Below are 72,089 nucleotides of genomic sequence, written 5' to 3' on the forward strand. Positions count from 1 at the left end.
CAAACTTATATAAAAAAGACTTCTCACGACAAAGATTTTAGTTGATACACAATTCCATAATTTAATTTCAATATATGTAATTTATAACTTCTGTTGGCAATGTAGCCCTTTACAGATGATCAGGTTGTCAGTGATCTCAAGTTGTGTTGTACAAGTAACAATGTTTTCTGCGAATATTACTCGGTAAATCGTAGAAAGGTATTTCTTTTGTGTTTTATTTTGTACCATACAAATTAGAAATCACCCTTTTAAGTTACATGGGCAAGATAACTCCAGGTTGAACAATGGCCTCAAGTTTTATTTTACTGGATAAACTTTTATGGTCTTAGTGAACATTTGAGAAGGCCGAAAGATATTTTCTTTGTGGCTCTGCACTATATCCAGTGGAAAACTTGATCTTCCATTCCATAACGCAATTATAATTCACTTCAAGTGTAGTTTGTATGGGCAGGATAACTGTGTGCTGATAACATTGTTCTCTAATCTCATACGTTCTTAAGGTACAGTGATTCCTGTATATCAGGTGATACCTGTTTTGTTAAGGATATATTAAGAATTAAACTTATATAAAAGATCTCTTACGACAAAGATTTTAATTGATACACAATTCTATTTAATTTAATTTCAATACATGTAATTTTGTAATTTCTGTTGGCAATGTAGCCTTTTACTGATGATCAGGTTGTCAGTGATCCTCAAGTTGTGTTGTATTAGTAACAATGTTTTCTGCGAATATTATTCGGCAAATCGTAGAAAGGTATCTCTTTGTTGTATCATACAAATTAGAAATCATCCTTTAAGCTACATGGGCAGGATAAGTCCAGGTTGAACAATGGTCCTAAGTTTTATTTACATGATAAACTTTAATGGTTTTAGTCAACATCTGCTATGAGAATGCTGAAAGATATTTCCTTTCTGTGGCTTCGCACCATGTCCAGTGGAAAACTTGATCTTCCATTCCATAACGCAATTATAATTCACTTCAAGTGTAGTTTTGTTTGGGCAGGATAACTTTGTGTTGATAAACATTGTTCCTTAATCTCTTATGTTCCTAAAGGTACAGTCATTCCTGTAATGTATGTTTTCAGAACTTTGAATGGTGTTTCTTTGCTTTTCACATTATACGAACTCAAAGGAAGGTTTGCTTTTAGAATGTAAATGTTATCTCTGCTATTTTGCACCATGCAAAGTAAAGTTTTGTTGTACAAGTAACTTCAACGAATATCATCCATTTTCACATACAACTGCATAATGCTTTCTTAACTTATGTGGGCAGGGGTGAATCCAGGTTGACCAACATCGCCTCCAGGCTTTTTCTTTGTTTTATACATTTTGTTTTCTGTCTTTTTACTTCTGTTTCTTATTAACTAGAAATTCCACATTTGTAGGTACTTCATGCTACGCGTTAATCACTTTCCAAAAATAACCATGTTGCCATAGACGTATTAATACTTATGAATACCTTTGACTTTGTCAAACATGACCATGGATAATAAAATTAAAAATAGTGTCAGTAAACTGTAGGGCCTCGGGGAGAAAAAACAAGCGTAGAGAAATAATGAACATATGGAGAGAAAAAAAAATGTTGCTCAATTATTTGTCTACAAGATATTCACGTTAAGTTGCTGAAAAAGATGAACTACTAATGAGAAACGAATGGGGATTAGAGTGCATTATTGCCCCTTATAGATCTAATGCAAGAGGGGTTGCCATTCTTTTTATAACAATATTGAAGTCAAAATACACAGGAACAATAAAAGATCCTAATGGCAACTTTATTATTGCAGATATCTCAATTGATGGTATAAAACTTACCCTTTCAAATATTTACGGCCCAAACAATGATGACCCAACTTTCTATGAGAATATTTTTAGCAATATCGACAGCCTAGAAAATGATTCTTTGGTCTTGTGTGGAGATTGGAACTTCATTACTTGAACCATCAATAGATTTAGAGAACTATCGGCATGTTAACAACCCTAAAGCCAGGCAAGTGGTGGTCCTAGAAATGATAGAAAATTACGATTTGTTGGATATTTGGAGACAATATAACCAAGGCTCTAAATGTTTTACATGGTGGAAAAAAAATCCTAGACAGCAGGCTAGGTTGGATTTCTTTTACTATCTCAAGACTTCTGCAAATCTTTTACAATAGAATGCAATATTGTCCCAGGATATAAATCAGACCATTCAGCAGTTATAATATCAATATCAAATACTTTGTCTAAGAAAAAGGTAAGGGTTATTGGAAATTTAATACCTTTGTTGTTACACAATAAAGATTATGTTGAAAAAAGTCAATACAATTTTGAAAGATATGAAACAAGAATATTTCAATAGAAACATATATCAAGAAATACAAGATATTAGCGACAAAACCTTAAATTAACCATTAGTGACACTTTGTTTCTGGAAACATTTCTTATGAAAGTTAGAGGCGAATCCATATCTATGTCTTCTATTGAAGAAAACCGGTGCTGTAAAATTGAACAGTTAGTTGGAAGATAGAATATGCGAAGTTGGACAACGAAATTAGGAGGAACTTCTCAAAATATAAGGGAAGAAAACTAAATGAACTTACCTCAAACTTCAAGAAGAAATTGAAAAGTTAAGGGAGAAGTAACTAGAGGGATTCAAATAAGGAACAGAATAAAATGGTATGAGGAAGGTGAAAAAGCCAACAAAATACTTCTGTCATTTGGAAACCGAAATTACACAAAGCAAGTTGATTAATCAATTAATAGATGATAAAGGAGAAATAATATTAGATGGTAAAAAATCCTAGAAGAACAAAAAACAGTTTTATAAAAATCTGTACTCCCAAAGTGATAGAGCTTCAGAAAAAGAAATTCAGGATTTCCTCCTCAAAAGTTCCAGTTCCTTCTTTAGATAAACAACAAAGAGACAATTTGGAAAAAAGAAAAGAAATTACATTGGATGAAATTTCCAAAAGCAGTAAAAGGAATGAAAAATAACAAAGCCCTGGGGTAGACGGCTTCCAAATAGAATTTTTAAAGTTTTTCTGGAAAGAATTAAAGGTTTGGGTGCACAGATATATCAGTGAATCACTTTGTAACGGCTGTTTGAGTCTGAACATTAACAGAGGAATTATAACATGTCTGCCTAAAGGAAACAAGGATAGGTCCTATCTTAAAACTGGCGACCAATCACCCTTTTAAATTGTTAGTACAAGATTATTAGCACATGTATCACTAAGAGAATGAAGACTGTTTTGGATCTTTTGATACATGAAAATCAAACAGGATTTATTCCTAGGAGATCTTTAGCGGATAATATACGATTATTGTACGATATCATCCTGGAAACAAAATCTAAAAAAATAAGAAAGGTATGCTACTTTCTATAGACTTTGAAAAGCCTTTGATTCCGTGTCAAAAATAGCTATACTTAAAAGTTCTGGAAAGGTTTGGCTTTGGTCCCTCAGATGATAAAGTGGGTACACATTTTGATAAGCAATGCAACCTCTTGTAGTCATACAAAATGGCCATCTCTTCATTTTTGACAATGGTAGAGGCTGTAGACAGGGGGACCCAGTCTCCCCATATTTATTTATTTTGTAGCCGAAATACTGGCCACTATGATTAGACATAATGATACGATTAAAGGCATTTCTATTTAATAAACATAGAGCATAAATTAGGGCAGTATGCTGACGATACACAGCTTTTTGGACGGCTCAGAAGAAAGCCTAAGAGCAGCACTTAATACTTTGGAAAGTTTTACTATTATTCAGGATTAAGAATGAATTCAGATAAAACTAAGACAATATGGCTTTGGGTCAATGATTGGAAAGAATATTAAAAGTGTGCGAAGATGTTAATCTAGATTGGATTCATGGTGACTTTGAAGTTCTTGGTATTCAACTAAACGCAAATTTAGAAAAACTATGGGTTATCAACACCAGAAAAAGACTAGAAAACATTACGAGATTACTAGCAAATTTGGCATGTAAACGTAAATTGACATTAATTGGAAAAAATAACTGTGATAAAAAACTTTAGCATTATCTACTCTTGTTCACATATTTTCTGCTCTGCCGCAACCACCCAAAAGAATTTGTTGATGAACTAAGTTCAATTTTTTAAAAGTTTATTTGGAACTCTAAACCTGATAAAATTAAACGGGGTGAACTTGACAAGAAGCTATGAAAATGGTGGATTGAGAATGGTAGATATAAATGTGTTCATATCATCTCTAAAGCTCAGTATCCTGAAAAAACATGTTTAAAACCCTCTATGATAGTTACTTTCCTTTAAAACTCCTTTTCAACTGGGTGCCCATGTATCGTCTTACAGACTTTGTAAAATTGATAACCCTACTGGCAGGATTTGATATATATTTGGAGTAAATACTATAGGTCTCATTTGGTAGATGCAAGAGATATTCCAGGCTATTCTAGCTGAACCTATATAGTTTAACCACCAGTGTACAGACTCAAATTTTATTATAGAAACAGACTCAAATTTTATTATAGAAAACTGGTTCGGTAAAGGAGTGCACTATATAAGAGACCTATGTGTTGATGAGAATGGGCTCCCTATCCTTTGTAGACTTGAAAAAAAATTCAACCTGAAGGGTACTTTATCTGGACCATCATCGAGTTGTTAGTAATCTCCCTAAAGAATGGATAAAGGTGATAGACAATTCTAAACCTATATGTGTCTACGATCTTGTGGATGAATAACTTCTCTAATGGAATGGATTAAACCAGCAAAGGGATCTCTCCAGGAAGATCTATGATATACTCATGCAAAATAATTATCTCCTATTATTTGTAGTAAATGGCAACAAATGTTCTTAACTGACTTAAACTGGAAGGAAATATTTAGTCTTCCTAAACAATGTTGTAGAGATATCAAGCTACAAGATTTCCAATATAGATTTTTTGCATCGCATTATATACACCAAGAAGGAATTATTTAAGATGAAGCTGATCGACAATAGTATTTTGTCAAAAGATGTAACAATGAAAAACGAATCGATTGTGCACGTATATTTTTGAATGTCCACAGGTTAGTCATTTCTGGTACACAATCTGGAACAATTTTTTTGAGACAACATTTGGGTTATGAGATTCAGCTTAATCTTAAATCCATCCCTCTTGGTATCCAAGGGGCCGCAAACTTCAAACTGGTGAACCACATTCTTTGGCTGGAAAAAGATATATATACATAAGTTGTATTAGAAATGAATCTCTATCTTTCAAATCTTTTACTGCTACCTTGAAAGATATTTTCAAGTTGAGAGATATGTTGCTAGAATAAAACCAACTAAATGAACGTATGAGTAAAATGGCTACCACTACTCACGCAACATGGACCGATGTGTCATGCCTCTTCAACAGCTTAAAGTAGAATTTTGAGATTGCGAATTACAATATGTGTGTCAATCCACGGATGGGAAAAGAGATATACATATTTAATGCATAAGCTGTACTAAAATTTAATATTGACCCAAAAATCCTCCATCGCTTCTTTGAAAGATAGGTTGCCAAAATGAAAAACCAGCCAGACGAATGTGGAGTAAACGGGCGCCCATTACACAACATGTATGATGTGTTATGACTCTTCAATGTGTAAAACTTATGATCTTTGTGCAGTAATACTTGAATGTATCTACTCATGTTTGAAGACTGATGTGTTGTGAACTGTCAACATGTATAAGCTTGTATTAGGCATGACATCTGTATAATAATGTATAAATATTTCTACCCCTTGGCTACCCAGAAGGATACGGTGCTGTTATGAAAAACGAACTAAATGAACCCAGGAGTAAAACAAGCAATATTACTCATAACACTGACTTACCTAATTGCTTAAGCTTAGACGATCCGCAATTATACAACTTTGTTTGGATGATATCTCGTATAAAACGATTGTAACAAGATATGTTTCCTGTCAACATATATGACTTTTGCAAAAGTGAATGTTGTTTCGTAAAATCGATAGCAGCAAAGGATGCTGTAAATCCAGCTGGGAAACTGCGCAGGAACCAAAAGCCCCATGGTCCCCAGTCAGGTGATCTAGCCCCTTTTTATGTTGTTTTCTATGTTGTGAGATTCATTTTTTAAATGTTTTTAGACAACATCTGTGATACTCTAGTTATTTTACTATACCTTAGTGACAGGATTTTATATTTACTTCATGTTTCTATTATTCATGCATAACATTTTAACCCTGTCAATCATTTTTGCGAAGTAAAATGACTACCACTGTTTTGGTGTGACTATGGACTCGCTTGTGTTTTATCGTTGGAAGAAAAGAATTGAAGATCAGTTGAAAACAAAACGTGACTTTTTTTCACATTGGATGTAATGCACTTGTGTTATATTCTAGACCGGGGTTTTTGGGGATACATAGAGAAGACCAGATAGAAACATGATCTTAAGTCAAGTATCCAATAAATTCTTGGTACAAAAATGAGATGTTAACACATTCAATCAACTCTAAATGCCAAGCAAAGATTAAACTAAGACAATAACACCATGGCATTTCAATTTCGGTAAACTGAACTGAAATATAACAATGTTGCCTGTTTTATTAGTACAGCCATATTTTCCTTTAATGTCGACTTAAGTCACCTTCCGCACGCCTCCTCGGACCTCCCTGACTCTACAGCATAAAGCAAAGAAAACTCTAAATTAGTCATTGTGTTCAGGCAGTCTTGTTAAAATGTCAACGTTACAGGGACCTTGAAAACGCCACATGAAGCTAGTATTTTGCTGTTATGAAGAGGTTTCGACAATGTCAATTAAGTCAAGGACCGTTGTCTCGATATTCATGAGTCCTAGAAAAAAATATCGACTTGTCCGAACTTCGAGACATCCGACCAGGGCATATCATCACAGATCACTATGAAAGAAAGCAAAACGCTTCTCAGTATGTTTTGATTCGAAACTATAATCCGTTATCAGTAGTGTTTAGTTGTAACAGTGAGTACTTCCTAATTAATTCCTTCTTAATTAATCCTAATTAAATAACAAACAAGTGACACCTTCAACTCAATTAGCCCTAATTAGTTTACACTACCGCATCCCTTTGATTCATGCCGCACCGTGTGTAAACGTGTGGAAACAACCTCAGTTCAGAGGGATACTTGCCCATGAAAGGTAGGTGAATATCGAGTTTCTTTGCAAATATCGAGTTAAAAGGGTAATTTTACTTGTTGGGACCATGAAATTATATCGAGATATCCGAAATATCGAGACATCCGTATCGAGTTAAAAGAGCTTGAATAATGATAAATTATGAAGGATTTTGCCGGGACCGAGATGTTATATCGAGACAACCGAGATATCGAGTTATCAGAGTTCGACAAAAACGGTGCTCGACTGTAGTTGTCAATGAAGCTAATGGCAGCAAATGTTGCAACATGAATTAGTTGTCCAAAGGGACAATTAAGACACACGCGTTGCTTGAAACTGCAGGGTTTGAAACTGATGACACATCACTTTTATGCTATAATAAATGATCCTGATGAAACTGCTCTGTCTCTTAATAATGATCAACGTAAAATTTCTGATTGGGCTGACAAATGGCAAGTTACATTTAATCCTAATAAAACAGATTCTATACAATTCTCTCGTAAAGTTCAACCCAGCCCAAAACGAAACTTAACAATGAAGGATATAAACATTTGGGACTTACTTTACAGCACGATTGTTCCTGGACTGACCATGTTAACTGTATCGCTAAAAGGTTGCACCCATGGTAAAAGCTGTCTTAGAGGTTTTAAATATCGTCTCTCACGTAGAACTTTACAAAACAATTTATCTTGTACCTATTTTCGACTATGGTTGTCACATCTGGGACAATTGTACCAAACGGCAAGCACTAACACTGGAAAAACTTAATCTTGATGCACTTAGAACTAGTTGCGGTGCTGTTGGCGGCACGAGTCACAACAAAATTTATGATGAGACAAATTTCCAACCACTATGTACTCAAAGATACATCCAAAAAACTAATAACGTTTTTCTATAAGATGTTTAATAAGTTAACTCCAAAATATCTGAGCCATCTCGTCCCTCCTAAGGTATCTGACACAACAAGCTACATTTTCCGAGACCGTTTGAAGCTCCAATCTATCGATAGTAAAAGTGCAAATTATGCTAAGTCATTTCTCCCAGATACAGTAAGATTGTGGAATTGTTTTGTCTACCGATTATAGAGAAACGGCTTTGGGTAGTTTTAAGAAACAGATTAATGGGTCAAATAATAATAGTCAAAATTACTTCAATTTAAGCTTTGGAACAAGATTCTGTCAGATTATCCATTCAAGCCTCAGGCTCGGTTGCAGCGATTTAAACGCAATTTTACATAAATATCAACGCTTTATATCTTCAATCCCTCTTGTTCTTGTGGCTATTGTTACGAAGATCCAATTCACTATTTCTTTTCGTGCGTTAATTACTCTGACATAAGACATAAAATGCACTTCTATACTAAAGGATATGACATCAAATCAATATATACAGCCACTCTAATGGATCTACTACAAAGGTAATCTTGAATTATTAGAATCCAACCATTCTTTCATTGTACTGTCAGGCAGATTTGTGTTGTAATAAGTAAACACGAAATTGCACTTACTATTAAGTATTTTCCGACACTAATGGCTCTAACGTTAAAAGCGGCTATATTACAGTTTATGATTATTACATTTCAGAAAGCTATTGTTCATCGTTTGTTAATTAATATCATACTTTTCTCCGCATCGATTATTATATCTATAATTTATCTGTATTCGGGCGGTATTCAGATAAAGCACCATACTGCTTGTTTACCAATCCGGTTCCTCTTTTGGAATAAATATGTTTAAACCGAACCGCAGGGTTGAAAAAATTGATGAATCAAATGAAGATGACATATGAGTTTGCTTTACAACGAAACCTCGTTATTGTAGACCATTACTGATGAGGGCATCTGTTTCTTATACTGAAGTTGCATCGCCACGATTCGTTGATCTGCTAATTCGATTCGCTAATTCGTCACCAGGTGTTGTTGATTGCGAGGATTTTGGGCCGTGCGTATGAACTAGATTGCAACGCAACGTGTACACAAGTGCATTATTTATAGATATTTGAGCGTTCACTCGAACATATCATACGATAATATGGCGGTACGTTGCTTATCTATATTCGCAATTTCGAATTGCCATTTGCACCCATTGCGTATAATAGAAAGTGAGTTAGCAAAACCGATCAGGTTTTTATTGTGATTGCGTGGACTATATGGCTTTGTTGACGTAAATCACGTGGATATGTGTGGTCCTGTGCATGGAGCTCAGGTTACAAATCAGTTGAAGTTAAGCAACGTTGGACGCGGAGAGTCCTTGGATGGGTGACCGTGTTTGACATTTGACTCCTTGGAGTTTCTAGGACTTCAGTCCTGCCCCACAACGAAGTACATGTGATACATGTGGTCTCACCTTAGGCAAGTGAGTTTGTTCAAAATTGCCTCTGTTCACCCAGCAGAAAATGGGTACCCGGTGAAATAAACCGAGAGACTATTAATCTTCTAGCGCTAAACAGGCAGCTTGGGTTATCCGGGGTAATAATGATCAGATTGTGCACTTTGAGCAGGATATCTAGCTTGGACACGGCGCTTTGTAAATATTCTCATTAAAACTTAAATTCAGACAATATTACTCTAGAAATGTAGAGTAATGATTTATTGTGTCGGTTCACATAAACAGCCTTGAACTAAATGCCTCGTTACGTGAGATGTAATTAAAGATCGTTTTAATCATTCTGTATAAATTTCGCAGTACTTTAAACCTTAAAAATATAATGCAAAACGTCAAAGTTGGTTGCTTTTTCCTTATTACCTCGTTTGTCTACTTGTAATGAGTAATTAAACAAACAGATGAACAGTACATCACCATATATCATCAACAGGCTTTCAACACGGTAAATGTATAACACACGACATTGTTATGATAGTAGAAAACATTTTCCGTTAACAATCTACAATTCGGCATGATCATTCAACGAAGATTTCAAAGTTCTTTGACCAGGTTTACAGCATTCATGGCCTCGGCAAAGCTTTTAAGTAGTTTGATAGACGAGGATTTTTTTATTTCCAAATTCGAGGAATCAGTAAAAAGCGTGATTTTTGAAGCAATTCTTTTTACATAAGTGCCATGAGTGTTTTTCGTACGTTCAGGGGCGGTGGGTTAGCCTCGTGGTTAAAGCGTTCGCTCGTCACGCCGAAGACCCGGGTTCGATTCCCCACATGGATACAATTTGTGAAGCCCATTTCTGGTGTCCCCCGCCGTGCTATTGCTGGGATATTGCTAAAAGCGGCGCAAAACTAACCTCACTCACTCACTTTTCGTACGTTCAGGTAAATACATGACGCCTTGCACGAGATGACACAAATGTACCAATATTTGGAGTGAATATTCAACAGGAATCTTCAGTCTTCATCATCAGCCATTTCTTGGCGTTATGGGAAGTCTTTGCAGTTTATTCTACTACTATTTTGTATTGTGAAGAAACAGTTCCAGCTCTAGATATACCGCAGTGTCATTTGTAATATCTCACGAAAATATCTGAGACATGTACAGAATATTTACTCCTTACAATTAAGGTGTAAATCACTGGAAGGCTCCAGTAACTGGTACAATTGAAAAACAAAAAATATAACCTATATGTTATCTATTCCTAAATATAGAATATAGATGGGTATGTTAAGCAACTGAAATGTTCAATACTGCATTTGTAAAATCATAAAGTACAAAATTGATGTGCTGCATACCAGGTCTTGTTCAACAAACAGTCGAACTTTGAATATTTAGACGTATTTTCTCCCATATTAAGCAGCTGCAAATCCATTTCTTCAAAGTGAAATGTCATTCACTTTCAGTGACCTTTCTCCTGTATTTAAACTGTGGACAGACTGCTGAAGTCGGACAAGATACATATTTGAACAAAACATATGACCTCAGACTTGTTTCCTGCACATGGTCTGGCAAACAGGAAGGATTGATTTTGTCAAGATCAAACAGTTGTCTGACAAATCTCCGATGAGTGCTAACTAGGGCGGATTAAAATGAGTTGTCAGGGAAGTGCAAGGACTATTTTCATTTCAGTAATATGTCAACTAGAGTTTGTTCCTCTTCTGTGTAAATAACGGTTTGTAAAAATAAAATAGAGCATAATATCATCTGAAAGGTGATAAATAGAGCGTATTAAAAAGAGTTGTCATAGAAACGTCTTCAGCAAAAGAGGTATCTTGAATCATGTCCTCCAAAGACCGTTCATCATTACAGTAATAAGTCAACTAGAGCTGACACAGAATTTGTTCCTTTTCTGAAGGGACGTCAATACCGTTCTTCAAAGTAGTGAGTGAGTTTAGTTTTACGCCGCACTCAGCAATATTCCAGCTATATGGCGGCGGTCTGTAAAAAATCGAGTCTGGACCAAACAATCCAGTGATCAACAGCATGAGCATCGATCTGCGCAATTGTGAACCGATGACACTTGTCAACCACGTCAGCGAGCCTGACCACCCGTTAGTCGCCTCTTACGACAAGCATACGAAGATCAATATTGAAACCCGGACCTTCACGGGTCGTTCTTCAAAGTAGAGTATAATATCACCTGAAAGGTTTCCAGTCCAAGAAATGTGAAGTGGATTTCGCCCACCTCAGTACATCTCAGAGGCAGTCACATTGCATAATGTGCATTTACAATTTTGTCTTCAAGCCCGGATTAAGGTTTGTTGAAGGTTACATTAACAGGCAATATCGAGTATTAATTGTGACATTGGTATATGTAATTGTGCCAAATCGGAGGAACTGATTGCCATCTCAAAACAATGTAAGAATCTGCCCTGCTGCCCTGTTGTATACTACCATTGTCATTATTTTGCTTAAGATTTGTAGATCTATTTCAATTTACAATAAATCGTCGATTGTAAAAGATTGTTTTTGTTGTTTCGTATGTTGGGATTTGTTGGAATCAAAGTATTTGTCATGGTATGGACTTCAGCTTGTATACAATGTAATACAGCTACAACATTGTTTCACAAAAAATCAACTGTCACATAACTTTCCTTCAACGGTAAAAGAAGTAATAATGGGATTAATTTTATCTATGTTTGAAATTAATAGGGATAAAAAATGATTGTGAGTATGGTTTTCAGTGTTTTTTCTTCCCAACAGTGTATTGAGCACCGAGACCTGGACCTTTACACGTCGGCACAAGTAACCACAAGGTCTTCCCCCTCTATGATGCTTCTTAATCAAATATGTCACCAGAGCTGATTCACGTCATTTCAGAAATATTCTTCTGTAATTTACAACCCAACATTTAGTTTCTGCACGTCTTGTATCAGTAATGTAGAATCAACGTTGTAAGGAGTTTGCAAGATGTGGATGTAAACCATCCTCATCTGGAGTTTCAATGATGAAGAGTCATTCAGGGAGTATAAGATGTTGACATCACTTGAAATAGAACTGTTTGATATTTCTCCGACTGACCACTCTTGATATAATCCAAGGTAAAATCTGTCAATTTTAAGGAGTATCTGCCATACATTACTATTTGAACAAAAGTGATTGGCATTATATTAATGTGGGATATCACATTACTTCAGGTCTGGTAATGAAAGAATGCCAAGAGGCTTTACTGACCCCCCTGGGAAGGGTTTCAAAGTCTGTATTGACTAAACATCAACTATAGAACAAAGATAAACAGGTGCGCTCTGTATGTTCCATGTGATCACGGTCTCTCACCATGATAGCCAGATTTCTCTACATGGGTCATTTCAAAACATCACATGTTCAACTGGACAAAAGTTGAAGAATGATAATTATTCATGCAACTTAAATTAATTTCAGTTACCCTTAAATAAATCTTTTAAAGGTTGAAATGTTGCATCAATCCCTGACACACATTATACAGAATCTCGTCTCTACATGTGTGTGAGTGCGTGTGTGTTTACAAACTTTACTGCACGGAAAATTAACGTCATAAGGGACCGCTCATAATTTATGGCTGGGGGAATGATGATGATTTTATGGAGAAGCATGTACAATGTGAATGACCCCCACCAAAAAAAAATAAATAAAATAAAATAAAATAAAATAAAAAAAAAAAAAAAAAAATAAAAATTACCTAGTACCTATCGTTGTGAAAGTTATCCCAAATATTCATATGTATCGAAGTGAATATTCTAAAACGAACCGAATTCGAGCTTGAGCGGGTTTCAGGCGTAAGCATTTTGTCTTTGGAGATGTGATTCATGATAGCTCAAGAATTGAGTTGTATTAAATATTTGTTGATTAGGTTTCGTAGTATCTTTTGAATTTGAATCTGCAAGTTTTGAATGCATAATTGATGGACCCGTTTTAACAGCGAATTCGTTCGCTACGTAACAGATCATGAACTATTCTCAACTTAAACACACTTCTGACAACAATGCTTTAATTAAACCAAAAATAAGCTAATCGAATCAGCAGAACATGCATGTGTACACAATCTTACATATCTCTTCATAACCAGAGAGAATTCTGCCATGTCAAAAAGCAAATGACACCAATACTCTCAAGCCTTTCTTCAAAGTGAAATATCGGTCATTTAAAAACGACCTTTCAGCTGTGTTAAAATGTATTCCATTTGACAACGACCAGACGCTTACTGAACAAGCACCTTTGACAAGTGGAACAAGGGGCATATTTGAACAAACAGTATGAACTCAGACTTGCTTCCTGCACATGGTCCGCAACACAGGAAGCATTGATTTTGTTCAAATCTTAAATGGTGGTTTGACAAATCTCTGATGGGTGGAGAGCGTTCGCAAACAGAAGATAGAGAGCTGCTTGTCGCACGATTGAGCTAGAAAACTTAAAAAAAGTCCATGTTTATGCAACTCTTTACAAAAGAGATAAATTGGTTTTCATTCCAGCCGAACCCCTTTTCATTACACCTGTCTAGGGTACCGTGACATCTTCATATGCAAAAAATGCAAAATATGGTTAAGAACGGTTCCTATATATGCAATGTTCAACTGGCAATGGACATGCCCTCAACAAGATATCCACGAATCAGATGTATTTTAACAAGTAAGGGTTAGCGAGTAAACGTGTGTACATTCCAGTTGCTTTTATCAGTTTTCCTGAAACACAAAGGCATGGACATCAGAACACTAAGTCTAGTCTTCACACAGTATAACCATATACAAGTAGAAACCGACCCTTCGATGTGACGGCTTTGCTGTCCATTGCCCAAAGCGATTACAGCATCCAAGGCCTGGTAAAACTTTGAAAGTATACTCCCCATCAAAAGTTTAGACTCACTAGTGTAAATGTAGCCACTTACTTCAGTCAACTGTTCTGAACTAGGTTTTGTAAAATAATCCATACAGTTTAAAGGTACCGTTTATACATGAGCTGATGTATTGTAAAACAAATTCGTGACGTTGTAAGAATAATGATGCACATGCTCTCATTCCTGACTATCGTCACGATTAGAAATTAGATTAGAAGGTTTTGTCGCCTATATTTTTCATATATATTCTCACTAAATCTTCATCAGCTTATGTTCAACATTCACATCATCGGTAAACATGACATCCACAGTGATGTTATTGGATAAGGAAATACATTATGAATACTTTCGTTTTATGGAAACAAATATAAACAAATATTCTACGTCTTACCCCATCCATCGATTGGACCAACATTTATACTATCCAAAAAGGAAACGCATAACCCAGTGCATGCTCTTTGCTGCATAATTTCAACTGGAACGTGATTTCTGTTGTTGTGGGGATGCCTTTTTAATTCTTGTAAGAAATTTCACCAAAATCAACATTTTCAGGTAAAGTCTATTTTGCACTCGTGCACTCGTGCAATTGTGTAAAATCATGTTATCAACACTTTTGTTACATATTTTTCGATTGTTTGAACCTTTAGTATATACAAAAGGTTTCAACACGAGGAATTGTCACAAGTCCAATTGAAAATAGAGTCATGTTTTCCAGAAAGGATTTTATATCTGAGAAACAATTCATGGGAAGTATAGAAATAACAACATACCACGTGATACGTCTGTTGGACCTTTCTGAATGTTCTTGAACGGCCAAATTGAATTTAACTCGGCTTTAACGACCAGTTGGTCTGCCAAACTTTATTATTTGAACAAAAGCGATGATCATAACTTTATTAAGAAAAATTAATTCACGCCAGGCGTGATAATGAAAGGCGCTAATGGCATAATTTCAAATGGCGCTAATAATCTTTCTGGACAAATTGTGTAATAAACTTGCACGTGCGTCAAAAGAGCTTCAAGTTTTCACCGCCTATTTAGCCATGTTGACATCAGTGTTCTTATTTCTATATTTTACGCTGTTGTTATGTCGTTCCAGCTAACCTTTCGAGTTGGATAGAATATTCGTTTTGTTTTTAAATCTGAAATGGATGATTTAAAATGACAATATGAAATCATTATATGTTGAGAAAGTATCATTAATATGTCTTTTAACCTATTGATCCTTTTGGATGAAAGTACTCATTAGCCGTACATGTCTATGGACATTGAAAGCCTTTACTAAAATTCATAAAACGTCTAATGAGTCAGTGTTTATATGTTGTGCAACTGTTTGAACAGGGTAATACCTTTGTGTGTGTTGTTTTGTGTTACATTATGATTCGCCCTAAATTTTAACAGAGTTACCTATAGTATTGGCATAGTACCGTGGCGAAATGTATAATTGCATTTTAGGCAAATGGTGAAGTCCGTCCGACGAAGGTAGTGGAAAATTAAACACTTTATACACCCATTCCCTGATCACTAAGCTACCAGTGATCCCAAGTGTGTAGTGAGTGAGTTTAGTTTCACCCCGCTTTTAGCAATATTCCAGCAATATCACGGCGGGGGGCGAAAGAAATGGGCTTCACACATTGTCCCCATGTGGGAATCGAACCCGGGAATCAACCACTAGGCTGTCCAAACACATGATGTAACCGTTTGTTAGTTTAAGATATGAGAGTCGTTTAAGTCGTTAAAAGGGCCATTCATAATTGATGACTAGAGGGTGAAGCATGATGGGGCTGGGTGATTTTTGATGACTAGATGGGTGATTGTGAGTGAAGCATGTATAGTGTGAATGACCCCCACACCCTTAATATTTATCTTCAAAGTAAGTGAACCCCGTCCCCTGGCCCCTGTACATGTCATATACAAAATTGCCGACCCATCCCCTAGTACATGTGTACAAACTTAATAAGGGCAAATCTGTACACATGAGTTTCGTCAAGGTGGTAAAATATAAGGCTTACTTTAATTCGGGCGTTGCTACAGTAGCCTAACAAAGCGTGGAATATTTGGGATCAAACTTCAAAAGGACTTCAAACCAAACTCACTTTGTCGCTCAGTTTATGTGGGAGTTAGCAAGACGTGATGCAGGACATGGTGGTAAAACTTAAAACAACTGCCCATTGAACAGAGCAATATATTCGAGTGTATTTTACAATATATTGGAATTAAAAACATTTATTAAAATGATGTCAGTAGTTTAGAATTCAGGATATTTTTGGATGCATAGCATGGAACATGTATGTTGTATGCTGTTCCGGAAAAGAAAGAAAAGTTAGCTTCAATTACAGAATTTCATTTACCGTGCACGAAGGATTCAAAGGTGTGTCCTCCAAGTCTTGGGTGATGAGCATGGTGTGAGGTCACGGCATTTTACGATGATTCTGAAACTACCTTAAATAATTTATTTTGAATTCCAGATAGTTCTGCCAAATTATGAGTGGGTGATAGCCAAATGAGCTATCGTGTCACTGGAGTTTCAACAAAATCAGGGGCGGTGGGGTAGCCTAATGGTTAAAGCGTTGGCTCGTCACGCCGAAGACCCGGGTTCGAATCCCCACATGGGCACAATGTGTGAAGCCCATTTCTGGTGTCCCCCGCCGTGATGTTGCTGGAATATTGCTAAAAGCGGCGTAAAAACCAAACTCAGTCAGTCAACAAAATCAGTGATGTGCTGTGGTGTGATTGGGCTGTCTCTTGCCTCAGATCCTTGTTTGGTTTGTTCACAGGCCGCCCTATCATGGCAGGAGTACTGCTGTACAGCGTCGAGAAACAAACAAAGATTATATTTGTGCAAATTGTTTAAATGGCGGGTACTAACCGTAGACAGATCATGCTTACCCTTTTCGCCAACGTCTCATCACTGTGAATTTCAGTGCACCATTGATATTATTTTCACGGTAGCCATGTATATATGACCATTTGAGGAACTTACTAAATACAACATGGAATTCCCCTTACCCCACACATATGAGCAATTTGAATTAAATGACTGGTAGAATTCGTCATCATATTTACCATTTGCTTAATATAGTTTACGGCATATCCTATGGGAATGTACATATGTCGAGTGTCTCAAAGGATTACATGGTTTCTCGTCTCCAAGATATTGCAGGTCTTGAGATAATGACAGACAGTATTCTGAGTCGAACACAGATCCCAGCCCACCGATGACTATCTAAACATCGAACGATCTGTTTTTTATTCGAAACTAAATCCACAGTTTTCCATATCCCCACATGTTATGGGGGAACAGATGGCAGTCGGAAATGAGTGCCAGAAACCAAAGATTTTGAGGTTTGATCCTAGCTTGTCAGCGACATACAAATGGTCTTGTACCTAATTCCAAGTCTAAACTTACAGAACTTCGGACTTTTCTTCCGCAACAAGCAGATAGGTCGTTCTTTTTCAGAACTGACCCTCTCTTTCCATGTAAACAGATTGCCAATGGGGCATCGCATTTGTGCAATTAAATACATGGGCAGCGTTAATGCTACTACGAGGACTGAATAACTATTAAAAAAAACTAAGATCATCACGTCTTTCAAGGTTTCAAAAGGAAATAACATCAGAAGCAATGCATCACATATTCGTTTCAGGCCATGCTACTTTCAATTCACTCAGGGGCGGATCCAGAAGGAGTGTATGCGGGGGTGCGCACCCCCTCTCCTTCGAAAGAAATTCCCTGAAGAGCATTTTCCCCTAACCCTTGGACTTTATGATTTATGTGATCCGTCCGTGTCACTGCATGCCTTTCATTTAATACGGAAGTCACTGAGTGAGTATCACTCCTTGGGACACCATACTACACAAACGGTACATAGGAGAGGAATCAAACCCGTGTCTTTGCCGTGACAGAAGGACGCTCTAAAACAAACCTACCCCTGCGCCTCTTTACGCAGAAGGAACTGAAAACCTGTTATGAGACACACGAAACAAAGACAACTGAAAAGTATTTCCTGTAAAAGGGAACATGTAGTATGTTCGTCTAACACAAAAGGTTTATATGAATCAGACCTTGAAAGAATCAATGACATGGTATTATAATTTTTAATAAAGTCTACTGTGGACAAGTGTAAAGCTTCTATCGCTTGTCAGTGAAGTAAAACATTGAAGAAATATCGACTCTGCTTTTAGTAGATATTTGGTATAATCATGAGAAGGATTTGTCGCCTATTCCATACCCAACCGAAAATGATATACTGTGCAAAAAGGAGAAACGTTTCTATTGATCCTGCCCTACCACTGTAAGCTTTTGTGTTGTCCAGTAAGCGCGACGTAACATATGTTTTCTTTGGTTTTACGTTCAGCTTTGGGCAACAGAAACTTGTTTTGGAACAGATGACTTCAATATATCATGGTTGACTTCACTGTAAACAGTTCTACAGATGGGAAGAGACAAGTCCTACTTGAAGTTTTCATTTTTGTCATTTCTCGGTCAGTTTTAATTTTCCCGCAAGTCGTAAATAATCCCAACTGTATCCGATTGCGCGTCTTCTTATCTCTAACAAATAGACTATGAATAAAAAGAGAGCTAAAGAAATTAGTTACAGCACAGACCGCGGAAAAAAGAGACAATTGCTTCCTGTGTAACAGTAATAAATCTAAAAAACAACACATGCAAGTCGCAAGTTATTGTAATATTTTCCAACCCTCAGTATCACATTTCTGACATATGCATGTTTTGACGGAGTTTTGCACGATGCAATTATGGGCAGATAGTAATGAAAGCATTGCCAATCTTACACTATCAAAACCCAGCGCACTTACTGAAGTGGACAAAACCCAGATCTTCCGTCGGATTTGTAATGTAGCTCTACACAATTATAGCTAAAAAATGATATTAATTTCTTTGCCCATAATAGAGCCATTGTCATCCACTGTAATACGTTTTAATTTTACGTCTTATTACTATATGTTTCTCTTTCAACCAATGCCAAATCTTGTCATCAGTTCAGATGGACCCGGTGGTGGTGTGCCCATGTCACGCCATTTTCTGTTTAAACGTTTTAAAAATACCTTTAAGTTTGAATACCGTTAAACGAGTTAATATTTGAGAAAACCCCCGATGTGCACAAACGTTATACAACTTTCCTATATTAGCCATGCATGAAATTCTATAAGTTTTAGCTTACTATTTGAAATATATATTTACATAGACGTGTTTATGTGCACCTTGACAAATGCCCGCTTTATGTGCAATATGTATTGTACATTACTTGCGAAAAGAAGGAAATGTTTGGGTAGCTAAACAAAATAACATATTTTCTCACTAGGGTAATTGGCCTTTAAAATTTTAGCTCGTTGAGCTGTGAATGGCCATAGGATACAGGTTGCTGAACTTTCCTCAGGCTTGACGCATTTGAGGGTGTGCGAGAATCTTAGGATACGAGTATTTATTATCAACTTCTTATTCAACATTCAACTCTGTGATCACCCATCACAATATCATCATTCAACTTTGTGATCATCCACTACTCTATCATCTTTTAACTCCTTGATCAACGATATCATCATTCAACTCCATCTAAACCGTCCAACTATCATCATTCAACTCCGTGTAGATAAGCAGCGGTATCATCATTGAACATTAGAACTCCGTGTAGATAAGCAGTGATGTCATCATTCAGCACCGTGTAGATAAGCAGCGATGTCATCATTCAGCACCGTGTAGATAAGCAGCGATGTCATCATTCGTCCATGTAGATAAGCAGCAATATCATCATTCAACTCCGTGTACATAAGCAGTGATATCATCATTCAGCACCATGTAAATAAGCAGTGATATCATTATTCAACTCCGTGTAGATAAACAGCGGTATCATCATGCAACTCCGTGTAGATAAGCAGTGATATCATCATTCAACTCCGTGTAGATAAGCAGTGATCTCATCATTCAGCACTGTGTAGATAAGCAGCGGTACCATCATTCAACTCCGTGTAGATAAGCAGCGGTATCATCATTCAACTCCATGTAGATAAGCAGCAGTATCATCATTCAACTCCATGTAGATAAGCAGTGATATCATCATTCAGCACCATGTAGATAAGCAGTGATATCATCATTCAGCACCATGTAGATAAGCAGCGGTATCATCATTCAGCACCATGTAGATAAGCAGCGATGTCATCATTCAGCACCATGTAGATAAGCAGCGATGTCATCATTCAGCACCATGTAGATAAGCAGCATATCATCATTCATGTAGATAAGCAGCGATCATCATTCAGCACCATGTAGATAAGCAGCGGTATCATCCTTCAGCACCATGTAGATAAGCAGCGGTATCATCATTCAACTCCGTGTAGATAAGCAGCGGTATCATCATTCAACTCCATGTAGATAAGCAGCGGTATCATCATTCAGCACCATGTAGATAAGCAGTGATATCATCATTCAGCACCATGTAGATAAGCAGTGATATCATCATTCAGCACCATGTAGATAAGCAGCGGTATCATCATTCAGCACCGTGTAGATAAGCAGCGGTATCATCATTCAGCACCATGTAGATAAGCAGCGATGTCATCATTCAGCACCATGTAGATAAGCAGCGATGTCATCATTCAGCACCATGTAGATAAGCAGCGATGCCATCATTCAGCACCATGTAGATAAGCAGCGGTATCATCATTCAGCACCATGTAGATAGGCAGCGGTATCATCCTTCAGCACCGTGTAGATAAGCAGCGGTATCATCCTTCAGCACCATGTAGATAGGCAGCGGTATCATCCTTCAGCACCTGAATAACCCACGATCCCATAACTCCGTGCTCACCCCAAGATAACATCATCTTCGCGATCAATCACAATGGATCCATTGGAGCAAAAGCTCCATCATTACGGTGAAAGTGCAACACAGCTGTGAGATCAATGAATATATGCTACTTCATTAACATGCACTGCCGTCATAGAACCAATGCACTTTACTCTAAAGCCACAACAAAGCAATTAGCGTGGAACTAACAAACAATATATTAGATGCAATCATTTGCAAACTAATTTCCCTCGTCAGCAGCCTCCATCGCCCCGTCACTCTTATCGCCGTCGACCCATTCTGTCCACTGTCCACAAAAGTCGATCGCTGAGAAACCAAATAGTTTAATTTACCGCCGACCTTAATTCCATTAACACTGTTGGATGAGTGTAGTGAAGTACACTGAAGCCCACTTTGAGAGGTTTCCCAAATCACTAACTGCTTCCTGAAGGCACTCTCATGGACAAATGACCTGCCTGGTAGCTGCTGGGATCTGTCTAGAGTCAGTCGATATGGTTATGATTATGATCGTTAGATGGGAAAACCACCTTATTTTGCATCCATATATAAACTCTTCCTCGAAGCGGAATATGAAAATCAAATCCATCTCATAGTAGTAAGGGACTATGGCAACAAGAGAAACTAAAGATGTCTATAGATTACACATATGTGATGCTGTATTGTCCAGAGTTAGCTTGTATCATTACCTTACACATATTGACTTGATTCAAGTACAGTTATACAAGTATGAGTGTTCGTGCATATTTCAATTTTATTCTCATACATGAAGACATTTCTGTAGAATGAAACGCTGTATGGCTTATTTGCTTGCTTGGCGACAGGTGTGGATGCGTATGGTCTATATTCTCATGGATAGGCGGAAGGTACATAGGCATGCAGTTCACACTGCAAACTAATTTTGAAATACATTATGTATCTAAAAGAGGCACTCACGGAAGTACTCTCGGTATTTTCGATTTTCTTCTTACTATATACAGGAAACGCGTCTTCCTAACAATTAAAATGTCTTTTATCATTGCAGTGTTTTTGTGGATAACTGTATCAATACAACAGAACCGGCATTCCAGAACTCACACTTTACTTTTTCATTAACAATTTAAACACAAGAGCAATTCAGCTAGCAAGGCAGCTTATTGCCTTAATGCCCTGATCTGTAGAAAAACCAGAACATCTAATAAAAATCGTAACCAAGAACACGAAATGCAGGATCTAATTACACGAGATGCCAATAGTTACTAGCGGCTTTTTATATCACTCGTGAGTGTGCTATTCTGAAGTTTCATTAAAAGAATATGTGCATATTTATGGCATGTTTAGACAATCACCGTCAAAGAGAAATTTAATTTTTATTCCACATGTTGAATCAAACGAGCGGTGCAACAAAGGCAACTGTATGGCCTGTTAGATTCACTGTGGAGATATGAACATTGGAACTACAAGAGACAAACTATAAAACGTAACACAAGGGAGAAGAGTGCCTAGGGTTGCATACGCGCAAAAATCTCTGGTTCAGTTCCCATGCCTTTTCGCTCATATCAAGTGGCAAGCAAATACACTTCAAGTACAGATCAAATACTAATCAAATACACATCTGTTTTATCGCGATACGACAATTTACATTATTTCAAGACAATGTATTTTTAAATTGGGAGATAAGACGAGAAATCGATAAACAAGACAACTATTGAATATGTAAGCATTATTAACACTTAACCCTGTTCGGACACTGTAAACCTAGATTTGAACTGGGTGTCATCGCGGACTTCTAATGACCCATTCTTTATATTATTTGCTGATATTTGCTTTTTACGCCCAGTGGAATAAGTTTCCGAGGATAATCAAGATTGATCCGACTGACCAATTTCCTGATCAATCAATGAATCAATCAATTATCACCTTGTCACACTCTTCTAAAATTGTCACATCTTTTTTTTGTCATATCTTCTCAGAATCACCTTATTGTACGTTCGTTTTTCTTACTTTAATAATTTCTTATCTTGTCACCATATTTGTTCAGGCATGCTCTCTTATCCTGAACACCTTGCGGTCAACATTACGTTTCACAGAATTTGCTTCTATTGATGTTCTTGCATATTCTGTCACAAGGACAACCATTCCATTGCACAACTGTTTTTATAATTATCAATAACAATCTAAAGTGTCCGTCACTTTGTACCATCTCCTTTTTCAATCGTGCAATGACCTTCCTAAATGTACTATATGCCATATACATAAGGTCCCACAACTCAAGGTTCTCCAACTGCTGCAGTCGCTGTCAATTTCAGGTTCTCAGATTAGCTTCACAGACATTGTCGAAAACTCTTCATTGCACAAAAGTACTAGGTTAGCGTGGGCTCTTGGCATATTGACATTTTAACAAGGAGATTGTCACACTTGAGGGACAAATTCAGAGCGTTCTATGCTGTCTCCACTTGGGCGAGATTGACAGAAGATGCGTTCGCAAGAGGGTGGCTCTGTGTTGATTAATTTAAAAGCCAAACCTATGGGCTGTTATAAGTGTTCATCCCAAACTCCACCATCCTAAGTGGTTACATTATCAACAGAAAATGTCAAATTATCAATACAAAGCCTCTATTCTTAAGAAGGAAGAAATTAAACAACCACTTTCTGAAAAAAAACCCCACCATCATAGTTTGTAGAACTGTTCAGCTCACTTGGTGCTTGAGGTCTCCTTTGTCTCAGTGTTTTGCTGATATTTATGCGTACCGCATGCCTACGGGATTGAGTTTAAGAATACGAGTGGTCTTTAGGCAGTCCTTTCTTTTAAACGCTTTGTAAATGAAATATTGTTTCAAAGGCGGCTTCAGGCCAAACTTACCACATCGGTATTGATCTAGTATAAAAAGAAGTTTGGCTGTGAAAAGATATGAGCTTTAGTGGAAGAGAACACACCTCAAGATGACTCTCATTACAATTTGTTCTCCACAGGTTTTGTGTATTATTGTTAATGTATTTTGGGTTAACTATTGTTTAATTGGGATATTAACGTTTCAGATGCTGCGTAAAGTCTACACCATCCATGATGCAGGAAAGTGTTTCCAGAAGAGTACATTGCCAGAAAAGCCGATTATGTCCACAAATCTCGTTTTGACATATCAGACTTGGGCGCAAACACAAACGACTTTCCATCCAAGTAGCAAACAAAGTCTTTAGGGAGTAAATCAAATACTGTCAACAGAGATTGCCACAAAATCCGAGGCATCTAGACCAGATTAATTCCAGATTAGATAATTCATCAGATGTCACAGAATAGCTCATTGTAGAATAAGTCTCTAGGTGAAACGGAAACCATGGACATTGCATCTCGAACAAATCAGGTATACAGATGGACACTAGGTCCATCGTGATATAATGGCCAGTTCGTATTTGGTCTCCGCCAAACTATACCAATACTACTGACAGGTTTGTATTCCATCAGACCAAACTGGGTAATACTAGCTTTTGCTCTGTTCTGTAAGAGTGCTATGTCCAAATATGTATGTTTTTAAAGCATATACAACCTTCTAACAGGTATATTCACGTCTGGTAACTGTTGCATTGTTTTCTGAGAGGAACTGAGTTGCGTGTTTATCAGTTTGTGGATTATGTTTTGTCCTTCATGTCCACAAGTGCTGAAAGACAGAGCATAAACAAAATTTAAAAAAACGAATTAAAAATATGTTAAATTTGTTTCATGTCTTTCAGGAACAAATATATTGCATCACTTGCTTGATAACGGTGTTTGTATCTACACGGAAACGTCGCATTTACTGCGTTTAACAGAAGTTGGTCTATCCATTAGAAATGTTCCTTTACAACAGTGAGATTGGCGTGACAGCCATGAAGAGATGCATTGAAGACAGGTCGGTTCATTTAATCCAGTTACATGGTTTCTGGATTATTGTAGTATCTGGGAGGTCTTTGTGTGATGTAAGACGAGTAAGTAAAAATGCGATCCAATCGTCATCGATGCTTCTGGTATGATGCAAACTGACGTTTACAATTATACTTGTACAATCTGCTTTAAAGTCATCATGAATTAGACCATTTACGAAACAGATTCGCTGAAACAACCTTCTTGACCATAGGAAAAGAAGTGCGCATGCAACATTCATGCCAATGCATAATTAAAACATCGGGGAATGGTCCAAAACAAAACCCGAAAACACTTTCTTTATGCAACAATAAAGTGCCAAGACTGCACGATAAGATAGGGCAATTTTCAGCTTAACTGCTTCAATGATGGGCAATGAAATATTGTTTCCCTCAATGATCTATTAGTAGCCTACCATGCATGGAATATGCGAGCAATCATATATTTTTCATTCACGCGTTCGCGCTCTTGTAAACTGATGCACGAATGGGTGTTGTCGAGGTGGTATGTTCGTGAAGTTTTATAACTGCATAACCAGTTTGGCATATTTGAATCAAGATCAATTTTAACACCGGGCTGTCTTTCACTGCACGGAGAAGGGTATAAGTAATTTATCCTCATACTTTCCTGCGTGTGTCGGCCAATACATTACTTCAAGTTTTTCTGCCATGGTATTTCAGTATCATGCATTCTGACTGGCTCCACCATCAAACATAGAACCTTCGAGAGACCAGTGATGAGTTAAAGACGGCAGCGAAATTGATGAACAATGCCTGTGAGCCCATTTTTCTCTCCAAAACCTGTTTTCAGTTCATTAACGTTACATGATTTTTTTCGAGAATAATTAAAGAAAACTTGAGTAACAACGTTGGACTCCTGGACGAGGTGTACATTAAGGAACGACAGAGTGCACGTCTCCAGTCACAACAAGAACATACATTGTACTGCGATTGTAACGAACTGAAAGGGACTAATTTTAGGCAGTGTTCTATGCATTTCAACTAACATATACAACACGTAGGCGGGGGAAAAGAGTTCTAACAATTGTACTGAAACACAATGAATAAGGTTTACAGTCATCAAAAGCTGTGGGACGAAATGTGTGCCATCTGCAATAATTAACATACTCACTTATATTGGTCAGTGTACTCACGAATGTCCAGTAAATCGGAAGTGATTGACTGTGAAATGAAGAGTTCAGGGATGACATCATGAGGGTAGATCCATGCCACTTGGATACAATGGTATGGACACCTATATTGAAGGATGTTACAGATATGTTTCACTTTGACTTTATTGTAAGTTTTCAGTTTCAGAATGTTGGTGATTTCGGAGGCAAAATAGGATCGGGAGTGCTTGTCTAAAGGACGCACACCTAAAAGAGGAAATGGACTTGATTGGCAACCTGACTGATCGGACATTATGCCTAAATGACCTGGTCCATGATGGATGGGGCATAGCTGGAATATCGCTAATGCGGTACGCAACATTCAATATATTAGATATATTTGAGTCGATGTATCGGAAACTTTTCAATTACTTGAGTAAGGAAAAATAAATCAAATAAGAAAGATATTTCATTCATTCATATATCAACCGTCCCTAAAGACGAAATCGTGGAATTTTATGCAGCCTTACAAAAATAGAACAAGAATTTTAAGAACTACTGATTTGCAACGCATATCAATTCTGTGATGTCGATTTGGAAAAAAAAAGAAGAAAAAAAAGGGAAAATCGGATTAATTCGGCTGTAAATAGTTTTTCACAAAAGAATTAACTTAATAAAGCCCCTTTCACAAAATGAGACATTTGTCATTTCTGCCCTCAAGGTTACGGAAACCTTCTTAAGCCAGCTTTATGATCCAATTATGAGGTATTGTTGTCATTATGTCTTTTACAACTGTGGATACGACTTTTAAGGTGGAAAGTAGAGTAACGGGAATAGAAGGATTTGTTTGATATTTATTTTTACCTTTCAAGATCAGGATGCATTATGTGACGATAATGAATGAAAACATGTTGTTATTTGTGTGATTCCTTCCCTTGATTCCTTGTGCAATTACATGTGTCAACCAAGTCAGCCTGACCACCCGATACCGTTAATCGCCTTTTACAACAAGCATGGGTTACTGAAGATCATTTCGAGCCCGGAGTTGCACCGTTCTCATGGCACGTTAATATTTGCTAAGTAAAGTTGAATGTATATCCTATGGGGATGCACATACATATATGCCAAGTGTCTCAAAGGATTACATGGTTCCTCGGCTCTAAGATATTTTAGGTCTTCAGATAATAACAAAAAGTATACTGTGTCAAACACAAATCCCAGCCTACCAACGAATATCTAAACATCGAAGTCGGTTCTTTAGTCAAAACTAAATCCACAGTTTTCTATGCTCCACTTGTTATTGGGGAACAAATGGCAGTCGTTATGGCGATGCAATTCACTGTATGTATGTATGTATGTATGTATGTATGTATGTATGTATGTATGTATGTATGTATGTATGTATGTATGTATGTATGTATGTATGTATGTATGTATGTATGTATGTATGTATGTATGTATGTATGTATGTATGTATGTATGTATGTAAAGAACTTCGGGCTTTCCTCCTGCAACAACCAGATAGGTCGTTCTTTTCAAAACTGACCCTCTCATCCCATATAAACAGACTGCCAAATGGAGCATCGCCTGTGTGCAATTAGAAAGATGTCCTTGGACTGAATAACGAGAAGGAACAAAAAAATCATCACGTCTTTCAATGTTTCAAAACAAAATAACATCAGAAACATTGCATCACATATTCGTTTCTCTAATTCACGCCATGTTACTTTAAACTCACTTCACACCTTTCATTTAAAGCAGATGTCAAACAAATCGTTGATTGGAACACCATACTACACAAACGGTACCCAGGACAGGAATCAAACGCGGGTCTTTGGCGTGACAGACGAACGCTATAAAAACAAAACTACCCCACCACCTCTTTATGCAGAAGGAACACGACGTACACTTTTCCGTTATTCAAAACCAGTTATGAGACACACGAAACAAAGACAACGGAAAAGTATTTCCTTTAAACAGGGAACACGGAGTGTGTTCTTGTAATATAAATTACAGGTTTATATGAATTGGACCTTGAAAGAATCAATGACATGATATTTCAATTTTAAATAACGTCAACTGTGGACAAGTGTAAAGCTTTTATCGCTTGTCAGTAAAGTAAAACATTTAAGAAGTATCGACTCTGCTTTTAATTGACTATCATGTGAAGGATTTGTCGCTTTTCCATACCCAATTGATATACTGTGAAAAAAGGAATAAACGTTTCTATTGATCCTGCCCTACCACTGTAAGCTTTTGCCTAGTGCTGTCCAGAAAATATATGACTTCCACGGTAAGCGGAACGTAACATATGTATTCTTATGTTTTACGTTCAGCTTTGGACAACAGAAACTTGTTTATCCTATGATGAACATCTCAAAGTATGAGGAACAGATGACCTCAATATATCATTGTTGCCGACTATGAACTGTTCTACTGATGGGAAGAGACAAGTCCTACTTGGAGTTTTCATCTTTGTCATTTCTCGGCCAGTTTTAATTTTCCTGCAAGTCGTAAATAATCCCAACTGTATCCGATTGCGCGTCTTCTTATCTCTAGCAAATAGACTATGAATAAAACGAGAGCTAAAGAAATTAGTTACAGCACAGTCCGCGGAAAAAAGAGACAATTGCTTCCTGTGTAACAGTAATACATCTAAAAAACAACACATGCAAGTCGCAAGTCATTGTAATATTTTCCAACCCCTTCAGTATCAAATGTCTGACATATGAATTTTTTTAAACGTGAGGCTTGCGCAATGCAATTCTGAGGGAGATATTTTTTCTTCTGCAAAGTTTAGAAAAGGTGAGTGTTTGGTAAAGTATTTGGAACATTTTAACAATCCGTACAAACTATTTCTGTCACTAAACACTTTTTAGTGGTTAGTGAGAGAATTATTTTGGTACAAATTGTTCAACAAAATGGGATGATAACGCATTGCAATGACAGCTGATTATCCAGTAGAGAATCATTAAAACTTGCGAATCAAACGTTGCCAAAGATTCTTCCGAAGTATCTCTTTGGTGTTCACGATTACAATATTCTTTGGGGAGGATTTATTCCACAAACAATTATTCTCTCTGATAGGAGGATCTAAACAAGGTAATATTTTAAGGCAAGGTATATTTTTGTATGAGGTGTAAACCAAGGAACTTGTATGTTTCTGAGAGTAAAGGTATTTCCAGTAATGTCTGGAATGAATTATGTAAAGAAGAATCTATCAGCCAACTATTCCTCCACCACCATCTACCCTTCAGGCTCTCAACCCTTAAGCAAGTTCACCCAGTGCTCGACTGGATATAGATGACTAACTTGCACTCACCCCAATCCTTTATTGTTTAACTCTCAACGTCTTTAAACCGTCGATCAGATGGGATCCTTGAGGGTGAGTATATCCATTCATTGTAATAATGTTTAATTTGTCATATTACGATATGTCTCTCTTTCAACCAATGATAAATCTACCTTGTCACAAGTTCAGATGGAGCCGGTGGTGTACCCATGCCACTGCGTAATTAAAGTATGTTTAGAACACGAGGCTGCTCAGAAACTTAAGTAAACATCGTTTTTTAGATGTCTTTGCAGTGTTTAAACGTTATTGTCATTTAATATACATTATGTATATTATTTAAGTAGCCATGTTTATTCTAGTTTTAGTTTAATATATCATTTACATAGACGTGTTGATGTTCATTCAAAACGTTGAATTAGGGAACAAAACATGTAATATGTATATATATTACTTGTGAAAAGAAGGAACTATTTGGGTAACTGAACAAAGTAACATCTTTTATGAATAGGCTTGTAAGACATTTTAATATTAGCCTGTTGAATTGTGAATGTTTAACAAAATTTCATGACGACATGGTGTAGGTTGCTGAACTTCCTACAGGTTCGAAGCATTTGTGGGTGAATCGGAATCTTAGGATGCAAGGTTTGAATTTCAGCTTTTCACTCGTCATTCAACTTCGAGATTATTCACCTTGTTAACTTCACTCAGCTCCGTGATCACCCACCATGGCTTCATCAGTCAGTTTTGTGACCACACACTTCACTATCACCAGTCAACTCCGCGATCAACCGCCACGATATCATCAGTCAGCTTCATGATCAACCACTACGATATACATTAAAATCCGTGATCAACCACCTAACTGTCATCATTCATCTCTGTGTTCATAAGCAGTGATATCACCATTCAACACTATGTTCATGACTCATAATTTCATCACTCAGCTCCGTACTCACCCCAAGATAACATCATCTAACTTCGCGATCAATCACAATGGTTTAATCATCGCAATGCAATAGCTCCATCATTACGGTGAATGTGCAACACAGCTGTGAGATCACTGGATATATCCTACTTCCATCACACGCACTGCCGTTATATAACCAATGTACTTTACTCTAAAGCCACAACAAAGCAATTAGCGTGGAACTAACAAACAATATATTAGATGCAATCATTTGCAAACTAATTCCCTCGTCAGCAGCCTCCATCACCCCGTCACTCTTATCGCCGTCGACCCATTCTGTTCTGGTGCCTTCTGTTCTGTTCTGAAACGCTCTTCCCACATTTGTACGCTCTTTTTTTGTCCAACATTTCTCACCGTGTCCCGTTTTTCTTACCTGGTCCCTCTCTTCTCAGGCTGACATGCATTTCTCGCAATGTGACGCTCTTCTGACATGGTACACATTTCTCACCCAGTGATACCCCCCTCTCCTTGTCACACTTTTCTCCCCCTTTTCACATTTTGTCACGCTCTTCACACCTTGACACACTCTTCTCGCCTTGTAAGTCTTTTCCCGCACTGTGGTACTCTTGTCACATTGTCACACCTTTCTCACCATGTCACAGTTTTGTCACCTTGTCACTTTCTTCATCTTGTCAGAATCACCTTATTGAACTTTCACTTTTCTTACAATTAAGTAACCAGTGTTTGCTAATATTTGTGCATGCCGAAACCCTGTGGAATTGAGTTTAAGTAGCAGATTCGAGTTGTCTTAAGGCAGTACTTTTTAAACACGTAATAAATGAAATATTGTTCAGGGAGCGAAATCAAGGAAAACGTGTATTGATCTGGTATGAAAAGAAGTTTGGCTTTATAAAACCATGAACTTTAGTGGAAAAGAACGCACCTCAGAATTTGCCTCGTTACAGTCAATTTGTTTTCTCTCCAATTTGAAGGTCTTCTGTATAATGGTTAGTGTATTTTGGGTTTACTATTGTTTAACTGGAATTATATGTTTCAGGTCCTGCATCAAGCCTACCCCATGCATGATGCAGAAAAGTGGTTCCAGAAGAGTACATTGGGAGATAAGCCGATCACGCTCATAGATCTCGTTTTGACATATCAGACTTGGACGCAAACACAAAAGACTTTCCATCCAAGTAGCTAACAAAGTCTTTAGGGAGTAAATGAAATGCTGTCAACAGACAGCGATTGGCACAATATCCGAGGTATTTAGCCGTGGCCTGGATTAATTCTAGACAAGATATTTCATCAGATGTCACAGAACGGCACATTGTAGTATAATTCTTTATATCTAACGGAAACGGTGTGATGTAGGACGAGTAAGTAAAATTGCAATCCGTCATCGATGCTGTACAATTATACTTGTACAATCTGCTTTTAAGTCATCATGAATTAGACCTTTCACGAAACAGATTCGCTGAACCAACTTTCTTAAACATATAAAAAACAAGTGCATATTCAACATTCATGCCAATGTATAATTAAAACATCGGGGGAATGGTCCAAAACAAAACCCGAAAACACTTTCTTTTTGCAACAATAAAGCGACCAGACTGCATGAGGAGATAAGGCAATTTTAAGCTTCACTGCCTCAATGATGGGCAATCAAATATTGTTTCCCTCAATGATCTATTAGTAGCCTACTGCCACCCGTTCCACGCATGGAATATGCGAGCAATCATATATTTTTCATTCACGCGTGCGCGCTCGTGTAAACGGATGCACGAATGGGTATTGTCGAGGTGGTATGTTCGTGAAGTTTTCTGAGCCATTACACATGACTGCATAACCAGTCTGGCATATCTGGAGCAAGATAAATGTTTAACACTGGGTTGTCTTTCACTGCACGGAGAAGTGTATAAGTAATTTATCCTCATACTTTCTTGCGTGTGTCGGTCAATACATTACACCAAAAGTGGCTGAGTTTCCTTCCTTCAAGTTTTTCTACCATGTCATTTCAGTATCATGCATTCTGATTGTCCCCACTAGCAATCATCGAATCTGCTATGAACCTGGAATGAGGACAGGGGAATTGAAGAAACAATGCCTGTGAGAGCAAGTTTTCACCAAAACCTGGTTTTACCTCATTAACGAACTGTTTCGATAATAATTAAAGCAAACTTGAGTAACAACGTTGAACTCCTCGGCGAAGTGTACATAATATAAGGAACGGCAGAGTGCACGTCTCCAGTTACAAAAAGAATATAAAGTAAACTGTAGTTGTATCGAACTGAAAGGGACTAATTTTAGGACGTGTTAACAGTAGTTCGTTATACACATTTCAACTAACATATACAACAAGTAGGCGAGGAAAAAGAGTACTGAAACTGAATAAAGCCTACAGTCATCAAAGGCATTACGATGGGACAAAATGTGTGCCAGCTACAATAATTAACATACCCAAACATATTGGACAGTGGATTCACGAATGTCCAGGGGCGATGGGGCAGGCTAGTGGTTAAAGCGTTTGCTCGTCACACTGAAGATCTTCACATGGGTACAATGTGTGAAGCCCATTTCTGGTGTCCCCCGCCGTAATGTTGCTGGAATATTGCTAAAAACGGCGTAAAACCATGCTCACTCACTCACTCACGAATGTCCAGTAAATCGGAAGTGATTGACTGTGAAATGAAAAGTTCAGGGATGATATCATGAGGGTAGATACAATGGCATGGGGACCTATATTGAAGGATGTTACAGATATGTTTCACTTTGACTTGTAAGTTTTCAGTTTCAGAATGTGTGATGATTCCGGAGGCAATATAGGATCGGGGAGTGTTTGTCTAAAGGACTCACACCTAAAGGATGAAGTGGACTTGATTGGCAACCTGACTGATCGGACATTATGCCTAAATGACCTGGTCCATGATGGATGGGGCATAGCTGGAATATCGCTAATGCGGTACGCAACATTCAATATAATAGCTATTTTTGAGTCACTGTATCGGAAACTTTTCAATTACTTGAGTAAGGAAAAATAAATCAAAAAGAAAGATATTTCATTCATTCATATATCAACCGTCCCTAAAGACGAAATCGTGGAATTTTATGCATCCTTCCAAAAATAGAAGAATTTTAAGAACTGTTGACTTGCAAGTTGCAACGCATATCAATTCTGAGATGTCGATTTGCAAAAAAAAAAATAGAATAAAAAGGGGAAATCGGATTAATTCGGCTGTAAATATTTTTCACAAAACAATTAACTTAATAAAGCCCCTTTCACAAAATGAGACATTTGTCATTTCTGCCCTCAAGGTTACGGAAACCTTCTGAAGTCAGCTTTACGATCCAATTATGAGGTATTGTTGTCATTATTCGGGGACCTGTTACTTTAACAACTGTGGACATTTGAAATATTCGAGGTGGAAAATAAAGAAACGGGAATAGAAGGATTTGTTTGATATTTATTTTTACCTTTCACGACCAGGATGCCTGGCTACTGGTGCATTATATGACGATAATGAATGAAAACATGGTGTTATTTGTGTTTCCTTCCTTTAATTCCTGCTTCGAATCATAAAAGATTCTCGAATGGATTGATCGGAAAACGCTCAGTTCCTTCACTCAAACGTCAAGTCCTTGCTGAGGGACTGGTTGAGGAATGGCAATGTGGTCCAGCAGCCCTCATTATACGTTTCCTTTTCGGTGTCGATTTATTGCATGTCAGAGTACCAATGGGTGAGAAACACTTCACTGATATCAACCGCAGGTGCTTGAGAACTGAGGATATGCCGTTATTGATGACAGACAAAGGGTAACTGAAGATGAAGACATCCCGTTATCGACAGTTAACTGCAGCAGGCTGCAAATGAGAGGACCCGTTATAGATGAGTGAGTGAGTTTATACTTAACATCACATCGGCAATATGTCACCTATATCGTGACGAAAACAACTTTGACGTCGATAATTAATACGTGGTTGCCATGCAACCTGTCGCTGAAAGACAGTAAAACATCTAGAGTTGAACAGATAGAATTAAAACTAGCATGTAAAGTTAAAACTAATAGTAATATTCGGACAATACATAATAGAAAACAGACTATAGATCACCAACACCTGAAGGTAGATCACCATACTAGGGTCAGCTTCTTTACTATGGCGATCACGACGTTTTGGAGTATATTCTTACTCCTTCAAAACGAGGAGACGTGGTTATAGTAAACTATAGTGGTTGCAAACTCAAGAGACCCTGGTATTGTCACTGAACAATAGGTGGTGTCAAAATGAAAGAGACTGACAGAAAACAGAAGGTAGTTTCAAAGCGTGGAGATGCCGTCATTGACAACTAATAGTAGATGGTTGTAAAATGAGGAGACGTGATTAGTGACCATTAATTATAACTAGTTACAAATTCCCTAGATCCTATAACTATTACTGACAGTAAAGAAAAGGTAGATTCAAATTGCGGAGACTCTTTTTTGACTTCTAACTGTGTGTTGTTGCAAAATGAGGAGATAAGTGTATGGACTGAAAAATGTGTTTTGTCCACGTCAATGTCGGAATTTTGAGGATATTGACAACTTATCAGGAAAATGAACACTTGACATCACTTTCACAACTGTGTCTTTGTTAGAAATTAGATATTACATTACGACAGTTGGGATGAAATACTTACACTGTATTCATGAAATATGCTAAAAAGTGAGTGAGTTTAGTTTTACGACGTTTTTAGCAATATTCCAGCAATATTACAACTAGGGAAACCAGAAATAGGCTTCACATATTGTAACAATGTGGGAATCGAACCCGCACCTTCAGCCACTTGGCTAACCCACCGCTGAAATTTTGACATGAAAGGGTCATGAATAATGTTATGTGTCTTTTCAACGTCGGTAGGTATGAACAATTGACACAATAACCTGAAGTTGAAAATGAAGCCGACACGAATATGAAACCAGCACAGATTGATTTTACTGTCTGCAGTCAAATTGGATTTTCCTCGTCAAACCCGTTCGCCCTTAAAGCAAACAATTAAACTCAAGTTGAATTCGGCTTAAACAGTCTGCGTGGGACACATCGTACAAACCTATATTGGTTTCTTGATCGAGTAAACACATTACTTTGACGTAAGTCCGACACTGTAGGTAGAGACATGGATGATTGTGAGAACAATAAGAAAATCCCTGGACACTGAACAAAACGAGTTTAATGTCATAACCTTTTTGTTTTATGACAGCTTACAGAACACCCTGGGCATGTATTTGTTTGGACTTGCGTAGGCGTTTGTATACCATGAAATTCAAGACATTGTTAATGTGTACATGGTTTGTTCTCTAGACTCGTATGCGAATAGTGTAAAGCATCCATGTCTCCATTTGTACAGGAGTTGATGTGTGTTCATGATAGTGTCTAATCCGCATTTCTTGAGGAGGAAGCAAACTTTTGAACATGTGTGGCTTGTTGGTCTGTTTCATAAATTGTACTTAGATTTCTTTGATACAGCTCTTATCCTACAGTTCTATATAAACACATATTAGTTTTGCTGGTTTTAGTATGGTTCATTTACCCTGCCTGGCTCTGGGTACATGGCTACTGTTTGTGATTACGTATGTAAGTTTCTGGCTTTGGGCAATGTTTTCCCCAGGGAATGTCTACCAAGATGCTACCAGTGGATGACATTTATATACTGCTAAGTAATTAGCCAGCATGTCTTCAGTGACAACTGAATGTGAGTTAGTGAGTTTTACGCCACACTCAAAAATATTACAGCTATATGGCGACAGACTGTAAATAATCGAGTAAATAATTCCTCGGCAAACCCGTTCGTCCTTAAAGCAAGCAATTAAACTCAAGTTGAATTCTTCTTAAACGGTCCGCGTGGGACACATCGTGCACACCTATATTGGTTTCTTGATCGAGTAAACACATCGCTTTGACGTAAGTCCGACACTGTAGGTAGAGACATGGATGATTGTGAGAACAATAAGAAAACCTCTGTCTCCCTGAAAGTGAACAAAATCAGTTTAATTTGAATGAGTGAGTGAGTTGAGTTTTATGGCGCATTTTACCTATATGGCGACAGTCTGTAAATAATCGAGCCTGGACCAGACAATCCAGCATGATCAACAGCATGATCATCGATCTGCGCAATTGGGAACCGATGAGATGTGTCAACCAAGTCAGCGAGTCTGACCACCCGATCCTGTCAGTCGCATCTTACGCCAAGCATGGGTTACTGAAGGTTTATTCTAACCCGGACGTTCACGGGTTAAGTGTATGCAAATAAATGGCAACTAAATATTATTTACATTTCGATGGATTGTGCACCTTGTTTGTTTTCTTGATATGTTCGCGAATAGTATAATGCATCCAGGACTACATTTGTCATGCTGATCAGTTGATGAAAAAGACACGGGTCATGGCCTGGTTCACCATAATTATGGATAAGGATAAAAGCGTTTAACCATGTGTAACTAGGTATGTTATTAAGTGGAGCTGAACTCCTCTCTGGCAAACAATAAAAGCTATTAAGAACTATATGTCAAAAGCTATATAATGAAGCCGGTATAAACAATAGCAATCAAAAGTGGATTCAATTTATGGAATCTCGTTTTGAAACTGCTGTAGGTTTTTCTGGCTAAATCAACAAGCTGTCTTTCCCAATGTACTTAAATCTCCTTAAGGATGCATGACATAGTAACTCAAAAATGGAGATGTCGAACTCTTCTAAAGCTTCCGCTTATTGCAGATTTAGATCTGAACTTGTCATTGAAAACTATTTGTTTGACATATATCTCTTCGGCTCCTAAATTCTTCTTGCTTGGTAGGCAACAGTATGGACGGTTAGATACAATCACTGTGGAGATTTGAACACTGGAATTACAAGCAACAAAGTACACAACTTAACTTTATTATTAATGTATATTTATATAGCGTCAATATCCAGATCACCTGCTCAAAGGCACTTTGTTTTTTCCCCGATCATTGGATGTCAGTCTCAAACGGCATAATGTATTATCAATATCAACTCCCTAGGGATCATACAACTCTTGCTGCCACTAGGAGCACCGAGCTAAGGTGGTTTTCCCATCCTTACGAGGTACCCATTCACAGCTGGGTGGACTGGGACACGTAGTCACAGTATTTTGTCCAAGTTTACTGCACGTTGCTGAACCCGCAACTAGGTGTTTGCACGTATTCGTAAGCCACCATCTAGTCATATGCCAACGGATTCGTTGGTTCTTTTACGTGCACAGGGCTGTGTACTGTACACTAGGGGTTGTGACAACACTGATAGAGTCTGCACACAAAGTTGACTCCAAGCTTTTTACACCCGGTCACAGGTGGGCTCGATCCCGTCACCTCAAGCTCGCTGGATCACTAGCCTGGCGCCTAAGCCAGCTCGCCGTCAATCCCCCCGATTGTACAAGGGAAAAACGTGATTAGCGTTGCATACCCACCAAAATCTCTGGTTCAGTGCCCATGCCTTCTCACTCATATCAAGGGGTTAGCAAATACACGAAATCTGCATTTTGTGAACAGTCTGCTTTTATCTAGACATGATAAAATACACTGGGTCAAGCCACTGCAATTTGTAAAATTTGGGAGATAAAGATACAAATCGATAATCAAGACAACTGAATATTCAGATATGTTTAAGATTTAACCCTATACGGACACTGTTAACAGATTCACTGTCACTGTCCCATTTATCATATTTTCACTGATACGTACCTTTTGCTCCAAGTGGAATAAGTTTCCGTGGATGATGAAGATTAATCCCATTGACTGATCTGATCACACTCGCCATGGCATTAGCTCTTCATCGAATCAGCTCTCACCTTGTCACACTCTTCTGACATTGTCACACTTTTCTCACCTCCCCACTCTCTTCTCATGCTGACATTGTCACACTTTTCTCACCTCCCCACTCTCTTCTCATGCTGACATTGTCACACTTTTCTCACCTCCCCACTCTCTTCTCATGCTGACATGCCTTTCTCACTCTTCTTACACTGATACACATTTCTCACCTTGTGACATTCCTCTGTCCTTGTCAGTCTTTTCCTCACCTTTTCACACTCTGGCACGCTCTTGTAACTTTGCCTCACCCATCACACACTCCTCATCTTGTTACTTTCTCCTTCTGACATTGTGACACTTGTTCACCTTCTCACAATTTCGTCACCTTGTCAGACACTCTCTTCATCTTGTAAGCATCACATATTGTACTTTCAATTTTCTTGTTGTTATAATTTCGTCCGTTGTCACCATGATTGTTCATGCGTGCTCGCTAATGTTGAGCACCTTGGTGGCAATATTACTTTTCACAGGATTTCCTTCTATTAATGTTCCTGCAATTCCTATCACAAGGACTACCTCTATTGTACAGATGTTTGTGAAAATGATCAATACACATCTAAAGTGTCCTTCAGTTTGAACCAGCTCCTTTTTCAATCATGCAATAACCTTCCTAAATGTACTATATGCCATATACGTAACGACCGACAAGTACACGGTTCTCCGCAGTCGCTTTTATGTTCTCACATCAGTTTTAGGTTTTCACATTAGCTTCACAGACATTGTTGAAAACTCTTCATTGCACAAAAGTACTAGGTTAGCGTGGGCCCTTTGCATATTGACATTTTAACATGGGGATTGTCACACTTGAGGGGCAAATTCAGAGCGTTCTATGCTTTATGCTGTCTCCAAATGGACGAGATTGACAGGAGAAGCGTACGCAAGAGGTGGCTCTGTGTTGATTAATTTAAAAGCCAAACCTATGGGCTGTTATAAGTGTTAATCTCAAACTCCACAATCCTAGGTGGTCAAATTAACAACACAAAATGGTCAAATTATCAATACAAAAAAAGCCTCTATTCTTGAGAAGAAAGCAATTAAACAACCACTTTCTGAAAACCCCAACTCAAACACCATCATAATTTGTGGAACTGTTCAGCTCTCGCGGTGCTTGAAGTCACATTTGCCCCATTGTACATGTAGGACAAGTTTTTTATGGATAACAACTTCTTCATTTCGTGAGTGCGACGTTTCGATACAGATTCTTGTACCGTTGTCAAGCACTCCTGAAGCACAAGGAAGTTGTTATCCATAAAAAACCTTATAAAATGCCACTCAAACAAGACATTTGCCCCAGTTGTTTGCTAATATTTGTGCATGCCGAAACCCAGTGGGATTGAATTTAAGAAGCAGATTCGAGTTTTCTTATGGCTGTACTTCCTTTTTAAACGCATTATAAATGAAATATTGTGAAAAGAGATGCGTCAAGCCAAACGTGCTCACAGCATCTTTATTGATCGTGTATAAAAAGAAGTTTGGCTGTGTAAAGATGTGCGATGTAAGGGAAGAGAACGCACCTCAGGCTGACTCTCATTACAGCCAATTTCAAAATTGAAGGTCTTGTGTATTATGGTTAGTGTATGTTGGGTTAAGTATTGTTTAATTGGGATATTAACGTTTCAGGTCCTACGTAAAGTCTACAACATGCGTGATGCAGGAAAGTGTTTCCAGAAGAGACGATTGCCAGAAAAGCCGATCACGCTTATAGATCTTGTTTTGAATATCAGATTTGGACGCAAACACAAATGACTTTCCATCCAAGTAGCAAACAAAGTCTTTAGGGAACAAATCAGATACTGTCAACATACATTGATTGGCACAATATCCGAGTTATTTAGACGTGGCCTAGATCATTTCTAGATTAGATAGTGCATCAGATCTCAGAGAACGGCAAATTGCAGTATGATTATCTATATCAAACGGAACATCTCTAACAACCATGGGCATTGCATCGCGAACATTTGGTCTGTACCATACACGTACTATTGACAGGTTGATATCCCATCAGTCAAAACTGGGTAATGATATGAATACTCATAAAAACTAGGTTTGTAAGAGTGTTCTGTAAGAGTGATATGTCCAATTATATACTGAGTCAAAAAAGAAGCTTCACATTCTTTCTTCAGGGCACTATAAAAGAACAAGAGATGATAAGATGGTTAAATTGTTATTATTTCATTGCTGAGATCTGTGTGATGTACTCGATACACTGACAGTGCCATAATCAGTTCCATTAGGCTACACCGCCGTTCCAAAACATGGGTATACAGAATGTCAAGTCACAAGAATAAAAATGCGAAAGTTCTCAGTTCAATATCGTGTATGGCCGCCCCGCGCATTCACCACTGCCAAACACCGTCTCCTCATCGACTGCCTGATGATTGTGAACACGTGGTTGGGGATTCTGCGCCATTGCTCTTGCAAGGCAGCGCCAAGTTTCTGTAAATTCTGAGGTTGGTTCCTAAGACCACGAAGCCTTCTCCCAAGTGCATCCCAAACGTGCTCTATTGGATTAAGGTCAGGGGACCTCGATGGCCAGTCCATGACGTTGATTCCAGCGTTTTGAAGGACATTTCGTGTCAACATCGCGGTATGCGGCCGAGCATTATCATGCTGGAACTGTAGACCTGGGCCATGAGCCGCCATGAAAGGAACGAGTTCAGGGGTGAGCACCTGGTCGCGGTAAGCAGCAGCTGTGAGGTTTCCACGGATGACCAGAAGTCGGGAACGGTTGTTCCCACAGAAAGCACCCCACACCATGCAACTTCCGCCCCCGAATCTGTCGACTTCCGGTACACAACATTGGGCATACCGTTCACGACGTCGTCTCCAGACTCTATGCCTGCCGTCCGCGAATCTGAGGGTAAACCTGGATTCATCGCTAAAGACGACTCGATTCCAGTCTCTCTGGGTCCATTGGAGGTGACGTTGGGCCCACAGCAGACGTTGACGTTGATGAAACGGCGTCAATATTGGCCCACGATATGGACGTCGAGAATGGAGATTGGCAGCCCGCAACCGATTTCTAATGGTCTGTGAGGACAGTCGACCTCTAAACATCTCAGGCCTGGTTCGTGTAGCCGGCAGAAATTTGTCACGTAGGTGACGTAGGACGATTTGACGGTCTTCTGCTCGTGACGTCACACGTGGACGACCCGACCTTGGGCGATCAGAAGTGGTGCCAGTTTTTTGTAGACGACCTCGCAAGTCATACACAGTACGACGGCTGCATCCCATTGCTCTTGCGACGTCAATAACTGATCTTCCCGCTTGCAACATGCCAACGGCACGTTCACGTTGCACATTTGACAATCGTGGCATTTCAAGTACCGTTAGAACTGTGGTTTAAAAGTGTTTTTTTCAATTCTTGAGGCCAATGCAAACACGTGCATATGAAGAAAACTTCGATGCGAAGATCACGTGATCGACTGCACGTGCAAAACCTGATTTGGCACTAAATTATTTGCACAACGAATGGATGGGTTTGAGTGGGTTTTGCTAACGTTTTTCTAGAGTCGAAAGATAGGGATCCCATTTCGGGAACATAGATGTATCATCAGAGAAAAATTATTCATTATTTTTCAAATTACATTTTGTGAAGTTTCTTTTTTGACTCAGTATATATAACTTTTGAATACATACTAGTATATTTTTTTACATTGCTTCCCAAAAGCCATATTCACGTCAATAAACTAGTAACTTTTGCATTGTCCTCTGAGAGTGAGTGAGTTCAGTTTTCCGCCGCACTCAGCAATATTCCAGCTATATGGCGGCGGTCTGTAAATAATCGGATCTGGACCAGACAATACAGTGATCAACAGCATGAACATCGATCTACGCAATTGGGCTACTTTGACATTTGTCAACCCAGCCAGCAAGCCTGACCACCTATCCCGTTAGTCATCTCTTTCGACAAGCATGGGCTAACCCGGACCTTCACGGGTTGTTCTTTGAGAGGAATTGCGAGTTGCATGTTGTTCAGTTTGTGGACATATGTTTTCTGCTTCATGTTACCAAGTGCTGGGAGACGGAGGATGAAGCATTTAAAGAAGATCAGCTTATGTTAAAACACGAATTGTGTTCTTTAGCAAACAAGAGATTGGCGTGACAACCATGAACAGATGTACTGAAGACAATACAGTGTATTTCGTCCAGGGTTATACGGATTCTGGATTATTGATGTTTATGGCATCATACAAAGCGACGTCTAGAAAGATAGTTAGGCAATCGTGCTTTAAGGCATCATATCTTAAACTATTCAGGAACAGATTAACTGAGAAACAATTTTCTGAAATATAGACAAGTGCGGATTCAACATTCCTGGAAATACATAATGAAAACATCGGGAATGGTCCAAAAGTACACACCAAACAAAACCCGAAAACACTTTCTTTTTGCAACAATAAAACGACCAGACTGCATGAGGAGATTAGGCAATTTGCAGCTTCACTGCCTCAATGATGGGCAATCAAATATTGTTTCCCTCAATGATCTATTAGTAGCCTACTGCCACCCGTTCCACGCATGGAATATGTGAATAATCATATATTTTTCATTCACGCGTGCGCGCTCGTGTAATGGGTATTGTCGAGGTGGTATGTTCGTGAAGTTTTCTGAGCCATTACACATGACTGCATAACCAGTCTGGCATATTTGGAGCAAGATAAATGTTTAACACTGGGCTGTCTTTCACTGCACGGAGAAGGGTATAAGTAATTTATCCTCATACTTTCTTGCGCGTGTCGGTCAATACATTACACCAAAAGTGTAATGGCCTGATCGTGACTGGCTGAGTTTTCTGCCATGGTATTTCAGAATCATGCATTCTGATTGGCCCCACCAGCCAACATAGAACCTTCGAGAGACCAGTGATGAGTTAAAGACGGCAGCGAATTTGAAGAAACAATGCTTGTGAGAACGTTTCCACCCCATAACATGTTTTTACCTCATTAACGTTACATGAATTGTTTTCGAGAATAATTAAATTAAACTTAATTTGAGCAACAATGTTCATCTCCTCGGCGAAGTGTGCATAAGGAACTGCACAGTTCACGTCGATAGTCACAAAATGCAGTTACAATATGCTACGGTTATAACGAACCCATAGGGACTAATTCTAGGTCGTTTAACCGTAGTTCCTCGTGCACATTTATATATTATGCATATGTATGTGTGTGTGTGTTTGTTGTTGTGTGTGTGTGTGTGTGTGTGTGTGTGTGCGTGCCCAAATATTGGTCAGTAGACTCACGCTTGTCGCTACACTCACTCACTCAAATATATTTGATTCAAGTACACTGTGTCTTTATGTTTTGAATTACTTGGGCAAGGAATGAGTGAGTTAATATTTAACGTCACATCGGAAATATCTCAGCCATATCGTGACGAAAACAATTTATGCAATAGTGATGAAAACATTTGAAGAGTAAAACCTGTCGACGATGGACAGTAAAAAACACACATATGAATATAAAACAAGTATGTAAAACTAAAACATTTTGATTACAGAGGACAATACAGTATAAAACACGGGCTATAGATCGCCAACAACGGAAGGTAGATCACCATACTAGGGACCATGGGGACTTACATTGCCTTTGCTACATGCATGGACACTAGTTGAATTTACTTCATCCCTTCATATGTTAGCGGTTGTAGACAAATCTAGCCATAAGTTAAAATGGCATATGTACTGCCGTTAAAATAACAGTAAGTTTCAAACTTGGGCAAGGAAAGATAAATTAAATAAGAAAGATATTTTATTTATTCAAACACCACACTTCCCAGCAGAATAAATCATGGCATTTTTATACAGCCTTACCAAAATAGAAGAATTTAAAGAACTATTGAGATGTCGATTGGCAAAAAAGGGAAATCGGATTAATGCGGCTGTAAATATTTTATCACAAAACAATTAATTCAATAACGCCACGCTTACAAAATGAGAAATTTGTTACTTCAGATGTAAAGGTTACGGAAACCTTCTGAATCCAGCTTTCCGATCCAATTATATGGTATTGTTGTCATTACTCGGGGACCCGTTACTTTTACAACTGCGGACCATTTAGAATACGACTTTTAGTGTTGAAAATAGAGTAACAGGAATAGCAGGATTTGTTTGATATTTTGTTTGAGCAGGAGGGGAATCTACTGGTGCATTATGTGACGATAATGAATGAAAACATGGTGTTATTTGTGTGAATCCTTCCTTTAATTACTGTTTCGAATCATAAAAGATTCTCGAATGGCTTGATCGGAAAACGCTCAGTTCCTCCACTCGTACGTGAAGACCTTGCTCCTGGACTGGTTGAGCAATGGATCTTAGTCCAGCAGTCCCACGTTTACTTTTCGATGAGGATTTATTGGATGTCAAAACACCATTTGGGGAGAAACGCTTCACTAACAACAAACGTAGGGTGCTTGAGAAATGAGGAGATTCCGTTACTGACGGTAGACAATGGCTAACCGAACTAGTTAACTATAGATGGCTGCAAAATGGGGAGACCTCGTTATTGGCAGTTAACCGAAGGGAGTTTCAATATGAAGAGGGAAAATAACAGGTACATGTATATGCAAAAGGAGGCAAGATCGCTGTTGATGTTCAAATTGTAGGTGGTTGCAAAACCCAGAGTCCCTGTTACTGACAGTAAACATTCGATAGATTCAAAATAATGAGATCCCATCATTGACAGTTAACTGTAAGTGGTTGTAAAATGAGGAGATTATGTTACTGGCTGAAAAATGTGTTTCGCCCACTTCAAGGTCGCATAATGGAGGATACTGACAACAATTTAGAACCACGTCTTTACCATTTGACATTCAGGAGTGAGTGAGTTAATTTTTAACGTAGCATCGGCAATAATTCAGCCATATCGTGGCGACAAAAAGTTATGTAGTAAGAATAGATATATCTATACTTATTTAAAACCTGTCACCGAAGGACAGTATAAGGACTAGATTATCACAAATTGATTAAAACTAGTTTGAGTTCAGTGTAAAATGTTAAATCATTTCAATACAACACAGTATAAAATCGGGCTATAGATCGCCAGCAAGTGAAGGTAGATCACCCTACTAGGGACCATGAGGAGTTACAGTAATCTATTGACACCTACTTGGGTGCCTCACTTCTTTTGCATTAGATTACGGATATAAGATCTAATGATAGCTTTTTAATCCGAGTATGGAATGAGAAGTGGTATCACAGATTTGTTGAGCGCTGCTTTAGCAGCTAACATTCTGGGAATCTTTAAACTGTCACTGTTAGAACCACAGAATACATTGAAATCTTTGTTTAGATATTAAAAAAGAAAATGAATAATGGTTCTCCTCTTCTTTCAATTGAAAGTTGTAGATCCGACTAACGGGATCTGGTGGTCAGGCTCGCTGACATGGTTGACGCATGTCATCGTATCCCAATCGATGCTCATGCTGTTGACCACTTAATTGTCTGGTCCCGACTCGACTATTTACACACGGCCGCCATATTGCTGGAATATTGGTGAGTGGCGTAAAATTAAACGCACTCACTCAGATGTTACTGGAATACTGTAATGGTTTAAAGCAGCATAAACCAAAACTCACTCACTATATTATTATATCAGCAGCCAGCAAAGGACGAATTGCTGTGAAAGAGGGTTTGCCACACAATCTCACTTTTCTGAACATTAAATGAAGCAACTATGCACCAAGATTCATAAAATCAAATAAAGCAATACAATCTCAGTATAATACTAACATGAAGTTCGGGTCAGCTCTTCCATGCGATGGTATAGAATCTCCTAATTGGTAAAAATTGAAAAATAAATAAATAAACAAAACATTAACATGTGGAAATTATGAGTTCTGTTTTTATGGTTAGCAAGGTACATTATTAAGTTAATACACTGCTGAATACGACTTAAAATGATTATACCGGTTTTTCATCAAAATATTGAAATGTTGGAAACATAAAAGCATAAGCAAAGTACTCTCAACCAGAGGCATACACTTCTTTCAGAAAATTCAAAGGATAAGGCGACAACACATATTCTGCTAAGAGAAAAGCCACCTCAAAGGCAACCCTATCAGGAGAATTAAGTGTTTTCAACAAATCAACTCAAATCCGGAAGAACTCCAAAGAAGACTCTTCGTTTGATGCCTCGGGAAGCTGCTTGTTACTTTGAACAGATGACTATTTTTCAGGCCAATTTTATTTAACCAAAATGGAATGACATCGCTAGAAATATTTCAGTAACAATCACCAATTTCGGGAAACTTCCTGCAATAAGAGAATGAATGAACCTAGAGAATGACTGAACTCAGAGCATCAGACGGGCATTCGATTTGGATGAGGAGCCTGATTCCTACCAATTAGGTCTGTTATTTTTTGTCACTGACTAGACAGAGAGACCAGAGTCTGCTTAGTTTCTGTAACCACCCACCAAATGAGAGCTCTTCCTCGTTCTTCTGGCGACTATTGTATTTAAGAGCCTTCGCTTGTTTATTTGTCGTTGTCTCAGCGCTATCTCACCTATAAAATGATGGTCTTTGTAAATTACGTTTATACCAGAAATGCCAGTGCTTATATGAGCATCGACCTATGTAGATGACATGCATGAACCATGCTGGCGAGTCTAACCACCCAACACGGACAGACAGACAGACAGACAGACAGACAGACAGATGTTTTGTTAAAGTCTCACACATGTATAACATATATAAAATATTTACGCGTATAAAATATACATTTGATGAGCTACCCTTATGGGACTACGAGAGACTTATTTTAAGAATAAAATTAAAATAATAGTTAAAACATGCTCACTAAGATGGTAACAAAACGCCACAACCTTAATTGTGATATAAAAGAGATCTCCTCTCTTTTACTCCTTTAAAACATCCATGCAGGTTTTGGCACTAGATTTTAAAATATATGGGTTTTACATTATAAAAGCAAACTGATCATGAGATGACATATAATTTAAATCGTCTTTTACAACTGAACATAAACTTAGCATGTTTCTAGTGATATTTGTATATAAAGGACAGTTAAAAAGTACGTGCACCTCATCCTCTATAACGTTGTTACAGTTAAAACACACTCTTATACCATGACTTTGTTTGATGGTCTGTCACACTTCAACACCATGCTCGCTTCATTAAAGTGGTAAATGTCTGCTTCAACACCATGCTCTCTTCATTGCAGTGGCAAATGTGTACTTCAACACCATGCTCGCTTCATTAAAGTGGTAAATGTCTACTTCAACACAATGCTCGCTTCATTGCAGTGGCAAATGTGTACTTCAAAACCATGCTCGCTTCATTGAAGTGGTAAATGTCTACTTCAACACGATGCTCGCTTCATTGCAGTGGAAAATGTGTACTTCAAAACCATGCTCGCTTCATTGAAGTGGCAAATGTCTACTTCAACACCATGCTAGCTTCATTGAAGTGGTAAATGTCTGCTTCAACACAATGCTCGCTTCATTGAAGTGGTAAATGTCTGCTTCAACACCATGCTCACTTCATTGAAGTGGTAAATGTCTGCTTCAACACCATGCTCGCTTCATTGAAGTGGTAAATGTCTACTTCAACACCATGCTCGCTTCAATGAAGTGGTAAATGTCTGCTTCAACACAATGCTCGCTTCATTGAAGTGGTAAATGTGTACTTCAACACCATACTCGCTTCATTGGGGTGGTAAATGTCTACTTCAACACCATGCCCGCTTCATTGAAGTGGCAAATGTGTACTTCAAAACCATGCTCGCTTCATTGAAGTGGTAAATGTCTGCTTCAACACCATGCCCGCTTCATTGAAGTGGTAAATGTCTACTTCAACACCATGCTCGCTTCATTGAAGTGGTAAATGTCTACTTCAACACCATGCTCGCTTCATTGAAGTGGTAAATGTCTGCTTCAACACAATACCCGCTTCATTGAAGTGGTAAATGTCTACTTGGTGTTACCCTACCTGGCGGTCGGTATATGGAAGGGGAGAAGACAATACGACTACGAAATTGTTCACAATGATTACTCTGCCATGTACAAATTCCATGTACGACATAAGATAGAACATTACAACAAGTAAAGAATACATCCTTGTCATAAAACATACTAAAGACACAATAGTGGTCGTATACTTTATGGTCACCTCTATTGGATAGGTTTCAGTAAAAGGGTTTCATCCTCAGCTGTTTCATGAAGATGGTACTTGGGTATTACCCTGCCTGAGGCTCGTTATAAGGGGTGGGGGGTGGAGGGAAGACAAGGTAAGGTCAGTGTACTGGATCTGAATGGGGTATGGATATTAAACTGCGGTGTCTCACATGGCTAGTACGCACACACACACGCGCTCACGCACGCACCCCGACGAACGCACCCACACCGACATGTCCATCTACCAGTTTCATTCAAAACGTTTGTTGTTTGGGCTTGAGAACCAATCACTGTATTTGTATACACTCGCGACTGTGTAACCTGAACTGTCTTTTTCAAAAGACATTCGCCCTTATTGTATAATCTGTCAGGTTCACCAATGAAGCTGGATTTCTAAATATGTATAATAATGCCAATACAACCGTGAAACTACAGGAATATCTGACTCTAGTTCCATTGGATTGATGAAAGAACATGATATGGCATGGAGGAGCAATTCTTCATAACAGTGTTGCCAATTATTAAATGGCACCACGGAAACTAACCACAACAGAAGCTTACTGATACAAAAGAGCGCTAGAATTTATACAGATTTATACAGAGTTCTTCGACGCACTGCACCTTACGTAGGAAAGGGTGAACTAGAATTCTGACAATCAATAGCATCACAGAACGCTATCCAGCGAGAACAGTTACAGGGAGCGACAAGCTTTGTTAGAGCCACGGACAGTATTATTGAGGCTGAACTCTTTGATCAGACAATGTATTGCCTGTCGACGGATTTATATAAAGATCAGTGCTCTCGAAGAACCGTAGTGCTTATCAGCTTGATCTTTGGTGAGACTAATTGACCAGTGAGGGGGGAATTATCAAATGGGGACTTAGGCACGTGCAGCACATGGTAAGAACGCTTGCTGAATGCAAGGTGCCCGCTTATGAAAGGAACCGTCTGACCTCACCCATTTTATCCTAATCGCCTTTACTTCTGTCTGCCTGACACCAAGGATAACTATACGAGAGTGGATCATTATGTTCCAATGAGGTTGAGATGACATGAAGCGGTACATCTTGTCTTGGTATCTACGATCTGCATTCTGGGTGATTAGGCTGTGAGATGATAGTGATTGGTTGAAGGATGTTGTAGAGAGCTACTGTGCTTACCGTAGTTAACTGGCGTCATGGCTCCAATCGTCCTGCTGAGGAGAACACTAATCGGGGAGTAAGTGAGTAATTTAGTTGTACGCCGCACTCAGCAATATTCCAGCTATATGGCGGCGGTCTGTAAATAATTGAACTTGGAGCAGACAATCCAGTGATCAACAGCATGAGCATCGATCTGCGCAATTGGGAACCGATGACATGTGTCAACCAAGCCAGCGAGCCTGACCACCCGATCCCGTTAGTGGCCTCTTACGACAATCATGGGTTCTTAAAGGTTCATTCTAACCCGGAGCTTCATGGGTTAATCGGTGAGAATGTAATTAATATGTGTTTTGATCCTTCCTAAAATACAAAGCGTCCCAGCTACATATAGCCTGATTCTACCCACACAGTAAATGTGTTCAAACGCACCGATTTCTTAAATGTGATAATTTTGTCAAGGAATAAAATTGGCGTTTCTCATATTGGGCATTTGAGTTTATTAGCAATAAAAAGAAAACGATTATTAATTAATTTTGCGGGACGAATGCTGAGATCATGGTGTTACCTGATGACACTGTATTACATACTACAATATTATAACACTTTAGTAATGGGAAGTGTCTCCATTCGTGCTGAAAGTCTTGATAACATCTACGATCAGTTGTTTACAGATGAAGGGCAGAGGTCAATGCTTGGAGTTTAGCCTGTCAAGACTTTATTACATTAATAAAGTAAAAAATTTGGTGAACATTAATAGACAGTTTGGGTGAACATTAATAGACAGTTTGGGTGAACGTTAATAGACACTTTGGGTGAACATTAATAGACACTTTGGGTGAACATTAATATACAGTTTGGGTGAACATTAAGAGACACTTTGGGTGAACATTAATAGACACATTGGGTGAACGTTAATAGACACTTTGGGTGAAAATTAACAGACACTTTGGGTGAAAATTAAAAGGTACTTTGGGTGAACATTAATAGACCCTTTGGGTGAACGTTAATAGACACTTTGGGTGAACGTTAATAGACACTTGGGTGAACATTGATAGACACTTTGAGTGAAAATTAATAGACATTTGGGTGAACGTTAACAGACACTTTGGGTGAAAATGAATAGGCATTTGGGTGAAAATTAACAGACACTTTGGGTGAACGTTAATAGACACTTGGGCGAACATTAATAGACAGTTTGGGTGAACATTAATAGACAGTTTGGGTGAACATTAATAGACACTTTGGGTGAAAATTAACAGACACTTTGGGTGAAAATTAAAAGATACTTTGGGTGAACATTAATAGACCCTTTGGGTGAACGTTAATAGACACTTTGGGTGAACGTTAATAGACACTTGGGTGAACATTGATAGACACTTTGACTGAAAATTAATAGCCTTTTTGGTGAACGTTAACAGACACTTTGGGTGAAAATGAATAGGCATTTGGGTGAAAATTAACAGACACTTTGGGTGAACGTTAATAGACACTTGGGCGAACATTAATAGACACTTGGGTGAAAATTAACAGACACTTTGGGTGAACGTTAATAGACACTTGGGTGAAAATTAATAGACACTTTGGGTGAAAATTAATAGACACTTTGGGTGAACATTAATAGACACTTTGGGTGAACGTTAATAGACACTTGGGTGAACATTAATAGACAGTTTGGGTGAAAGTTAACAGACACTTTGGGTGAACGTTAATAGACACTTGGGTGAAAATTAATAGACGCTTTGGGTGAAAATTAATAGACACTGTGCGTAAACATTAATAGACACTTCGGGTGAACGTTAATAGACACTTTGGGTGAACATTAATAGACACTTTGGGTGAAAATTACTAGACACTTTGGGTGAAAATTAATAAACCCTTTGGGTGAACGTTAATAAACACTTTTGGTGAACGTTAATAGTCACTTTGGGTGAACATTAATAGACACTTTGGGTGAACATTAATAGACACTTTGGGTGAACATTAATAGACACTTTGGGTGAACATTAATAGACACTTTGGGTGAACATTAATAGACACTTTGGGTGAACATTAAGAGACACTTTGGGTGAACATTAAGAGACACTTTGAATCTGCAAATAGAGGATCTATAAGGACACATGAGTTCATACATTATAACAAACAAATCCTCATTATCATCAGCTACTTCATTCCTTAATTGGCAAAGGTTCTGGACTTGTAACACTAAACTGACAATGACCATGTCAGCTTCTGTTGTCGCTTATGTAGACTTCAGTTTTGCTGTCAATTTGATGGATTCAAATAAATCATTTTGTAAATGTGAAAACAGATTTACAGTTACCAAAACATACGACCAAGATGTCAGAAGTAACACAATTGCCAAGAGTGAGTTAGGTTTTAAGCCACACAGGAAACTATTCCACAATACCACACCGGAAATGGGCCCCAAACATTCGAACCCAAACCTTATTGCAACGAGTGGCAAAACAAAAATATTGCCTTCCTCCACGTTTTTACAGTGAGTGAGTTCATTTTACACCGCACAGCACTATTCAAGCTATATGGCGGCGGTCTGTAAGTAATCGAGTCTGGACCAGACAATCCTGTGATTAACAATATGAACATCGATCTACGCAATTGGGAACCGATGGCATGTGTCAACCAAGTCAGCGAGCCTGACCACCTGATCCCGTTAGTCGCCCCTTACGACATGCATGGGTTGCTGAAGATCAATTCTAACACGGATCTTCATGGGTACCACGCCTTTACAAACTGTCGTAACATGTTGTACAATGGAACCTGATTTATCCGGAGTTTAGCATACTCGGTTAGATAGCTCTGGTTAATGAATGTCATAAATCATTAGAAAAGATTCTCCTTATAGAAATGTTCAAAGCTGTTTGAATGATGGGATAAAGGGTGAACGTAATTCAGCTTTCGCTTTGAGTTCGCTCAGGTTAAGGTAAGTCCAACAACGTCTTTCTTTTAAATGTTATGTTCTGCTGCTCTCCCATGATTTAGGGGCTTACTAGTAGCTAAGCGATGAAAACGTTCACTCATTATGCTTAGGGCCTAGGATCGATTCCCGACATAGTCACTATATATGTGTGAAACACATGTTTTGTTTCCATTTAATATTGTTGGATTATTGTTTAAAGCAGCGTGAAAAGGTATTCATTCTCTTCCGACTGAGATCAATACATTTTTCTTTTGTGTCAGAAAGATCGGGATGTCTCAATGTATTGAAATCTATTTGCAGATATTTCAAGACACAGTGTGTACCTGTAGTTGAAAATGAAGCCGACACGAATATGAAACCAGCACAGATTGATTTTACTGTCTGCAGTCAAATTGGATTTTCCTCGGCAAACCCGTTCGCCCTTAAAGCAAACAATTAAACTCAAGTTGAATTCGGCTTAAACAGTCTGCGTGGGACACATCGTACACACCTATATTGGTTTCTTGTTCGAGCAAACACATTGATTTGACGTAAGTCCGACACTGTAGGTAGAGACATGGATCATTGTGAGAACAATAACAAAACCTCTGTCTCCTGGAAAATGAACAAAATAAGTTTAATGTAAATGAGTGAGTGAGTTAAGTTTTATGGCGCATTGCAGCTATAAGGCGGCGGTCTGTAAATAATCGAGTCTGGACCAGAGAATCCAGTGATCAACAGCATAAGAATCGATCTACGTAATTGGGAAGCGATGACATGTGTCAACCAAGTCAGCGAGCCTGACCACCCGATCCCGCTAGTCGCCTCTTGCGACAAGCATGGGTGGCTGAAGACCAATTCTAACAGGGATCTTCACGGGTAGTTTAATGTAATACGTTCTTTGTTTTATGACATCTCACAGAACACACAGAGTATAACTTTTTGGACTTCTTGTGTTTATGGGTTTTCTCTAGACAAGTACGCAAAAAGTATAAAGCTTCCAGGTCTTATATTGTGATGGCCATCACGAAGATTTAGATAATACTCCTGCATTTTAATTGCAAAATTCATAAGTTATAAAAGCTTGTAAATGATAAGGCATCATGACATATCTGTTAGGTATTTCCCATCTGTATTTTTCATAGTTTATGGCAGTGCAGAAATTATTATTATAATTATCGTGTAATAAGTTTTGCAGCTATATACGAGTATTATTGCCAACCTCGTTTTCACGTAATTCAGTGTTTTGAAATCTGTTTTGGTAAGAAATCTAGCAAAAGATCGTAGCATGTTGTTTTGAGCATTATAACATGTACTGCATTCGTAAAACATCATAAGCTAGTGCCATCACATTACGCTATTTGTTTAGAACACAGTTGTACGTTGTGAGAGTCAATGTCAACAACGTCGCCTGTCAGAACGATCTTGTTTACCTTTTCAAGAGGATTTGAATTGACCGTAACTTTTTGACATTTCCTCGCTCTAAGCGTCCAGTTACGAAAACTAACTATCAGATATGGATTAATCTTACCTTGTCCTTCGACAAACTGATCATAATCCCTTGACACTCGTTAATTATGCATTCTTTGGTGAATTTGTGATCAGGGACGAGCTACTTGGTTTGGTTACGCCCGCCATTTAAACTTTGTGACAGCCAGTCTATTTCGCAACGGGGTGACCGCTACTTTTGACTCAGATTAGTGTTTTGCATTGTAAAGTTTATGTAAACTTGTGAATTACGTACAGAGGAACCCAGAATTGTACTTGATGATGTATCAGGTCATGTTTCAAAGCCGATGTTAATTCTGACAACGGGAACTATGTGATTCTCACTGTTGTATTCATACGCGATGTTCAGCATCATTATTTATGACTATATCATAAATATGACATCCAGTGCCACTGTCAAATTGAATAATGGCCTGAGTCATGTTTTTAAACATCTTATGTGTCAGATAAACTCCAATTGCCTCCTGACATATGTAATCTTCCTCTTTGAATTGTCCATCATAATTCCCAGCCGATGCTGCTTGTTGATATTACGTCCCCTCAGCAGACAGCAAAGACGTATCAAGACGTAGAGAGACGCAATTTTTGATCTTATGATATTGGAAGGCATTTAATGAATTAATTACACATAATAAATTGGTTGGTAAAAATAGTCATTTTCCTACCTGATTACCTCCTGAGATAATTCGCCTTCCTCTTTATTTCAGTGGTTTCATGTTGTGAAAGTAGATCCCTAAAAAGAATAAGGACGTAACGGACGTAATATCTTGTAATTTGATTGGTCTAGAACTGACATGTGACCATTTTCTCACACCTATAAATACGGTGAGACCCATGTTGGGTCATTCTCACTTTGGCAGTCTACAGGTCAGTTTCAAACCAAGGGCAGATAATTCAGCCCAAAAGTTCCCCTTGTCCTTACATAATTATAATAGCTGATGCTATAGATAGACTGCCCTTTTCGAACACAGACACAAATTAATATCTTAGTAACTATCAAGTTATTCAGATTACCCAGATAATTAAGCCGTCACTATATCTATATAACAGTAAAGTCAAAGGTCATACTTATATTGCCCTAACACTGGTCCATGCACATAAACCTTAAGCTTGAGAGGGATCTACTTATTAGAAAGAGCATTGTGCTGAAGTACATTTATACCCATGAATTAAAAGCTATTTATTTATTGAAAAGAAGTGTTTGACTCTTCCTGAAAACAAGACTGACAAGGTTTATTAGAAGTTTGAGTCCCGGCCGCCACAATATTGCCATTGCTGTTCAGCTGACTGTCAATGAGGGATGGAAAAACCTGGGTTATTACCTGGCTGACCATGAGGATGAGGACAAGAGAGTCGATGTGTGTTCGTAATACTGCCTGATTAACCCTGTTTGGCTTGACGGTATATTTGATAAATTGGGTGATCTTTGAAGTAATCGGATATAGTTCTTATCCTACAGCTCTGTCTACTCATATACATGTATTAGATTTGCTATTTTAAATTATGATTCTGTTTCATTAGACCATTGATGTAGCTCATCAACAAACTATTCCAATAATGACAAAATGTTTAATTAATAATTCTTTCGCAGAATTATTTTCCCATTTTACGTCTTCCACAAAGCACTCTGTTCCTATTCAAGATTAGACAAGAGAACGGAAAATGTACTTGCAGGTTCTGTCACGCCATAACAACATTTTCCATCATTAGTGAGTACCAAGGAGAAAGCATTCCCATTCGCCACCTTTCAGCAATTCAATTAATTAGTGTCATGTTCTTGGTTACAACTTAAATAGACCAGAATTCATGTTTACTCTCTTGTTGCCTTTTTAATGCAAGTAACAGTCGCACGCGAAGAAAGTGTCACAAAAATATTATTCTAATCAAAACCAAACCAATACTCCCCCATCGATATACCTCATTATCTTTATCTTTTAGATCTCCCATCAACATTTCGTATCTGGTTAACAAAATTAAGAACTTCTAATCATAGAGTATCCATGGAAACGGGACGATGGTTTAATATTAACCTAGAAAACAGAACATGTACCATTTGTAAAAATAATGTTATTTGTGACGAATTTCATGTTATTTTATCATGTACACATCCTAATGTTGAACGTCAGAAGATACGTCCATCTTATTTTTGCAATAACCCACATATGGACAAATTTATCTTACTTATGAAATCAGATTATGCCCCACTCCTATTGCAACTTTCACCGTTTACTAACACTGTTCGTAGTCATTTCTAAATCAATATATCTACTCATATGTTATTGTATTATGAACGATTGTATGTTCTCGATATCATTCAGTATGATTTACGAGAATAAAATTCTGTTCTGTTCTGTTCATTACAAAGGAAGTGACTTTTTCGTATCATCACAGCTCAAAAGAACGTTCATTCATGGTAGGAAAATACCGACTTTTTATGCCTTGCTCACTATTACAGAGTATCTGTGGACTACAGGAACAACTATCCGGTAAATGTGAAGACATAACAGAATAAAGTCTACATTCATGTAGAGTTGCACGCCATGCACTTCACTTGTGAACGGGTTACATATGTTCAAAGCAATGTAGTCGAGGGACACCAGAAATGACATCTTGTGAGATTCTGTCTATTTTATTGACTATAAGACTAATTACATTTGTATTCACAATCATAGATGTGTTGTTGGTCCGATGGCCAAAGAACCAAGTTTCATAACAGCATGTACCATGGACATAAAATACTATGTGAAATCACCCAATGTATGAGTCGACTTTTGGTTTGCTTATCCCGATAACAAGTCAATCTGACCAACACGTACACTTCCAGTGACATCGCTGAACATGGTATCCACCCCATACATCCACCCCACAACACCAACCTACACACACACACACACACACACACACACACACGCACGCACGCACTCACGCACGCACACACACACACACAACACACACACACTCACAAGGTGCGAAGGTTATAAGGCTTGTCTGTGACGTGCTATTAATACACAGATGCGTCATTGTACCATGTTTGTTTATTGTCTATAAGATTGGGGTGCTCTGACTGCTCTCACATTGATCCATGTCGCTGGCTCAGCATGCTACTCACGTCAAATTACTGTTTAAACTATCAAGAAACAAATAGTGATTGTGCACGTGTTTGATTCAGGCTAGTTCACGTGTCCGATAGTGATAGAAGAAAGCTCAAAGGAAAAACAAAGATGGAGCTGCACGTGAAGAAAATTAAGAACAAACGAAACGCCAACGCAAGCATGATCTACTTCTCTTTGTGTGTTTCGGACTAGTTCAGGAATCCTCTCAGACTAAAGTGAAACAAATTACAAATGACATTGATACCCTACGGAGTCTCGACCCTCATGTCTTCTTGTTTCAATCAATGATTGTGCGGACAAATTACAAAGCTAATTGTTAATTAAATTTGTATTTGGTTTTGCTTTCTCCAATGGCAATAGTTTTTTATCAAACTGTCTACAGCAACTTGTAGACTGGCGTTGTCTGACAAGACAGACATTAAGCTATGCATTGATAGCAAGAGGCAAGCACATTGGTCCGACATTTAATGGAGATGATGTCAAATGACAATTACATGCAGCATTTTCCCAGATTGTATTAGGGTTTATCTGACTTGATCAAGTAGAAATGCAAGGGCTCTGTAAATAGTCTGCTTTCGACCCAACAATTCAGTGACTGAAATACGTTGAGTTGTGTTCAAGATCAAAGAGAAGGAATTTTATATCTATGGGGATTTACATTGTTATGCAGCGTTAGGTGTACATTGTCTTATAAATAGTCCCTTTAGATATTTCTTGACCCATCGTGATAATATCGAACGTATTTATACAGATGATAGCGGTCTCATAACAACAATGGGAGGATTTACGATGTGAGGTGAGAAGTTCTCAGCCATGATTGTAATGTTTTGTACCATTACATTGTCTAAAGTTGTTTTGAAAAGAAACATTTAATTTCTGATTGAAGACCTGAGGTTGTCTTATTAATGTATTTTGGATGCAGTTAAAAGACACTCGAGCTTGTGGCACTGACCTGTACAAAGGTGTTCTCAGGTCATATGTTACTCTTACTGAGTATCAGAGATTCAATATATCCCAGCAGTAGAAGGTAGCATTTTCATATAACCATTTAGGACTTGAAGCATTTTAGGACTTCCGATAGCTCCTTAATTAGACGAATAGGTAGATCACGACATTTGCCCAATTTGGTTAGACGTATCAGCAAGTGAAAGTTGACTTCCGCGATTGTGAAACCTTCACCGTTATTGTCCTAAGAAATAAAAGTATTTTTAGATATATGTGGCTTACCATCGAATCTGAAGTCTGATTCAGAAATTGATTGTGTGTCTTGGTGCCAACAACCTGGAAAGTACATGGTTGAGCACTTTCCGTTCATTTGATTGCATCCAGAAGCAATTGATTCCAAACGGTGTCACCAATTAGCAAATAGCCAACTGCTCATTGTAAATTGCCCCAGGGAAACTAACCGATACCGAGGCTTATTGAACTGGGAAGTGAACTGGGATTTCTACAGTTAGCTTGTTCTTCAGAAAGTACCCTATGTGGGGAAGGGTGAACAAGAATTCTGATAATCAATGGTGTCAAAGATCGCTTTACAGCAAGCACTCTTACAGGGAGCAAAAGGCTTTGTTAGAGTCACGGACAGTCTATTAATGAGAATGAAGCCTTTGATCGGACAATGTATTGTCTGTAGGCGGATTTATATAAACATCAATGCTCATGTAGAACCGTTGTGCTTATCAGCTTGATCCTTGGTGAGACTAATTGACCAGTGAGGGAGGAATCGTCAGATGGGGACTTAGGCACGTGCAGAACATGGCAAGAACCCATGGTGAACGCAACGTGCCCGCTTGTGAAAGGAACCGTCCATTTCACCATGATCGCTTTTACTTATGTCTGTCTGACACCAAGGATAATTGCACTAGAGTGGATCATTATCTTCCAGTGAGTTATGATGACCTGAAACCTTGTCTTGGTATCTACGACCAGCATTCCAGGTCCTTAGGCTGTGAAGGTCTAGTGACTCGAGAACAACTGTGTGTGGAAATTTGCCGCGATTAGCAGGCGTAAACCTGTAGTCCTGCTGTTGAGGAATCTTACAAGAGAGAATATGTGTTTTAATCCTTTGTGAAAGTTTATTGCATCCTATCGCAAATGTATGGCCTGGATTTAACGACGTTGTCTATAACCGGGTATGTTCACCTTTGCGATATTTCTGTGCAATGATTGTGTGGATAATTAATTGAATAGTTCAGTTCTAAAACATTTTCTTCTATCCGAGTAAGACAGTTTCCGTTCTTTCAGCTCGTTTATACCTGTACAAAAAACGTGTTTGTCATTGAATATCCTTGTAATAGAAGGGCATGTGCTAAGTAATTGTAATTGCTTGAAGAGACAAAACCCGTTTCATGGTCCGAAATCTCCATTGAAGTAGTCTGGGGTTTGATTCTACTAGAAGCAACATGAGTATGCTGGAAGGAGAAGATAAATCCTTCCATAAGACTATATATGACTGTTGCACAAGGTACAGCAATGCCTCATGGCAACTAATTCAAATGAATTATATTGTTATTTAATATTTTTCTTAAAAGGTGAAAACAAATTACAATGGTATCCGGAATTACAAGTCTGTCAGTAGAAAATTCCATACCAAAGGGCCATTAGTATATATCTCTTGAAAGCGTCATTATTTGTAATGAACTGAAGCAATTGTAGACGATATGACAGAACATCTGGACCTCGACTTGCCATGGATTCTGATGATCTTAAGACCACTGAGAGTGTCCCTGTACGGAATGTGGCTTCCATATCGCAACATGCGGAGCACAATTATACTGACTCCATTTCTTTACAGGTTACCGAAACATAATGGAACCTCACAATGGAACCTGGTTAATCTGGATTCAGCTTTCCCGTGAAATCTTTTGGAATGTCTAGATTACCGAATCACTGGAGGGAGAAGTGTACATTTGTGTTCGAGCTTGCATAATGGATTGATGGAGTCATGTCCAACGAGGTTTTGCTGTAATATACTACCCATCAAAAGTTTAGACTCACTAGTGTAAATGTAGCCACTTACTTCAGTCAACTGTTCTAAACTTGATTTTGCAAAATATTCCATACTGTTTAAAGGTACTGCTTACACATGAACTGATATTTTGTAAAACAAATTTGTAAAGTTGAAAAGACTCTTGTCATGAGTTCAATAAATGATAAAAATCAGTGAAAATTGGCGACTTCTTAACAAAACTTTACACAAAAAAGCAGCTGATCACATACACGATATTTGCACATGCTTTTCAGCAATTTGAAGCATGATCCTAGAGTAATACATCTGCATAAGTTTTGCAGATGGTTCCCCAAGTTAGTGGAAAAATTCATCTTCGATGTAACCATATATATACATAGCATATAGTGAGTGCTTTAGGTGAGTCTAAGCTTCTGATAGGAAGAGTATAATGAACCATTGCTAAGCCTTAACTGAAGAGCGGTGGGGAAGCTTCGTGGTTAAGCGTTCTCGTTACGATGAAAACCCGGGTTTGATTCTTGATATAGTTATATTGTGTGACTCCCCATTCTTGATATTACTGGAAGTTTGTGAAAAGGCATTTCTTGGATATTTAACATCTAATTCCATTTTTACCACAATTATACATTCCGGACTGTAGAACATCTTGTCCTTCTGTTATTGCCTTGGCTGATAGTTGACAAGCTTACGTGATGGTTGTCCTAGAAGCGATTGAATGACTGAATGTATTGAAGAACACAACAGTTTATTTCCAACTACTCTTAGACATAATGTTGACTCAAGATGGAAATGAAACTGGTGCGAATATGAAACCGACGCAGATTGATTTTTTGTCTGCAATCATATTGGATTTGTCTCGGCAAACCCTTTGGTCGAGATGAATCCCGGGTGAACAGTCTTTGTGAGACACGCAGTACACACCTTTATTGGTTTCTAGATCGCGTAACGCAGTGATTTGACGTAAGTACCATACTGTAGTTAGAGACATAGATCATTGTGAGAACAATTTGGACACCTTCGTTTCTTGAACAATGAACAAAACTAGTTTAATGACGTACCCTGTTTGTTAACGAACATAAGCTATATTTAGACTTGTGTAGGTTTAGTGAAATATAGGCATTGTCAACATGTGTAATGGGTTTGTTCTATTGATTAGTATGCGAATAGTTTTCAACCACCAAAGTACGTTTGGATGATTTGATGACTGATTGTACGCGACTGATAAGATAAGAGTTATCTGGATGCTCATGAGAACGAGTATCAACGATCTTGGGGTCTCTCTTGATAACGAGAAAGCTTTGGACCGTGTTCGCCCGATGGTCCATTTGATAAATCATACAATCTTGGAAATATTGGGAAATTCTGGAGATTGCTCATTTTATAGTTTCAGGTGCTCATATGTTAGCATTACTTTCTTTAATTATGATTTATTCCATACTGAACAAAATGTGGGTAGAAATTGTGTTATATCCAGCTAACAATTTCACGTTGTCACAACGTTATGCTTTCGCTGTTATTCGCAACGTTATTCTGTGGACTCCCATTTACGTTGTCACAACGTTGTGATCTGACGTTGTGATACGTCATTTTTACGTGGCTACAAGGTAAAGTTATTTGATGCTAACGTATTTTGCGTTGTCTTAACGTTCTATTTAATAGTGATAGTTGAATAGTTTTCCCAGAGGTGAACAGTACTTAAGAAAGACTTAAGCAGAAATCCACTTCAATGTTTATTCGTCAATTTGCATGTTGTTTTGGTCTCGTGTTTCTGAAGCTGTAGCTGAATAGTGAAAACATCTCCAAGTAAAAGTTTCACAGAAGACCATCGTGACAAGTTATAAGAAACATTGTTATAACGTTGTGCGGAGCCAAATACATAACATTTCCTCAACGTAAATTTGCAACGTTGTTATTACGTTGTGACATAACGTTATAAAATGACGTAATACTAACGTTGTGGCAACGTTGTGTCATGACGTTACCAATCTACAACCTTCCCACAGTAGTTGTACTTCTTCATGAAACGTACATTGTCCCTATTAATGCATTCTTCATATCATGGAGAAAATGAAAACATAATATGAATTTGTCTCTTCACAAGTAAATATCCAGTGATGCAAGTATGACAAATCACTTTGCTAACGTTGAAGTGGAAGTGCAAAGCGTTGGTATACATGGTAAGGACTAAAAACGTCCTCAACTGGAAGGTTAGATTCAGTGTTTAACTGACCTTCGCTTGTTGAGTTTAACGTATTTATATTGGTACTTGTCAGTGGCACATCAACAATATCGTCAAACAAAACAAACACGTTCAAGATTCTTGAGAGGCATTTATAAGTTGGTGAATATATAAGACGAGCATATGGGTGGCAACTTCTTGTTTATTGTATATCACAAAGTTTCTGGGCTACTTCTTGCCCCTTCTTCAAATCACCTGAAACTTTGTGATATACAATAAACAAGAAGTTGCCATTAATATACCCGTCTTATAAACACGTTCAAGTGATAATTGGTTCGGTCAGCAACAATTGCATCTACTTTGACGCAAGGATAAACGACAGACGAAAGTCTATGTTCTACATTCCACTTGAAAATCATTTTATAGGTTTCGTCACGCCATAAGAAACTTTTCCAGGACAAATGCCAGGAAGCTAGCGTTGGCATTCATGGCTTGAAGCAATTCATGTCATGGTCTTGGTTACTACTAAATTGAACGGGATAAATTCTCACTGTCTTTGTATCGCCTTCTGAATGCAATCCACATTTGCACGAAAAGAAAGTTCCACAAAATCTGATTCCAATCAAAACCAAGGCTATTTTCCACGAAGATGTACCTCATTACGAAGGAAGAGTTCTGGACCAGTTTCATCATCACAGAAGCTCATGATCACGTAAACGACGCTTCATGGGAAAGAAAGACAGACAGTTTATACCTTGATCACCAGTACAGAGTACAGAATGAGACCTGAGGGCTACAGCTACATCTTGGGATTGTTATTACCATGTACATGTGAAGTCGTACCAGAAAGAAGTCGGTGTAGACTTCGTTTATGGCCTTGGGTTAAGAGGTTTGCTCCGAACAAAAATCGAACCTCATTAATCCGAAATATTTACCCACACAGATCCGAACAAATTTAAAACAGGATGCCTGCCTTACTTCGGGTCAGAAGGTGGGAGTAATGCAGTGAGGTGTTCTGCGGAGGTATGAGCAATATTAACAACTATGACGCATCAAATTGGTGTCTGATAAATGTCCCTAAATCGACTTTTACAAAATGATATCGTATATTTTCCGGGGAACACTTACGTGGCCTTTGTATGCTTTCTGTGGCACAGATGATATTATCACTATTTGGTCGTTATTCAGAAGCCCTCCGACTGAAAGAAAAAAGTAATTGTTGACGCGTTAAATACTACATGTTTTAGCGAACATCCGGTATCATCACTTATTGATGTATTGACAGTCGGAATCTTACAATAACATCTTCTTTCGGAAGATATTTCTTAGGATTATGGATGTCCTACAATCGCCAGCGGCTGAAGGGATGGTGTAAATCCAACTAGGGTCCATGCATGTAGCAAAGGCACTGTAAGTCCCAATGGTCCCTAGTATGGTGATCTACCTTCAGTTGTTCGCGATCTATAGCCCATTTTTACATTGTATTGTCCAGAAATAATTTTCTACTATTAAAGATATATGCTAGCTAGTTTTACCTCAATCTGTGATAATCTATTGGTTTTACTGTCCTTCGTTGACAGGGTTGTATATATTATATGTATGTATTATGAATTTAGAACTAGTTTTAGTCACGGTATGGCTGAAATATCGCCGATGTGACTTTAAATCTTAACTCACTCACTCACTCATTAGGATTATGGAATAGTTTGATCGCATTTTATTCTTTGATGTATATGTGTTTCTACGCGTTTTTTCTGGATCTTAGGATTGTAATTACTGTGTGAAGGTCCAGCAATATCATGACTGATGTCCTGACGGCCTGACGAAGGAATGCTTTAACTAATGAGCTACAAGACCAGTCCTGTGATTTTAGGGAAAATTGAATTATAACACACAAGCGTTCGTGAATTGTGACAATTCGTTCGGATTAATGAGGCTCACTCTACATTTCTGATCATACCAATATTTGCATTTCTTACCGAGGTATAAACATCAGTATATGTTACTTTATAACTCTGTTTGTGGTGATACACATTTCAGAGGGTCTGAGTCTTTACCATGTGTCTTTCATGTTAAAATAGTGACAAAATACGTTGGAAAACCAATACAATAGAATGTACTTCTTTTTGTACAGGAGTATATTCTAAATAACAGCTTGCAGTGTAAAAATGTGAGCTTCACTATTAATATTTCACACCGATATGTAAACCTCATATTTAGAAAGGAGGTGAATACCTTACATGGGTTAACGAGAAGACACACTTGTTTTAAACAAAATAAGTTTGAGCATCGCACAAAACTACAGATAGTCTCCATGATGAGTGCAATACTTCTGACAAGCAAGATCTACCTTCAGTTGTTAGCGATCTATAGCCTATTTTTATATTGTCTTTCAGTGGCATTTAGAAGTTGTACATTCATTCCAGGTCTCGAAACGTCGTGAGAGAAATTAAAAAGAAGTTTAATCCATAAAAATATCTTGGATATTTTTATATTGTATTGTTGCATGTTCAATTATTGTTTTATGATAAATTGCTAGTTTTAGGTGTTAATCTGTGATAGTCTAGTTATCTTACTGTCCTTTGTCGACAGATATATATTTTGTCTAATCCTATATATATCTCTCATATCATAGATATATACAACTCTCATAGTCATAATATGGCTGAAATAATGCCGATGTGACTTTAAATTTTAACTCACTCACTCTGACAAGCAACAGTCTAGCTCTCACTCATGGTTATTGTCACGTGTCTACTTTGCATGTTACAAGTCAGGTTCTTTTAAATCTAATATTGTTGTAAAACATAACACTGTTCCTCAATACTTTGATTTTGGACCGAGAAACACCAATATCATCCTTACAAAACTACGTTACATCTGTAGTCAATTGAATTATGATATATTCCGTGCTGGAATAAGAGATAATCCAAGTTGTTCTTGTGGAACTGTTCTTATCATTACCTATTGACTGTCAATTATATACTGTACAGAGAACTACCATGATGACTAATTTACGCAGTGTTACCAATCTGAATATGAACTATGAATTACTATTACATGGCAATGCAGATCTGACTGTTCATGTAAATCAAAACATATGTAAAATAGTTCAAACATATATTTGTCAATCAAAAAGATTTTCTTAATTATTGCAATTGTTTCACTCTTTCCCATCATCTTTCTCTTCTTGTCTGTCCATCTTGCAGAATGAATGTAAATATTGTTACGTAAATACTACGGAGAGGGTATTCTAAGTTGAATAACTTGTACCCAATCCTTTTCTCATGTGTATGTTTAAAAGAAAATAATAAGTCAGTCATCTGCGCCTTCTTTTTCAAATGCAAAGAGAAACAGTGCCAAATGTGTTGCCTTCGAAAACGATAATGCCAATGGTTGCATGTACTCACATTAATGTCACTGCTTCATCAACAAGCTATTCGAATAAAAAAAACATGTTTAACTAAACATTCCTTCGCAGAAAGAACCTTCGTATTTAGGCGGACACCAGGACCAACATCCGTCTTCCACAGAGGACACAGTGAGATGGCATGCGATCCTATTCTCGACAAGACAAGAGAACGGAAAGTGGACCTGTCGGTTCTGTCACGCCAAAAGAACTTTTTCCAACATTAGTGAGTACCAAGGAGGAAGCATTCGTATTCATAGCTTTCAGAAATTCAATTAATGTCCCGTGCTTGGTTACAACTAAATAGAACGGAAATCCCTTTTAACTCTATTCGTGTGGCCTTCATAATGCAAGTTACATTCGCACGCGAGGAAAGTGTCACAAAAATCTTCTTCTAATCAAAACCAAGCCAATATTCCTCCACATACCTCATTACAAAAGGAAGTGACTAGTATTTTGTACCATCACCAAAGATAATATAAAATCCCGTCGAGTCATGATTAGAAAATACAGACTGTTTACCATAACAACGTATGGTATGGATTTACAACTTCTTTATTATTTACAACATGACGTTTCTTGGCTACTTCTTGTCCCTTCATCAGGTGAATATTGAAGAATGGGCAAGAAGTAGCCCATTTACATGATAATAAGAAATTGGAGATAATTATGTGGTCAAAAAGTACTCTGTAATAGGAAGGCATAAACAGTCTGATGCTTGATGGTCATTTAGAAGTTGGATGGTAACATAACAATGTATGGTATGGATTCACAACTTCTTTATTATTTACAACACGGCGTTACTGGGCTACTTATTCCGCCTTCATCAGGTGAATGTAAATGTGAAGACATATCTGAATGAAGTCAACATTCGTGGAGAGTTGCACACCATGCACTTCGTTTATGGGCTGGTTAAACATGTTCCAGCAATGTTGTAGGTTGACACCAGAAATTACGTCTTGTGAGATTCTGTCTATTTTATTGACCATTTAGATGATTGCCATTCACAATCAAAGATCGTTTGTTGGTCCGATGGCCGACGAACCTAAGTGAAGTTTCGATTGTACAAATGCATATACCATGAACATAAAAATATTATCTAACATCAGTCAATGTACGAGTCGACTATTCCTATTTATATTTCGATAACAAATCTGTCTGACCAACACGTGCACATCAGTGAACATGATATCTAAACACCCCCACATGTCGTACGAAGGTTTTACAGGGTTGTCTGTGACGTGCCATTAATACACAGAGGCGTCATTATACTAAGTGTGTTCATTGGCCATACGATAGGGGTGATCTGATCGCTCTCACATTGATCCAGGTCGCTGACTCCAGCATGCGACTCACGTCAAATCACTGTGTACCCTATCAATAAACAAATAGTGATTGTGCTTGTGTTTGGTGCAACGCTAGTAGTTCCAGAACGGGCAGGTGTCCGATGATGATAGAGCGAAGCTCAAAGGAAAGAGAAGATTGAGCTGCATATGAAAACACTTGAAACAAACGAAACGCCAACGCAAGCATTAACAACTTCATTTGGTGTGTTTCGGACTAGTTCAGGAATTTTCTGAGAATAATTGTAGTTAAACAAACGACCAGTGACGTTAATGCCCTACAGAGTCTAGACCCTCATACCCTCTTGCTAAAACCAATGATTGCGCGGACAAGTTACAAAGCTAATTGTTAATCAAATCTGCATTTGATCCTGATTTCCCCAATGTCAGTCGTTTTTTTATCGAACTGTCTGAAAGAACTTGTAGTTTGGCGTTTTCTGACACGACAGATCTTGAGTAATACAATGGTAGCAAGGGGCAAGAACATTGGCCCGACAGTTTTTCGAAACAATGTCAAATGTCATTACATGCAGTGTTTTCCCTGATCTTATTACCGTAGTTTAATCAGACTTGAAAAAGTAGATGGTTCTATAAATAATGTACTTTCGAGCCGACAGTTCATTGATTGAAGTGCCTTAAGTTGTATTCAAGTTCAAAGAGAAGTAATTATATATCTTTCGAGCTTTACATTGTTGACAAATCTTTAGTGTACATTGTCATAATGATTCGGATTAGATATCTCTTGGCCCATCGTGATAATTTTAAACGTATGTATAAAGATGACACACAGCGGTCTCATAGCAACAATGGGAGGTATTGTATGTGAAGATTTATGCGAAGTGATGGACGCGATGTGACATAGTTCTCAGCCATGGTTGTAATGTTGTTTTTGTACCATTTTAATGTCTAAAGTTGTTTTTACAAGAAACACTTAATTTCTGATTGAAGTCTTAGACCAGAAGTTGTATCTGTAATGTATTTTGGATGTACTGGGCTAGTGGCACTGACCGGTACAAAGGTGTTTTCAGGTCATATGTTACTCTTACTGAGTATCAGAAATTCAATATATCCCAGCAGTAGATAGTAGCATTTTCATGGTACCATTTAGGACTTGAAGCAGAGACCGGTGACTTCCGATAGCTCCTTAGACTAATAGGCAGATCACGACTTCTGCCCACTTTGGTCAGACGTATCAGCAATTGAAAGTTAACTTCCGCGATTGTGAAGCCTTTACCGTTATTGTCCTAAGAAATCAAAAGTAATTGTAGATATATCAGGTTTACCATCGAATTGGAAGTCTGAAACAGAGAGTGATTTTGTGTTGTACTGTTAATACAACCTTGAAAGTACAAGGTTGAGCACTTTCCGTTCATTCGATGGCATCCAGAAGCAATTTTGTCTAAATGGTGTCTCCAATTCGCAAATAGCAAAATGCTCATTGTAAATTGCCCAGGGAAACTAACCGATACTGGAGCTTATTAACGGAGAAATGAACTGGGTCTTTCACAGTTAACTTCTTCTCCACAAAGTGCCTTATGTAGGGAACGGTGAACAAGAATTCTGTCAATCAATAGTGTCAAAGATCGCTTTCCAGCAAGCACTCTTACAGGGAGGGAAAAGCTTTGTTAAAATCACGGACAGTCTATTAATGAGAATGAAGCCTTTGATCGGACAATGTATTGTCTGTAGGCGGATTTATATAAACATCAATGCTCATGTAGAACCGTTGTGCTTATCATCTTGATCCTTGGTGAGACTAATTGACCAGTGAGGGAGGAATCGTCAGATGGGGACTTAGGCACGTGCAGAACTTGGAAGGAATCCTTGCTGAATGCAAGATGCCCGCTTGTGAAAGGAACATCTTATCCCGACCATTTAATCGTTGACTTATGCCTGCCTAACACCAAGGATAACTGTATAAGAGGAAAAGAGGCCACAAGAGGCTATAGTTGGATTCATGGTAAGAACCCTTGGTGAACGAAACCGCTTGTGAAAGGAACCGTCCATTTCACCATGATCGCTTTTACTTTTGTCTGCCTGACACCAATCACCAAGGATTATTGCACTAGAGTGGATCATTATGTTCCAGTGAGGTTATGATGACCTGAAGCCTTGTCTTGGCATCTTCGATTAGGATTCCGAGGTCCTCAGGCTGTGAAGGGGAAGTGAGTGGAGAACAACTGTGTGTGGAAATGTACCGTGATTAGCTGGCGTAAACCAGTGGTCTTGCTGCGAAGAAATCTGATAAGACAGAATGTATTAATATGCGTTTTAATCCTTTGTGAAAGTTTATTGCATCATATCACAAATGTATGACCTGGATTTAACGATATTGTCCATAACCGGGAGTGTGCACTGTGTGTACTGATTCCTTTGCTGGATTTCTGTGACAAGTGATTAGGTCAGTTCTAAAACATATTCTTCTCACCGAGTAAGACTTTTCCGCTCTTTCAGTTAGTTTATACTTGTAAAAATAACTTGTTTGTCATGGAATAGTCTTGTAATAGAAGGGCATGTGCTAAGTAATTGCAATCGCTAGAAGCGACAAAACACTTTTCATGGTCCGAAAACTCCATTGAAGTAGTCTGGGGTTTGATTCTACTAGAAACAACATGCATATGTTAGAAAATATAATAAACCAAAGCATAGAAGGTTCCCTGATCTGAATATATTCAACAAAACTCTTTCTATAATGCACAATATCAGAAAAGGCCATTCTAAGCTTCTGATTATATCTGGTGTCCCCCGCCGTGATGTTGCTGGAATATTTCTAAAAGCGGCGTAAAACCTAACTCACTCTGATTATATCATAATCCTGCGTTTACGATTCACTATCAAGAACAAGTGATAATACCAGCCGCAGTGGTTCGTTAAAGGTGAGTGTGGCCTGTGCTGGCGGCATCCATCACAAACACATGCAGAGACAGTTAAACTTTCACCTGGAAACAAAACCACAGGAACATATAAATGAAGTCAACCAAGGCAGACACAAAAAAGTTATAATAGCAAAACATATCGTAAATAGTGTGAGACACACCAGACAAATATCTTCTTTAAATCTTGAACTCAGAGCTGGACTGAAATACACATTAGCAATAACTTATTCAACAATGTTTATGTACATAACTTGATATTTGCAAATGACTATGCGTCTTACTCCACTTATACACCTCTCTAAGGCAAATGATTCCCTTTATACTCCTCTAGTTTCTTTCTATCCTATTTCAGATCATTTTACTGCGTCACCGGAGACTCCTGTAAGATTGTAGCACAATACCACTGGGATACCACTGCCCTCACTGAACATCCATTGGCAGATCCAGGAATTTTGAAGGGGGGTCAGGAGTTCGAACCCCTGAACCCCCCCTTGGCCTCGCCAACGCAAAAAATATTCAATGTGGTCTTCAGTCATTTTCAAAGGGGGGGTTCGAACCCCTGACCCCCCTTGGATCCGCCAAAGACATCACATGTACAATGTGCGACATTTGAAACACTGTTGCACAAGGCATAACACTGTCTTATAACAATTGATTTAAATGACTCATTAAGTAAATCAATATTTTTCTTTAAACTCGAAAACAAATTACAAGTCTGAAATCACATGTCTGTCAGTAGAAAATCCAATACCAAATGGTCACGAGTAAGTATATTTCTGTTGAAAGCGTCATTGTCTATAATAACCTCAAGCCGTTGTAGAAAGAACAATTGGACTGTTTCGATATCTGTTTGCCATTGTTTCTGTATAGTGAGGACCACTGAGAGTGTCCCTGGTCGTAATGTGGCTTTCATTTGGCATCAGGCGGAGCACAATCTTTACAGGTGGCCGAAACATGGAATCAAACCTGGTTAATCTGGACGCAGCTTTCCCATGAAATCATTCGGAAGGTGCAGATGACTCACCGGAACTAATAAGTGTACATTTGTAAGTGTTTGAGCTGTTAGAACGGGTTACTGGAGTCATGTCTAACGAGGTTTTGCTGTGATATGAAGTATTGCTCAATCTTAACTGATGGACTAGCCTCGTGGTTAAAGTGTTCTCTCGTCATAATGGAAGCCCGGATTTGATTCCTGATACAGTTTCGATATGTGACTACTCATTCGCGACATTACTGATAAACTGTTAAAAGCCATTTCTGGAATATTAATATCTAAATCGTTCAGTGCTTTTGTTATTGCCTACTGAAATTGTTGCTGATAAGCTTACGTGGCGGTTGTCCCAGTGGCGCTTGAAAGAAGGGATGTACTGAGGGACAAAACTGTTTATTTCTAATTATTCTTAGACATAATGTTGACTCAAGCTGACACTTCATATGAAATCGACTCAGATTGATTTTTCTTATCTGCAGTCATATCAGATTTGTCTCGGCAAACCCTTTCGTCGAGTTGAATCCTGGCTAAACTGTCAGACACACCGTGCTCACCTATACTGGTTTCTTCATCGCGTAACGCAGTGATTTGACTTACGTCCCAAACTGCAGGCTGACACACAGACCATTGTAAGAACAATAAGAAAACCCCAGTCTCCTCAATAATGAACAAAGTTATTTACATGACGTACCCTGTTTGTTTACGAACATAAGCTTTTCCAGTCTCGTGTAGCTTTAGTGAAATATAACCATTGTCTAGATGCGTGATGGGTTTGTTCAATAGTATAGTACGCGATAAGCACCGATGGCTACATTTGAATGATTGGATGACTGTCTGTATGCCATGGATAAGACAATGGGCGTTATCTTGATGATCAGGAGAACGAGAATCAATGATCTAAAGAGCCTCTCTTGATAATAAGAAAGGTTTTGACTGAATTTCACACGATGGTCGATTTGGTAAATCATACAATCTTGGAAATGAGTTTACCTTGTATATGGATGTATTGTCTGTGCCAACAAAACAAGGATAATCTAGTGATAATTAGTTCGCAAAGAAATGATTGCATCTACAGTGACGCGAGGATGACCGAGAGATGAGAGCGCATGTCCTGCATGTCACTTGTCAATTATAGTTTATAGGTCTTCGTCACGCCATAAGGAACTTTTCCAAGACAAATGTCAAGATGCGAGCGTTGGTATTCACACCTTTAAGCAATTCATGTCACGGTCTTGGTTACTTCAATAATAGACCAGTTAAATTCTCACTGTCTTTGTATCGCCTTCTGAAACAAAGCTGCATTACGAAAATCTGATTCCAATCAAAACCAAGGCAATCT

At 38.2% G+C, this 72,089-nt stretch overlaps 1 long non-coding RNA gene across 1 annotated transcript; it reads right to left on the minus strand.

The window, feature by feature from the left end:
- Nucleotides 1–9,452: 9,452 nt before the first annotated feature.
- LOC124261122 lies at nucleotides 9,453–33,708 on the minus strand. Its single transcript, XR_006894261.1, has 3 exons — nucleotides 33,696–33,708; nucleotides 33,449–33,454; nucleotides 9,453–9,546 (listed from the first exon to the last, which is right to left on the minus strand). It is a non-coding gene; the product is annotated as an uncharacterized LOC124261122 (long non-coding RNA).
- Nucleotides 33,709–72,089: the final 38,381 nt, after the last annotated feature.

This window comes from Haliotis rubra, unplaced genomic scaffold (genome assembly GCF_003918875.1).
Source record: "Haliotis rubra isolate DU_JTF1 unplaced genomic scaffold, ASM391887v1 Scf79, whole genome shotgun sequence".
Taxonomy (NCBI): domain Eukaryota; kingdom Metazoa; phylum Mollusca; class Gastropoda; order Lepetellida; family Haliotidae; genus Haliotis; species Haliotis rubra.